Consider the following 72,089-nt stretch of genomic DNA (forward strand, 5'->3'; position numbering starts at 1 on the left):
CTGGTGAGCAAGGGTAGATGCGTCCGATTCTGTCAAAGATTTAGAGCATCTGAGCGATCAACGGCTCCGCCGTGTATTTATACCAGCAGCGTACTGCGCGAGAACGCAAGTCGCTGCTCGCTGATTGGCCCGCTGGCCGTCAGCTGACCAATCCGCGGCGCCGCTGTGACGTCGGGTAAACAAACTTGAAGTTCAAATATTTCGAACTCACCGTAGCGACGTTACGTTGCTCACAACGCGTCAGTACTTTTACTTTTGGTACTTTAAGTACATTTTGATGCCAAAAGTACTGGCCCAAAATACTTTTGTACTTTTACTCAATGATGCAGAGCTGAGCACTAGCCATAAATCATAACACCAGTAGAGGTCGCTAATATTCGGACGTTGAGACGTATATTAGCGACCTCTAACTTGTGTTATGATTTATGGCTAGGCAGGCTAGCTGAGCCCTGAACAGTAGGCCTTGATGTAAACAGAAACCTGAACGTTGGCAATGGCGATGCGAGGTTAGTTAAGATGTAAACAGAGAAGTCTTTTAACCAGAGATAAACAGTCTCTGGGATTGAGATCATTTTTGCACAATGCAAATTATGGCTAGTAAAGTGGGAAAGTGTTGGAGTCAAAGTCACACTTTGAATGGAACAGAGGTGCACTGTTGACTGGCTGACAGTAGAGTAGAGTAGACAGTAGTACATTCCTGAGGAGTAAGTAAACAGTTTGTTTTATTTGCTTTGTAGTCTTGCAGATGTGGTATTGTTGCTATTTTAATTCAATGTATTTACCGATTACATTTTTGAAAACCACATTACACTTGGGTTTATGCTAGCCCTAGACTGGCTGTGGTTGGTGTAATATCACAGCCATTCTAGCCAGGGTTAGGTTAGTTAATGTGGTTTAACTAGTAGCCTACTAGGATGTTATGCACCCCCTGACAATACTGATGGACTGTTGTGTGTGTGTGTGTGTGTGTGTGTGTGTGTGTGTGTGTGTGTGTGTGTGTGTGTGTGTGTGTGTGTGTGTGTGTGAGTGTGTGTGTGTGTGTTGTGAACCTTTGATTGCTAATTTACTCCCTATTATTTATTGTTGTTTACACAATATCACAGGTGAGAACAAAATTATGTTTTACTCTATATACATTAAGGTACACAGTGTAACAATAAAGCAACAATGAACTTGAACCTTGAACATTGGTGTGCAGGGATGAGAATATTCACATTATTATGATACTATTGATACCAGTTGCATCAACGATTCTGCTTTGATTCTTTGTTGATTCCCTCATTGATTCCTGATACATTTTCATTGTGGAAAAAGGGTAGGCCTGCACTAGCCTCGTACCCGCCCCTCTTCCAGAAACCATTTCATTTGTTAGTTGGTCGTTTACTAGGCTAGGCCTGCACTGGTTTTCAACAGCTTTATTATCTCTGATGCACTCACACTCACACACACACACACACACACACACACACACACACACACACACACACACACACACACACACACAACCTTGTAGACAGCTCAGATTTTCCAATTAATTTGTATTCATAATGTTCCAATGTTCAACGACAGAAACACAGTTATTTGAGTGACAATTCATCGTCAATTGCAATTTCTTAATCGTGACAGCCCTAGTTTACTCCTCTTATTAATGCTTCTGATCACTCATGTTTGCATTTTCCTCACAGGATAAAGATATGTGCTGGGAGTCGATGCTGTGAGGATGATGATGATGATGATGATGACGGTGCATGTGCAGGGTGATCACACTGTGAGGCTGTGCTTCCTGCGTTGGACAGGACGCCAGTTGACACACACCTCCTCCTCTGTCCCCCACCCCCTTCCCCGGCCCCCCTGCGAGGTGGTCGTCTTCGGGATTCTTCGGGACGGAGTGTGGCACCACTTCTTGAGAGGCCAGATAGGAGCCCAGCACTTCATCCAGGCCTTCAGACCGTTCTGTTCTGACCTGGTGAGTTCATTTCTCACCACCAGTCTTCTGTAAACTCTAAGAGTTAAAGTATTGTAAGGGACCATTATATTACTTAGCATGATGTGATAATTATTCTTCTCTACACTAATCCCTGTGGTCACATACATTAAAAAGGTTGTTGGCCTATAATTAAATTGGCCTATAGTCTCCAGATACAAAACATTGTGGGTAATTACAGTAGTAAACGGCTTGGCATGTTGTCATGTTTTGGGATATTGTCTACAGTCCTATTCACTTTGAGAAACATTCTCTATAGCTAAACTCAAGGCCATGACATAATACAAACGTTATTTGTGGATACAAATTCATCATCAAGACAAACAGCAGTTTTCAACTTTTATTTGAAAATGTTTTAGCAAAGTCAAGTGTGCTGCGTCCTAAAACATAACGTCACTGTCGGGCAGAAACCTCGTATCTCCAAGTTTCAAATTTGTATGTTTTTAAGTAAAGCCCTGCTTCGTCATACAAGGCCATCGCACAAAGGTAGTGAAAACAGCAGATCTACAAGCACACAAGGCCTCGCGGTGCGAGGCCTTGTGTGCTTGTAGATCGGCTGTTTTCACTAGTTTCAATCATTTCTAAAATGATAAATGCAAAACGAACGGTTTTGGACATACAAAGTTTCCACCCGACAACGACGATATGCTACCTGGACCAAAAATCATTGTATAGCCTATAATACAAATTTGTTTTGGATGTGAATTGATTAAGAGCAACCTAATTTCTTGTTAGCAAATTCACCATTTAAACAGTAAGCTATATAAATGTAACTGTAGGGTGAATCTAGTAGAGGTTGTTTCAGTTTGCTGTTCTGAATTATTTACCATAAACAATCAGATTCTCTGTATGAACAGGAATCCACCATGGTAAGACAGTACCGTAGTTTTTTAAATCAGAGTACTACAGCTCAGCATCTTAGTAGTTGAGAAGGGGTATCTGCAAAAATATACAGGTCCACATGGAAATGGTTAGAATGACGCCACTCTCATTATTCACATTTATGCAAAACATTTTCCTACATGCAGAGTGCTGGCACCTAAACCTATTGCTTTGTAAATGGACTACGGTCTATATATTGCTATTGTGGCTTGGGAAGCACTTTGGGTAAACTGCTATTGTTTTTAAACGTGCTACAGTATATAAATAAACTTGCCTTGACTTGACCTGTAAAGCCAAATGATGAGAGAATTCTCATATATTACACACCTATTATTATGCTCTATCAAGAATACTGTGTCAGGCCTCATTCAATGCATTTCTTTTGTAAATCAATTTATTCTTCAGCGATCTTAACCTATTACATATCGTCGTTGTCGGGTGAAAACCTCGTTTTGTATTTATCATTTTAAAAATTATCTAAACTAGTGAAAATAGCCGATCTACAAGCAGGGCTTTACTTATACGAAATAAATTACACATTTGAAACTTGGAGATACGAGGTTTCTGCCCGACAGTGACGATATTTAAAGCCATACTGTGTAAGATGCCCAACTAGTGGTCATTAGCCCTATAGCAAACCGCGGTCGCGTCCGCGTCTTTCGGACGTTTTTCGTACCTTCAGACCCCCGCGTCTGCCTCCACCTCGCTGAGATCTATCTTTTAAGGGGTCCCTTGTTCCTGTGCGTTCAGTAATTCCAGAGATACGGACTCCTTCACCCTGCCTGGTAGGCGAAATTACCTAGAGAAGGGATGGTACAAACGGGCGACAACAAATATGGCTGCCATAGCGACCCCACTTCAAGATGCGCTGTGATTGGCCGGCAGTTGTATAACCCTCGCTGTGATTGGCCGGTAGTGTGATGACGCAATTTTGGCGCGAGATCCGGTCCACGGCAAGGATCTCAGTTTACATACAGAGAAGGCTTTACAGGCTGAAATTCACGGCGCGGATCTTCTAAAACTTTTGTGATTTAATAGTTAGGAGAATTTTAAGATTTGTTTTATAAAAAAAGTTACATAGTACAACTTTAACTCTGATTCTAGATCATAGGCCATAGAATGTTTTCATCCATTGAAGAGCACCTGCTAAATGAACACATGAAAGCAAATATCCTTTTTACATAAATTCTAGTGGTAAACACAAAAAAAGGCATCATTATTGGTGTGGAGTATAGTAAAACGGATTCATCCCTGCAGGAAAATCCTTTCCTTCTGGGATGTTTCACTGCTAAACTAATGGTCTTTTATCCACAATTCCTATAGTGGTCCAGCATGAAGGCCTTGGCATCCAAGTTGTCATCTTACGTGGGTTTCCTGACTTTCCTCGTGGGGACCATCGCACTCTGCGTATTCCTGCGGCAGCTGTGGTTGGAGACATCACGTCTGTCCAGTGCAGTGGCCTGAACACTGCGCTCAGTCAACGTGAACTGGGGGAAGACGGGAAGAACTGGAAAAGGAGAGATCTGCAGTCTTCAACCTGAACCACCCTCACCACAAAGGTACACAGATAATGGCTATTGTTCCAAAACTTCATAACTGTGTGCGCAGTATGTTGCTACTTGCTTGAGCATATAATGGCACGCAGCACTGTCACCATAAGACACCTGATTGTGATTGCACCGCAGTACAAAGTCATGCAAACTTCCTTGTAAGATCTTAGATCAGAGGCAGTCAGAGCATATCCTGGTCAAATGATTGGTTTAAACTCTTTCAAATGACTAGAATTATGATCCTTTTGAAGTTGACATTGTTTCTTTCTTCCATCTGTGTGACTAGTCATGTGTAATATCACTGTAAAAATATCAGGGTTATCTGTGTCACTGAAGTATTGTAGCACAGTAGCCTAATGCCATAATCGTAATTTCATTCGTTGGGCTGCACACTTTTTTATTAAAGCATAAATCACCCAAATCCTTGTTTTAGGTTTTAAATTATGTAACTGTGAAATTCAAACATTTTGTTATTGTTTCAACTATCCGTTAATTGTCTTCTCACCATTACACACATATTATTGTGCAGGATATTTTGAAAATAAAAAGAAGTTTGAAAAAAAAATGTTGAAAAAGGGCCCCCCCTTTTTTCTAGGGGGAGGCCCTTTTTTAGGGGGGGGGCCTTGCGGGGGTTAATCCGTCCCTGGGCTCGGCCCTCGCGGGGGGTTAATCCGTCCCTGGGCTCGGCTGACACAAACACACTACGTTGTTAATTCACCATACAGTAAAGGAGGGGAGCACACTTTTTATGATCTATATACCAGTTTGCTTGTTTCTCTCCCATAAGTCTGGCAACACGCTTCCTTCCTCCTCTCTCCACACCATGTGACATGGACAGCCAATGGGCAAAAAGTCCTCAGAAAGTCCCTCGTTGAGATCACCTCTTAACTGAAGCTGTGTTTCCACACAGCTCAAAAAGCACCAGAGGGGACTTTGGAATAGTGGCACTGGCGTTCGTGTTACATATAAGACAAACACACTTGGAATGGGAAACTGTGTGGAGAAAAAGGTCTTCATCCCATTGTAATTACTACTGACACTTGAAAACAAAGCCTTGCATTGGGGGGTTTGGTCAGTTTATCTGGGCTTAATTAAAATCTGATCATCAGATAAAGTATATTGGGGTAGTATCAAAACAAGCAACTCATTTTCTGTATTAAGTGTGTTGGAAGCAATTGTCCCACATTTGATTGCTAGACTATTCATAAGCAAACCTCAACTCACTAACCATCATGAATATTCACGTCATAGTTCATACTACTGATTGCAATGACTGCTGTATCCTAAAATCACAAGACACAGGTACCTCCTCCACTACTTCTTTAGCACCACAGGGTAATAAGGCTGACTTGTTTCGGCATGTAGAACTACCTCCTTTTCGGGAAACAGAGGTAGATGCTTTTTTCCAAACTTTTGAACGCCTTGCTATCATGCTGAATTGGCCAAAGCAGGACTGGTCCACCGTATTGCAGTGTAAGTTGGCTGGTAAAGCTGCACAACATGTACTTGCTTCCTTGTCTTTTGATGAAAGTCGTGATTATGATGTAGTTAAAACTGCTGCGCTCTCTGCCTATGAATTAGTGACAGAGGTCTATCGGCAGCAGTTTAGGAGCCACAGGAAAGGTTCCACTCAGACTTTTGTTGAATTAGCCAGGGAGAAGGGAGCCCTATTTGATAAATGGTGTGTTTCCAGTAAAGTAACTGACTTCAAGACACTCAGGGAGTTAATTCTATTGGAAGAGTTTAAGAAATGTGCTCCAGAGCGCTGTGTCATGTATCTGAACGAAAAGAAAGTTTCTTCACTCAGTGAGGGAGCGGTCTGTGCAGATGAGTATGTGTTAACTCATACAGAGGTATTTGTGACACCTTGTGGTAAAACCTCATCTGACTTGTGTCCAGTTGACACCACTCCATCTGGAGGCTCTAACGAGCCCAGGGAGTGTCACTACTGTCATAAAATCGGCCATGTCATGGCTAACTGTTCTGTGCTAAAAAGGAAGCAGCAGCTAGCCCCTGACTCTTCTTAGGTTGCTTTGGTGACACATTAGGTTAAGTTAAGATTTTGCACTTGATATTTTTTGGCCAGCAGTCTAGAGGGCACTGGTTCCTCTCTTTGTGTGTAGAACAAGGTCTAAAAAGTCAATGAGGCCTCTTGATTTTTGTGTGTTGGACTTGTTCTTTATACCTGTTGGGCCTGTTTCTTTTGTTTTGTGACAGTTAATTTGGTAGTTTGCTCAGGTTTTAGTTTTTGGAGTTGGAGAGCTTTTTAACAAACTTAGGGTAAGTTTGTTCTTGTTGGTGGGCGTGTTACGTTCCACGTAGGTTAGTCTGGGGTTTAGTGTCTTCCTTCCCTCCTGTCTCTCCTTCCCTCTGTCATTCTCCACAGGTCTCATCTAATCAGCTGTCCATCATCCATTACCTGGCTCCACCCCTATCCAATCACCACCACCTGTTGCCTATAAAAGGCTGTGCCTCACCTCAGTTCATGTCTCTTCTCCAAACCAGTCTCATGTTTTTGTAGCCCTTGTCTTTTTGTAGTTATTTTTCCCCAGAGCAACCTTTTGTATTTTCACCTGCTGAAGTAGTTCTGTATATGCCACTGCCTTGGGACAGGGAAAGACAGAGGCCTCTATACACAGGCACCACGTAGGTTGAAACTTGTTAAACACACTAGGCAAGGGGTTGTTGCCACCACATGTGTTTTTGAACCTGTTTTCTGTTAGAGTAGTTAGGTAGGCAGGCTTTTGTTTTACTAATCTAGTTCTTTGTTAATTAATTAGTTAGTTAGTTAGTTAGCTTGCCTTTGTTTTACTTAGCTGCTTTGTTTGTTATTTCGGCAATGCCCGTGTCCCTAGGTAGTGTCATTTCTTTATAGTATGTCCATGCATACTTTTTGAACATGTAACTATGTAAATATTTTGACTTAAAAGAAGAGTAAAGAAGCACTCGCACCTTTTCTTACTCTGAAACTGTGATGACTCCCTTTATTTGCTCCTCCATGCTCAGCATCCCAGGTTTTGAAGGGTTAATATCTTTATGTTACAAACTTTACCTCTTGACCTATTTGGTTTCGTAACAATATCCTACGCTTCCTCTGTTTTACATGAAACCATTTCTAAAATACATGACACATCAAAGTCTTTACAACCCCATACAGTAAAAGGTGGGGGTGTAATTTTTGGTGGGGTTGGGCAGGGCATATAAGGAAGCATAGTTGTAGAAACTAAGAAACTAATTTAAAGCAGATTGGTTCCTTTTAATAAATAAAGTCCTTGTTGAATTGCTTCATTCCAGACCAGAGTGTGGAGTCCAGACTGCAGGTGAAGATGAACTCTCCAGACTCAGCCAGGGACATTTCTATTAAACAGGAGGAACCTGAAGATCAGCCACACTTCAGTAAGTTTAACCACTTGAACCCTAGCATCGCTAAGCAGGGGGAACATGTGCTGGAAATAGTCCATCTACAAGCTCACGACTTTCCGAGTCTTATGTTTTAATATTGTTTCATAATTGCATGATTCAAAGGGGATCTCTGATAATAAGATGGTAAATGGTGCATATTTGGAATTCTTCAATGTCACTTCAGTTTAACAACTTACTGTGTAGACCCTGAAATGCTTAGAAAAACAAACCTGATTTGCACTAGTGTACTTGAGTTCTTTTTCCATCTAAGGCCAACTCTCTTCTCCAAAAATAGCAGATCTAAAAGCTCACAACATGTCATATTGTGACCCGTTGTGAACTTGTAGATCGGCTATTTGTGGTTAACCTTCCCCGCAGAATAGGGATCCTGGGGTTCAAGTGTTCTCTTTAAAAGTGTAATTTATAAGTCGTAGTTCGACAAAAAATACCCAACAAGCTCACAACGCGTCTGCTCGCACCACGTTGTGAGCTTGTAGATCTGCTCTTTTCGGTAGACTGATTCGCACATTGAATACGTCACGCTGGTGACGTCACGCTGGCGACGCCACAGATTCATTCGTATGGAGTGAAATATAACTCTATGGCAGGGATTTGAGTAACCCAAACGGATTATTATCAATGGAATTATTAATATTTTCAAGCACCACATACCTTGGGTGGAAGAGAATGGTTGTCCCGCTGCTGCAACAGCCGACGGCACCGGCTGTGTTTTTCGTCGCAGACATGCAAAGGTATTGCACTTGGGTCTAATGTGATGCACTGTGGACAAGTGCCTCTGCATTGCAGAAGTGTTCCCTCCTGAGCATGAAACAACCGTGCTGCATATATTGCATTTGGCTCTCCCCTTGTCTTTTACAGTAAAATGCAACCAAACTCTTGAGCGTTTCACGCGTTCCACCACCGAGGGCTTGGAGCGCAAAGGGCCCAAGTGAAATTTTTGGCGAAAATTACTTTTTTACATCATTTTAAAGGTCTCTGCGAACTCTATCAGATGGTGAAGATACGTAATAATACTTTTTACTTTTTGAAATAAAGCCTAAAAGTAAAAACCAAAAAGGCTCATGTGAAAACCTTCAGTTGAACTTGGAGCGCAAAAGGCCTACGTGCACGTGTAGTATACCAAATCAGACACACCGTGGCCCTAATAGGCACCAGATTTGGCACAAACACTGTTCAGGAGCTGGGCATGACAATAGTCACACCAGGGGCCTTGTGTGGCCCCCGGGGACCACATGAGGCCCCTGGTGGGCCCTGGGTGCCACAGGGGCCCTGGGTGCCACAGACAGTAACTTGCCAGAAACTGCTCTGATCCGCACCAAACAAAGATTAATCAGGGGTCTGCATTCCGAATGGCCACACCAGAGGCCATGTGTGGTGCCCAGGTGCAAAATCAAGGCCCCCAGGGGCCCCTGGATGCCACAGTTGCACTGTTGGTCCACTCTGCACCAAACATGGCATAAACACTGTTCAGGGGTTTGTCACGACAAAAGTCACACAAGGGGCCATGTTTGGCCCCCAGGGGCCACGTTGGGGCCCCCTGGGGCCTTTGGGTGCCACAGGTGCACTGTTGCCCCATTACGCACACAAACTGTCCAGGGGTCTGCCCTGAGAATAGTCACACCAGGGGCTGCATTAAGGGCCCCCAGGGGCCTCTGGATACCACAAATAAACTGATGCCCCATTACGCACCAAACTTGTCAGAAACACTGTTCAGCGCCATATTTGGTGCAGATCAGAGCAGCAGGGCCCGTGATGTGGCCCCTGGTGTGACTAGTGTTATAGCAGACCCCTGAACAGTGTTTGTGCCATATTTGGTGCAGATCAGAGCAACGGTGCACCTTTGGCACCCTGGGGCCCCCTGATATGGCACACTGGGTCCCCTGATGTGGCCTGTGAGGTGGCACCTGGTGTGACTATTGTCATGGTTGACCCCTGAACAGTGTTTATGCCCAGTGTCGTGCAGATTAGAGCAGCGGTGCACCTTTGGCACCCTGGGCCTGGTATGGCACACTGGGGCCCATAGGGGCCCCTGATATGGCACACTGGGGCCCCTGATGTAGCCCTTGGTGTAACTATTGTCATGGCAGAACGCTGAACAGTGTTTATGCCAAGTTTGGCACAGATTGGATGACCGGTGCACTTGTGGCACCCAAGGGCCCCCTGGGGCCTTAAACAAAGGTGTCGTGTCACACACACACACACACACACGCACACGCACACGCACACACACACACACAAAGTGTATGCATGGGGATAAGGCATAATGACATCTGCGTGCACTGCAGTGCACTCAAACTTAAAGCTATACTGTGTAAGTTGCTAAACTAGTGGTCAGTAGCGGTATTGCTTTTTTCGGCCGTTTTTCGCCCGAAGTCGTCGCGGACCACCGCCGCGGACCACCGGAGCGGCGCCGCAAACCACCGCGGCCGATACAAATCCGTGGAGGGGTAGAACGCATGGTAGAACGTAATTTTCTGGCCAGGATTTGGGGATTAAGAGGTTAAGAATCCTTCACCATGGTAAACCGTGGTAAACACTGTAGCTGAGCGAGGCTACTTCCTGAAGACACAGGAGATAAGCTGATAAGTGATTGGCCGGTAGTGTATCATGTGTGTATGATCCGCGATGTGATTGGCCAACGTATACAGAACGTATACAGATGATGCAGATGACGTCATTTTGCCGCGAAATTCTCCCCCCCTCACGGCTCAATAGAAAACATATAAAGAGAAGGCTTTAGAAGCTGAAAATAACGGAGTGGGTGTTCTAAAACTTTAGCGATTTAACAGTTAGGAAAATTTTAAGATTTGTTTTATAAAAAAAGTTACATGGTATACTGGTATAACAATGGGAGGTCAGAAAAAAATGTAAGTATTAACACAAGTACTAATCCATTTCTTTAATATTCGAATTGTATTCAAAAACTGCCCTAGTCCCTTGAGTACTATTCACTGCCCCCTCAGTACTATTCACTGTCCGTTCAGTACTATTCACTGTCCCTCACTTCGTGCATTAAGCAGATGATACCTCATTTTGTACATGGAGGATGGAGATGTTTATCTACACTTAAGGAATCCAGTGTTAGCTGTCACATTGTTTTTCTGATCCTAGACATCCTGCACCTGGTTGTGTGTAAAGAGGAGCCTGGTGGGTCGACGTTGACATTACCAGTGATGAAGACACCTCTTCGCACTGTTCTGGAGTTGAAGTGGAGCTTGAATCTGACTCTGAAGTCACTGAAGACAGTGACGATTGGGAGGAGACCAGTGGAGGTCAGTCAGTGTTAAACACAGGGACAGGACAAATACTGTATGTGTGAGGAAAGAAACTGGGTGTTGGATTAAAATTCAATATTAAATACTATTAAATCAGAACTATTACCAGTGAAGCCAAAATTGCTCCTCATTTTATACTCACCAGTTTTAACCTGCCTCTCCCCTTCTATCCTCAACCCCCCCCCCCCCCCCCCCCATCTCTCTCTCTCTCTCTCTCTCTCAGGAGACACTGGAGAAAAACCTTTTCACTGTGAACATTGTGACAAGAGTTTCAATCAATCACATCACTTGAATAGACACCAGCTTATCCACACTGGAGAAAAACCTTTTCACTGTGAACATTGTGACAAGAGTTTCAGTCTGTCATATAACCTGAAGGCACACCAGCGTGTCCACACTGGAGAAAAGCCTTTCCACTGTAAACATTGTGACATGAGTTTCAGTGAATCATCTAACCTGAATAAACACCAGCGTGTCCACTCAGGAGAAAAACCTTTTCACTGTAAACATTGTGACAAGAGTTTCAGTAGGTCATCTAGCCTGAAGACACACCAGCGTGTCCACACTGGAGAAAAACTTTTCCAATGTGAACATTGTGACAAGAGTTTCAGTCAGTCATCTAACCTGAAGATACACCAGCTTATCCACACTGGAGAAAAACCTTTTCACTGTAAACATTGTGACAAGAGTTTCCATCAGTTATCTCACCTGAAGAGCCACCAGTATGTCCACACTGGAGAAAAACCTTTTCACTGTGAACATTGTGACAAGAGTTTCCATCAGTCATCTCACCTGAAGAGCCACCAGCGTGTCCACACTGGAGAAAAACCTTTTCACTGTGAACATTGTGACAAGAGTTTCAAACAGTCCTCTCAACTGAAGGCACACCAGCGTGTTCACACTGGAGAAAAACCTTTCCACTGTGAACATTGTGACAAGAGTTTCAGTGAATCATCTAGCCTGAATAAACACCAGCGTCTTCACACTGGAGAAAAAAAGATTATTGGTGTCACCAGTCTAAAAAGTGATTCAGTCAAGTAGTCTGAAAGCACACCAGTGAATCCACATTCCACACTGGAGAAAAAAAACCTTTCCAGTGTACACAATGTGACAGTTATTGTAGTCATTTAAAAAGACACCAGTTTATTCACAAACGTTCTACTATAAAATATCTCACTGGAAGGATCAAATTAAACGCCTGTATGTTGGTAGGGAGGTGGATAGAAAAGCAGAAATATTTTGACTCATGTAAACGGAGGCCTTCATACCTCCCCCTCTCTCTCTCTCTCTCTCTCTCTCTCTCTCTCTCTCTCTCTCTCTCTCTCTCTCTCTCTCTCGCTCTCTCGCTCTCTCTCTGTGTGTGTTAATTCAATTAATCACAATTAACTCACTTTTATGTTAATCACTATTAATTATTTTAGTCACATTCACACATTTATTTATTTGAGCCATTTGGCCTATTTGCAGCCCTCTGTGTGTGAGCATGTATGCTGCTTATGTTTTGCTGTTATGTGTTGTGTATTTCCATGGTCATTGTAGATGTTACAGTACCATTACTGTTGTTACGACAACTCATTAGGCATTACATGTATTTCTTTAAGCTACTTTCAATGGAGAGTTAAATGCTACTATTAGATTGGAATGTAACATTGTGCTCAATTTATGTTTTTATTTTATTTTATTTAGTAGAATCACGTGTGAGTTCCATCATTTAGTGTTAATGTCAAAATCTATATGTTTTAGAGTAGGCCTACATTCATAAGCATAAAGGTGGACACTACAGTACTCGTATTACTATGTGATGTTAGTTAGTAAATCAATATGCCCGTCCGTTATGTGTTGGGCTTGAGTTCATGATTTCAGCTTTTTTTTTTTCTCCCGTGCAAACATTTTGTTAATTGAAGAAGATTCTAGACAGTATTTGCCATTGTTCCAATAATAATAATAAACATGTATTTGTATAAAGCAAGCATTTGTCTACTCCCATGTTGATAAGAGAATACTCTTATCAACAAACTAAGATCTGTTTAACCAACCCCGTAAGACCCGAATTAATTTCTACTTGCAAACAAAGAAGAATCTACTTTTCAGATGTGTTGTAGGAGTACTTTGGAAAAGAAAATGAAATGTAAAAAAAAAAAAAGAGTTTTGTTAAGGTTTCATAGCCAAATAGTAACAATTATAAATCCTGCTCTAATTTACATTTTGGAGGATATCTTTCACAATAATATCATATGTACATGTTCAAGACATTCTAATGATCACCAATACAAATATTACAGGCAATTTATGTGTATATGTTGTTTGTCCAGACTCTGTTTTGGAGGATATCTTTCACAATAATATCATACATGTTCAAGACATTCTAATGATCACCAATACAAATATTACAGGCAATGTATGTGTATATGTTGTTTGTCCAGACTCTGGACTCCAGAGATCTTGAAGTTGTGTGAATGTCAGCCTCTGTGGGGGGTATTTATATACAAATAGTGTGCACAATGGTTTTGTAATACTAAACAATAAAATATAAATGTATCCAAAAAGCGACAGTGGGTCTTGTAGGGTTGAGACCGATTTAGAACGGATAACAATATGCGATTAATATGTGATTAATTATGATTAACTATGGACAATCCATTAGCGTAAATGTCCATGTATGGGTATTCCCCAGAATCGCTTTTATGCCCATATATGAAGATCCCTGGTGTCATCAATATACATCACTGGCCAGATGGCCAAGACTGGCCCATATCTGTGTGGCTGGTTAGGATAGGGATCTCCATGTATTGGCATAAAAGGGATTGTATGTTGTGATGTCATCACAACATACAATCTCTAACAGAATCAATTGTATGCCCATATATGGAGATCCCTGATGTGATCAATATTAAGCCCATATATGGAGGAAGACAGCCCATATCTGTGTGGCTGGTTCAGACAGGGCACTCCATGTATGGGCGTAAAGGGGATGCATCATATACATATATAGTACATGGATCTCCAAATATGGGTACCATGATGGGGTCTCCATAATATATGGGTAACTGGTCCGATATACATCACTGGCCAAATGGCCAAGAATTGGCCTGAGGTCGCATGTTGCCCTGAGGCGTCTCTGCATAAATATATGCAGTGAGATTTCATCTTTTTCTGGGCATCCCATGTTTTCCTTAGAAATAAGGCGGAGTGTCGGGTAGTTGTCAACCCTACTCTGCAGTCAGAGCACAGCCTGAAGATCCTAGACCAGGAGGGGTCTTCGACGTTTTCAGGCCATGGACCCCTTGGATGATGCAGGGACCCCCCACAACCTGTTCATAGATTCCATATAGTTTCATTATTTGACAGCACGATCATCGTGCAGGCCTATTAATAAACTTGACCTTTGACTCTGTACTTAGTCTGCTCTTTTTTTCCCTCTACACCAAACCCCACCTTTGCCGAAAATAGCCGATCTCAGAATATGGACGCAAGGACTCAAGTGGATAATTAGAACATTTTGGAGGAACCCCTGTAGTAACTCTGTGGACCCCCTTGTCCTAGACTGTAGATCAGCTTCAATGAATAACAAACATGAACATCTCTGCTTTATTCACACACACACACACGCACGCACGCACGCACGCACGCACGCACGCACGCACGCACGCACGCACGCACGCACGCACGCACACACACACACACACACACACACACACACACACACACACACACAGAGTAGGCTACTGCCCGAAGCTATTTCCTAAATCACCGCTAGAGGGCAGCATTACCCCATTGATACACTGAGCTTGATCAGCCTGCCGTTGAAAACTAGGAACTGTCAGCGGCTTCCACCATAGCTGTTCTTCACTGACGAAAACTAAATAAGAACTAAACTAAGATTAAATGTATTGACGATATCTTCAATAAATACAAACTAGACAACAATGTTAGTGAGGGACTAGTGGAGAAAAGATCCACGGTAGAAGTCTTAAATGTTATTTTTGCTGATATTGTATTAATTTCATTTCTGATTTCTGACTGTTAGGCCTATATACGTTTGTTTTGTTTTAGTTTTCATATTTCTGTTGTCATGTGAATGAATTGAGTACAAAGAAAGGACCCCAATGTAAACAAGCCACCGTGCTTTCTTGGGTTTAAATCCTATTAGTAGACCTTGTATCTGAACTGTACTGTCCTGTGATGTACTTTTCCTATGCAAACTGATAATAAAATATTCATTCAAATAATCATTCAATCAATCAATCACTCAATCAAAACGAGCATTTTTGAAATTTCTACAGGCCCGGAACTTATAATAGTGTGTTTCAACCCGGACAAGATAGAGGGAAGGACGAGGACCGTTTCCGCCTCTCTCTTCCGGGTTGAAACACGGCGTAGCGTAAACAGAGCATATTATAACCTCTATGAAACAGAGCAGTGTTTTCTAAACAGTGGAGACTAGAATCCTTACTTTAGAGCTGTGTTAAAGTGTGTTTTCTACCAGGAGTCATTCTTGGAGAAGAAGGTATGTTTTACTTTTCTTTTGTTTATAGATTAATGTAACTTGGAAGAAAATAACATTTCTCTATTATGACAGACAGTGAATACAACAGTGTTTAGAATAATACCATTATTGCGACCGTAGGTCCCATATTAGTATGTAAACGGTCACAGCTTGTCCGTATGTATGTATCTCCGCCACGGGGGCAGCCCCTCTATTCAGAAATACCCCCACTGAGGTTAGGGTTATGTAGGTGACCTCTATTTAGAATAATGGAAGTCAATCTTCTGAATAGAGACACTGTGTATCTATGTGTTTGTTGCTGTGATGCTCTGACATCACATTCTGGCTTCACTGACACTGTGATGTCACATTAACATAATCCCTGTTATGCCCATATATGGAGTTCCCTTATGTCAGCAATATTAAGCCCATATCTAACAGGACTTCATTGGAATGCCCATATATGGAGGCCACATCGGCCACATACCACACTAACAGAATCCATTATGGCCAAGACAGCCCATATCTGTGTGGCTGGTTTTAATGACAGGGATCTCCATGTATGGGCACAAAAGGGTACGATGTCAGATCAGATGTCATAGACATGATCATAGGACTTTCACATAACGAGTAACTGAGTAAGCATGTTTGGGCCCTCACAGCATATCTCCATAAACAGTACATGGATCTCCATATATGGGTACCAGGGGTCTAACTACCTATCATAAAGAGCGAACATTTTCATAACACAACATAACACAGAATAACATTGAGATATTAATTATATTTTCCACATCATAGACTGTGGAAACATATTGAAGTGAAAAAGGACCTTAACGGTTTTGAATTATACTTTAATTCTTACAGTTAAAACAATATTTCTGTTGCAATGTGTTTGTGAAGAAAGACGTGAGGCGGGAAGGCAAAATTCAATTACATTTTTATTCAATTAAATGTTATTAGAGTGTCAAATCATAACAAGTTATCTCAAGACACTTTACAAAGGCTAAAGAGCCGTCAAAGAGAGGGAGGGGGAGGGAGGGAGAGACAAGGGAAAGGGGAGGGGAGGGGAGGCAGGGAGGGGGTAATAATACATTTTAGTAGTTTAATAGTTTAATGCTGCAGAAATTAATCTTGGGTTAAATGGCCTTTCCACTGGCGCCATCTTGTAGCCAAATTCTCCACTTGGACACAAGATGTGTTAAAACGTAATGACAGATTGTCATGAAACTTGATCACCCTGCAAGCCAAATGATGACGTTATGATAACATCCTCCGGTGTCTCCGGTGACAATCAGAACTAGGCCAGATCACAGCCCATATGGGGATGATCTTTATGTCAATTACCAGGATGTCATGAGGACTCTTTTGTTTTAGGATAATTGTCATTGTTTGTAATGTTAGTTGAAATAATATGAGCATGTAAGGTTATATTCTGGGACATAATCTGACTAGTTATGAATATGATATTCATCTGGCTTCGATCAAACCCTCTCTGATTAATCCAGGACGTCCGTTTTCGTGGGCAGGATTTGTGTTGGTTGAAATCAGGTGATATTCTAGGCCAGATCTGACTACTCAAGGCTACTTACAGTATGTGATCAAATACAGTCTCTCATCCCCTTTTGTTAGTTTTAGTACATATTTATATCACAGCCCACTGTGATCAGCAGTTTTTGAACAACAATTATTTGTATCCTACGCTTCCTCTGTTTTACATGAAACCATTTCTAAAATACATGACACATCAAGTATTTACAGCCCTATACAGTAAAGGGTGGGGGTTGGGCAGGCCATACGTATAAGGAAGCATAGAAACAAACTAATTCAAAGCAGACTGGTTACTTTTATTAATTAAAGTCCTTGTTGAATTGCTTCATTCCAGAGCAGAGTGTGGAGTCCAGACTGCAGGTGAAGATGAACTCTCCAGACTCAGCCAGGGACATTTCTATTAAACAGGAGGAACCTGAAGATCAGCCACACTTCAGTAAGTTTAACCACTTAAACCCTAGCATCGCTAAGCAGGGGGAACATGTGCTGGAAATAGTCCATCTACAAGCTCATAACTTGAGTATTATTTTTTAATATTGTTTCACAGTTCCATGATTCAAAAGGGGATCTCTGTTAATAATATGGTAAATGGTGCATATGTGGAATTCATCAATGTCACTTCAGTTTAACAACTTACTGTAGACCCTCTATGCTTAGAAAAACACACCTGATTTGCACTAGTGTACTTGAGTTCTTTTTTCATCTAACTCTCTTCACCAAAAATAGCAGATCTACAAGCTCACAACTTGCCATATTGTGACCCGTTGTGAACTTGTAGATAGGATATTTGTGGTTAACCTTCCCCGCAGAATAGGGATCCTGGGGTTCAAGTGTTTAAATAAAGTTAAGTTGTTTTCAGTCAGTTCTGATGGAAACAGACATTTTTCCAATATGTTTTAGTTTAGTTTAGTTTATTTCGGTCCCATTTAAATCAACCAGTACAATACATACAGGAATTACTAGTAAGACGCCTCAGGGTGACATTCAATTCTTGGCCATCTGGCCAGTGATGTATATCGGACCAGTTTCCCCTCAGAGATTGCGTTAGACCGGGAATTGCCGGATTTGTCCGATTTTTTATGGCCAAGACCGAAAAATAAAATTCCTCCCAGACATCCTGACCGATTGAAAAACCAATGGTCATTTATTATTATCGCTGTCTGCTCCTCTGCGCAGGCTGCCTGCCTCTCTCTCTCTCTCTCTCTCTCTCTCTCTCTCTCTCTCGCTCTTTCTCTTTCTCTCTCTCTCTCGCTCTTTCTTTCTCTCTCTCTCTCTCTCTCTCTCGCTCGCTCACTCGCTCACTCGCTTGCCCGCGCGCTTCCCCGTTCTCTCTTTCTCTCTCTCGCTCGCTCATTTCAGTGTCAGTTTGCGATGCACGCACAGCATGTAAAGCCATGGGAATTAAGGAATGCACGCACGGTCAGCAATCAACCCATAAACAAACATTATACACTTGATTGAAGTTATGAGGAGAGGAGATGGAGTGGGGACAGTAGGAAGAACAAAGCCTTTTCAACTCTCCCAAAGTTATATAACATGCGCATGGACGTACTGTCACCACTCGATAGTGAGTATTGGATTAATTGCTGGCCAGATGAATCTATCAACCTTTTCATTATTCTGAAGTCAAGACATGGTATTGTATTGTTGGCATGAAACATGATGCAACAGAAAGACGTTGTTGTGAAAGCAGTGTGCGTGTGCCACATGCAGACAGCCTGCGCGAACAGCGCGATTAGTCCAATATAATTAATTCCCTTATGCAAGATTGAAGCGTTTTTTTCTTTTTAGCCTATACTTTTTCATTCAATTCGTTTTCAGTCCCAACTATGCAGTAGGCCTAATACTTAACTGTTGCTATTGGCTGTTTGTGCACCTGCTTGTAATGTATGCATTAAAATGATTATGTCCGGTATATTCTTCAGATGTCCGGTAAATTTTAATCATGCCGGTCACGGTGACCGGCAGTTAAAAATCCTAGCGCAATCACTGATAGTAGTCTCTCAATTACAGACTTCTGCATTGTTGCAAAAGGACCAACCTTTTATTTGACCATGGCTAGCCAGATTGCCCATATGGAGACCCCTGGTGGTACCCATATATTCAGATCCATGTACTGTATATGGAGATATGCTGTGAGAGCCCAAACATGCTTAATCAGTTATTTGTTATGTGAAAGTCCTATGATGTCTATGACATCTGACATCATACCCTTTTATGCCCATACATGGAGATCCGTGTCTGTAGAACCAGCCACACAGATATGGGCTTTCTTGGCCATATATGGACTTTGTTAGTGTGGTATGTGGACTCCATATATGGGCATTCCCATATGAAGTCCTGTTAGATATGGGCATAATATCGATGACATCAGGGAAGTCCATATATGGGCATACAAGTGATTCTGTTAGTGTGACATCACAGTGAAGCATGATGTCAGAGCGGCAAAACCCACAGATATAAAAAGCTAGATACCTCCTCCGCCGCTGCAGTTCATTAGCGCGACTGGTCAAACACCTCTGGCGGAAGTGCATAACTGTGGAACTGCGGAAGGCACTCTGCCCCCTCCAATGGGAAAGAGGGAGTCCTGCCAGTCCTGCATCTGATTGGCCTACCGAGCTTCCCATTCTGTGACGCACAAGGAAGCGTCCTTCAGAATTCCCAGGAGCCCCGCCTCCGAATTCTGGAGGCTTGCGTAGAGTTATTGGGAGGCTTGCCAGGAGTCTTGGACCAGCACCCCCCAGCCGGAAGAGGCGTCTAAAACCATTCTGTTAAGATTGGTTCCTCGGACATCACAGTGACATCAGAGCGACAATCCCATAGAACCACAGTGTCAGGCGTTATAGACAGAGACAGAGACACATACATACGGACAAGCTGTGACCGTTCACATACTAATCTGCCACCTACGGTCGCAACTAAACTGTGGCCTACGGTCGCAATTAAGCATGGTCAAAGCTGGTCCAAAAAGGTATTTCAGGAGACGATCACCTGGGTTTAGATATACTTTATTGACAAGGATGGAAGGCAAGAGGCAAGCATCACACAGCATGGCATACGGCATATGGAGCAACCTTTTATATAGAAGCATACTATCTAGGCATATGTGGGAGCACTAGGATGGCAGCCTACCTAAGCATAGCTATGGATACAGTATATACTCTATAGCCTAAGAGGAAGCCTGAGTTGGCATGGGTTCTGTCTCAGGCCGTATCTCGCTGACCCCGCGATCCTCATGTTGCCATGAGTGTCGAGGGCATAACCTTTTACAGCGAGACCCGGCCCGAGACCCCCGCGGGGGGACTGAAACAGAACCTGAGGTGGAGCTGGGGTGGATGGCGGGGCAGCTGCCTTAGCGACATGCAGGAAGACCTACTGCTAACCTCCTAATGAACCCTGGGTAAGGGGGGGGGGGCGGTGACCCTGGGTCCCTGCCCCCCCGCTGCGTGCGCGCCCCCTGGTGACCGCCTACTGAACTAGCTTTGATCCTGCGTATTGTCGCACCATTTCAGGAGACGATCACCTGGGTTTAGATATACTTTATTGACAAGGATGGAAGGCAAGAGGCAAGCATCACACAGCATGGCATACGGCATATGGAGCAACCTATTATATAGAAGCATACTATCTAGGCATATGTGGGATCACTAGGATGGCAGCCTACCTAAGCATAGCTATGGATACAGCATATACTCTATAGCCTAAGAGGAAGCCTGAGTTGGCATGGGTTCTGTCTCAGGCCGTATCTCGCTGACCCCGCGATCCTCATGTTGCCATGAGTATCGAGGGCATAACCTATTACAGCGATACCCGGCCCGAGACCCCCAAAACCCAAAAAAGCTCAGAATCCCATGCCAGTGCTAGCCCACTGTGAGGAAGGCAGCTCTGCTGAGAACTGGTGATTAACATAACTGCGGGGGCCGGCCCTGACTGCTAGCGATAAGAGGCGCTATGAACAAAAATAAGCAAAATACGTAGTATTTTACCTGCCTGGCCTGTGCCCTAGAATCAGAACATTATGAGTTTACCGCGCCAAGTGGCGCTATTAAAACACAATATGCAAAAGTACGTAAGAATAATAAGCTTGCATGGAAATTTTATATGATAAAATTGGCAAAATAATAGCGTGAGACCTATATAGCAAAATGAATTTTGGCGCTACTAACTCGAAAGTTTAAATTTAAGTAAGCAGAAAGCAGCTAGCAGACTGAAGCCAACGGCGAAGAAGGCTGTCTTGCTATACTTGGCATCCTAACTAACAGCGACTAAGCATCCTAAAGAAAGCGTGAGCATAATACTGAAGTATAGTGACAGCCGAACCAGAAAATAGCGATGAGACCTTTATTCATTTACATTAGCACCAGACAACTTGAACATCCTACCTAACTAGCACCCCAGACACCACCTAGCTTTTGCGTTATAGAAGAAAACAAGCAGAGAAAACAGCACAGCCTACAGTAACCCGCCTACTCCCTATTGATGACGCTGTAACCGCGCAGCTGAACGGAGAGAGTCCGCCCGATTGCCGCCTTGATTACTCCAGCTGGGCCCCGTGATTGCTCATAAGTCTCTGGGCATGCAGGATCTCTGGTTTGCAGAACCTGACGTAGCGCACGTAGGCCGCCGATGACCATCTGCCCAGCGATTTCAGGGTTGACGAGGGCACCAGCAACGCTGCCGTGGTAGCCGCTCCGATCCTTAAGGAATGCGGTGTGTGGAGAGATGAATCGAGGCCGCAGCTCCGGCAGATCTCTCTCAGTTTGGTGCTGAACCAGGCGCGTGTCATTGGGCGTCCGTTGACCGTGCAAAACAGGGGCTCGTTTGGAGAGGACATCGGGCGGACCGCCAGGTATTGAAGCATGGAGGTGAAAGGACAAAACAGAGTATTAGTTCTTGCTACCACAACGGGGGTGCCTTCGCTAAATTTATCCGTTTTTGATTGCTTTAGCAGAATGGTAAAATGCGAGGCCTGCATAGCTAAATCAGAAAAAACAGAGATCCTATTTGGATCGAATGCCAGCGAGTTTGCTGTGTATTCCCCGCACCTGAGAAAAGCGTAGAAAGCCATAAGGAGCACAGCCTCTAACAAAATATTTTCATAATGGGAATACATGCCTCCCCTTAATTTCCCCACCATTTCATGCAACACCGTGATTGCGACCGTAGGTCGCATTTACTATCAAAAGCTCCACGGGCTGTCCGTGCGTCAGTCAGTCCGTCAGTCCGTCAGTCAGTCACACGTCACACTTTTGTCCTGCTCATATCTCCACAACCGTTGCCCCCATCCATGCCAAATTTTGCACACACACTCCTTACCTGCCAAACTAGACCCCCAGATGTAAAAAATGACCAAATGTGCTAAACTGACCAAATGACCACCCCAACGGGGCTGCTCACGGGGAATTCCCGGGGACCACCGACTCCTGGTGCTCCAGAACGGATGCAAAAGTGGTGGCGCCCCCAGTGGAGGACCCCCTACACTGCAGCTCACATAAACATTTTTGGACACTGCTCCTACAGATTTTGCCCTAAAATCACGAAAATCACTACACAGTATGTCTACACTCATGTCATCAACAGGGTCAGGAAGATTTAGGAAAAACACATTTTTGCCCTATTTGTGGAGATAAGTGACCTACGGTCGCTTATCTCCCGATTAGGGAGTCTTACTGGTAGTAATGGGTAATCTTCGGTCATTGCCTTGAGCTTGATCTTTTTTGAGACCGTTGATCAGAAGCTGGATGGCCAGGTTGCTTAGGATGCTTGGGACGTTAGGTTCGAGGCATCGAAGGTGAAATTGAACCCCGAAATGAGCGCTTTGATAGAAAGGGGCTGTAATTTCCTAGATTCATACGAGTGAACTATGAACGCGCAGAGCAGGGGAATATTGAGGGGAAGTGGAGAACATGCGAACCGGGCACAAAAGGAACGAAAAACCCCCATGCAGAATCGTATGCTTTAATGGTACTGGGCGCCAACCCTTTCCGCATATATTTTGCGGCAGCATCCATGAGGTAGGCCAAGGGCCTTTCTTGGCCTAATCCAGCACCAGCTCCGAGAAAGCTGGGACTTGCCGGCCGAGCTCCGCCGCTCCTGGGCACAGCGTGCGGAACTCCTGGAATTTAAAGCGGGACAGCGCATTCTCTTTCCCTGGGATAAAGACTGCCTGCATAATGAAATTACCTTTAAGGCTTAGCCAGGTAAGGCGTCTTACGAATTTATTAATCAATGAGATTGCAGAGCGACCCTTGTTGTTAATAATTTGCACCGTTGCTTCATTATCACACAGGACGCATATTCTTTTTCGTGCCCACTTGTTCCCCCAGAGAGATGCTGCCGCTACAATTGGATAAATCTCAAACAAGGCAGTAGATTTACATTCGGGAGGTAAGACATTCATTTCATTTGGCCATGTGCTGGCAAACCATTCTCCTTGATAATAACCCCCGAACCCCACGGACAAAGCTGCGTCCGTGAAGAATTGCATGGACTCTGCTGAAACTGGCTCTATATCATAGAAACATTAAATACCATTCCATTGCTCTAGAAAAAACGCCCAGAATTTAAGATCAGAACGACTCCCCTCGTCCAATTCTATTCTTGCTCTAATCTCCTTTTTTGATTTTGACAGGTCGATAAGCCTGGAAATGAAGGAGCGGCCCTGGGGGATGATGCGCATAGCCAAGTTCAGATGGCCTAACAGAGATAGTAATTCTTTTTTCGTTACAGCTGAGTTGTCTAAAAAAGACTTTACCAATTCTTTAATGCGCTCTAATTTTTCTGCAGGCAAGGCCGCTTGCAAGCGCACGCTGTCGAGCATAATGCCCAGAAATTCGATGCGCGTCGCCGGCCCCACTGTTTTCTCCTCGGACTGTCGGACAGTGGCACGCCTAGGGAATGGAACACTTTACGCACAATGGAAATGCACCTTGCCGGAGATGCGGACGCGTAGTCAATTGTGAGAAAATCATCTAACAAGTGCAAAACGAAGGGGAGTTTGTATGTGTTGTACAAAACCCAGCACAGCGCCTCTGACAGCGTGTCAAAAATCCTCGGGCTGCTGCGACACCCGAATGTCAATTTAACCGCAAAATAAAACTTAGAGCGCCATTGGATGCCGAATAGGTGCCATTGCGAGGGGTGTAGTGGCATCACCTTAAATGCGTCCACTATGTCCGCTTTAGCTAACCAGGCCCCTCTCCCCGCACTTAATATCATCTGAATAGCGTTATCTATGGAGGCGTAAAAAAGAGAAAACGGCGCTGGCGGGATCAGGCTATTAATGCTCGGGATATGGCTGTCGTGAGGCGCCGACAGGTCGAAGATGAGTCGCTTTTTTCTTGAGTATTTCCTCGTTGCTACCCCTATAGGGCTAACTCTGAATGGGCTAAAGGGAGACCTAGTAAACGGCCCTATTAGGTGACCTTTCTTAACTTCCTTCCCTAGGAGCTCGTCTACTACTACGGGCTCCAACAGCGCAGACTTAAGATTAGGACACACATGAGATGCTTTTGGTAGCCAGCATAGCCCCGCTAAGAAACCCTGTAACAGTCCCGAAATTAAATATTTAACCCAGCATCTGTTTGGGTGTTCAGAAAGAGCAGCAGTAAGAGCCGGGACATCCACAGGGGTTGACGGGTGATTCTCTTTTATTTTTTCCCACTGTTGGGCGTTGGGCGTGTCCTCCTGGGACAGACGGACCTGGGATGGTTGTCCGCGCACCAACTGCAAATATGCATATATTTACAATTTGGAAAAGTACAGCCATTTTCATTGAACTGAATGCATATGGGAACTTTGCGATTGGGATCGTACGGCACCTGTCTCGTAACGGCTGGAGCCCGGGGCCCGTATCCCCTCGGCTGCTGCTGGCCGGGTGGGGTGGACTTGATCGGCGCCTCATGGGCTACGGCTTTGGGGCACAGTTCGGTCCTGTGGCTAAAAGAGCCGCATACTGAGCAGGACAAAGGGGGATGGGCCGAGAAGTGGCGACTTATTAAACTCAGATCCTGGACGGACCAGTCGATCCGCTGATTGAAACGCTGAATGTGCATGGCAGATTTGGACGAGAAACTTTTATGGTACTCGTAGAACAGCCCTCCCCCGTAGGTATACGCCATATCGGCAATTATGGACAGGTACGCATCGAGCTCAGCTCTGCGCTCCGGATACATTTCGCACATGGTGTCTCTGTAGACACCATACGCCACAATGAACTCTGCTAGGGTCAAGGTTTTGGAGAGCCTGGGATCGCTATCTTTAAGTATCACAGAAAAGTCCCCGCAATCAACAAAGTGCTCAGCTGAAGATTCTGCTGCGCAGAGGAGAATCTTCACAAGATTCACGTCTTGTCCTGTTAAGGCAAGCAGTGCATGTTTAGAACCAGCTAACCCTGCTAACCAGCAAGCGAAAAAGAAAGCAGCACTTTACCTGATAGAATCTGGCTGCGCAGCGCGTCGGGGATAGCGGCGGCTGGGGACAGGAAGGCTGATCCTGAGGCTGGGGCTGGAACGGCAGTTCCCAGGTGCTTCCGTGGCAAGTTGTTCATATCCGACGGCAGATGTAACACGGCTCCTGCGAACCCGGTCGAAGGGCCCGCCTCGGCTCCGGCCTCGAGTGTGGTGAGGCGCTGGTTCATCCCGGTCAAGGTGTTCTTGATATCCGTCAGTGCTAGCAGGACCGTCGGATCCGCGGTGCCAGCGGGGAAGCCGCCGGGCTGAGCGGGAGCTCTTCCGGGGAGGGAGGGCGGTGCCCCGAGGTTGGAGGGACCTCCTCCGGGGTTGGCGGGAGCTTCTCCGGAATAGTCGGGCGCCCCTCCGGTGGGAACATAGCCCTCTGTGGGCTTTTTCTTCTTAGCTGCGCCGGAGTTGTTGACTTTTGCCGTCCTTTTCCCTCGGCCTTTAGTCTTGGGTGTTTCGGTTACCTGAGGCTCGCTTGGAGCTGCTCGATCGGCCTCCACCAGGAACTGGAACAAGGCTTCGTGGTCGAGCCCGGCTCTAGGATCTTATTTGCTGGCCAGTCGGCTATTTTGATCGGCGGGTTCAGCCTGGCACTCCTGCGGGGGGTGGGGGGCACCTCCGCCCCTGTCTGAGACGCTGGAATCCCGGTGTCCGGGACCATCTCTTCTCCCTCTACCTCATCAAATACTTCTCCCTCCTCGTCTGATGCCGCGGTGGACATCCCAAACATGGTGAGTAGTAGGAGTGATGAAACTAATAATGACACAAACCTCATTGGCAGCGAGCAGGTAGTGGAAGGAGCAGGACAGCGTCGTAGTAGCGTCGTAGATACAGCAGCGTGGTAGCAGCAGCTGCCTTAGCGACATGCAGGAAGACCTACTGCTAACCTCCTAATGAACCCTGGGTAAGGGGGGGGGGCGGTGACCCTGGGTCCCTGCCCCCCCGCTGAGTGCGCGCCCCCTGGTGACCGCCTACTGAACTAGCTTTGATCCTGCGTATCGTCGCACCATAGGCAGAAGCAGAAGCTTATATTGCCTACCACAAAAGATCAAATATTTCACATATTTGAATTGATAAAACTGAATCACTATTTATAATTACCTTTGCTAATCCAAGGGGGAAGAAAATCCAGTTGGGCACTGTATCATGTGGCGATATGGAAATATTGCCAAGAGACTACACTATTTTTTTGTTATCAAATATTTTTATTTTCCATAATCAAAAGAAAAATGCAATTAACAGACAAACAACACAAACAATAGTAAAACAAGAAAAGGAAAAGAAAACCCACCCACCCCCTTTCCCCGGACCAACACGGAATGTACAATAGTGCATGCCTGTGCTAGGCTGTTACCACTATATAGTGATTTCTTGAATCATAGCCTTAAGCTTATCTGCAATGTCCGACCACATATTAATGTTTTCTTCTTTTGCTCCGTGTAACCTTGCTATCGACTGCTCTAAATATACTATATCTAGAAAGGTTAAGGCCCACTGGCGAAACGTTAACGTATGAGGAGGTTTCCACCGCGTAGCTACCATCTTCTTCGCCGCCGTTACACCAGCAAAGAAGATGCGCTTGCGTATATTGTTTAGTTGCAACTGTGAGACGTCATTTAATAAAAATAAAGAAGGAGAAGATATGATATTGATACTAAAAATAGTTGAAAGTTTTGAGGCAACCATATTCCAGAATGACGACACATTTGGGCATTCCCAAACCATGTGAAGGAAGGTACCAATACTATTTGAGGCGCAGAGAGTGCAGTTGGGATTATTCAAAATCCTCATAGCACATAGTCTGCGGGGAGTTAAATAAGTCCGATGAACAAAATTTAAATGAATTTGTTGATGGTCTGGATTTCTAGAAGATAGCCTAATGTTAGACCATACTGTGTCCCAACAAAAGTCAGGGTCCAAATTTGGTACATCATTCCTCCAAACAGTATCAACAGATAGGGGCCCATAACTACAGTCTAATAAAAAACCATAGAGGGTGGAAACCAAACCTCTTGTTCTGTTACCATCACAGATAAACTCATGGAAGGGGTGCAATCTAAGGGGAGCTTGCCATGGGACCCCATAGGTCCTCATGGACGTTCTCAGTTGGAAGTAGAAAAAAAGGGTATTTCCAGGCAGAAGTCCCCTAATGTACGAATCCCCTTAGCCCTCCACCTTGGAAAGCGAATGGGGCGATCCTCGATTAAAAGTCTTTGATTATTGAACACTGGGGAAAATAAGTTCCATTTACAATCAATCTTACACATCTTTTCAGCTGCCCTCCATACTGCCACTAAATGAGAAATGATAGGTCCAAAGCGAACTTTGCATTGATGTGTAGTTATGTTTGAATAGATAAGATCTCTCAATTCAACAGGCTGCACTAAACTCTCCTCAAGCTCTCTCCAAGAAACCTTATTTGCTGGGTTAAACCAATTTAAAAGGGGGCGGAGCGTGAAGGCCCAATAATAAAATTTAAAGTTGGGCAATGAAAGGCCGCCATCATCTCTAGCACGTTGTAATAGAGAAAGTTTAAGACGAGGGCGTTTCCCTTTCCACACAAACTTAGATATCGAAGAGTGAAGCTTATTCCAGTATTGCGGCGGTGGTGGCAAAGGGAGCATAGAGCTTACAAAGTTAACCCTAGGAAGAACATTCATCTTTATGATTGAAACTCGAGCTTGGAGAGAGTTGGGCAAAGATGACCATCTATCTAAATCAAGACAAATCTTATTTAGAGTGTCACCATAGTTGTTCTTAACAATAGCCTGAAGAGAGGGGAAAATATCTATGCCAAGATATTTGAATTGGCTTACTACTGGGATTATGGGCGGCAGGATAGCAGATCTCATCTGATCATTTAGAGGTAGAAGGGCTGACTTCGTCCAATTAATTTTGTAGCCGGAAATGGAACTGAACTGATCAAAAATTTGAAGGACGTGAGTAATTGACTGTGGTGCATTCTCAAGGAACAGTAGAATATCATCAGCATATAGGGAAATGCGATGATGTGTGTTGTTAATCGAAACAGGAGTAATATCTGCAGACTGACGCACTGTCTGAGCCAAGGGTTCGAGTGAAAGTGCGAAAAGGAGAGGACTAAGGGGACAACCCTGCCTTGAAGATCTGCCAATCGTGAATAGCGGCGAACAGATCTTACCGGTTAGGACCATGGCTGACGGATTAGAATAAAGTACTTTAACAAAATGTATGAATGAAGCACCAAATCCCATTTTATCTAGTACAGCCCACAGGTAAGACCATTCCAGACGATCAAATGCTTTCATCGCATCGAGCGACAACACTGCGGCGGGGGTCCTCAGCTCCTTAGCCCTATCGATGATATGCAATAGTCGTCTAGTATTATCAGAGGCTAGTCTAGTTCCTATGAAACCTGTCTGATCACAGTGTACTAAGGTGGTCATAAAACCCTGCAAGCGACGCGCAAGCACCTTAGCAAAAACTTTTAGATCAGAATTCAAAAGTGAAAGCGGTCTATAGCTTGCGCAATCTGTGGGATCCTTGTTCTTCTTCAACAATAATGATATAATAGCTACATTCACATCCCTGGAGAAAGAGCCACTTTCAATTGCATATCGAAACATGTCTAGCATCAGCTGACCTAGATCTTCCCAAAAGATGGCATAAAGTTCAGGGGGTATCCCATCCAAACCAGGCGACTTGCCCCTACGCATTGCGAGCACAGCTTCCTGTAATTCCGCCAGATGGAGCGGTCTATCTAAGGCTTCCGCATCCGCCTCGCTAAGGGTTGGTAACTGTATGTTGGATAAAAAATCATTGCATACTGCATCATCGTGAATGACCTCGGAGGTGTAGAGCTCATCATAAAAAGCACGAAACGTGGCATTGACCTCTTTGGGTTCTGTAACCATGGCTCCAGTTGTTGATTTGACACTAACAATATCAGCAAAATGCTCATTGGATCTAAGACGTAAAGCCAGTAAGTGACTGGGTCTTGCACTATTAAAATAGTAGTTTTGCCTTGTGCGTTTCATTTGAAATTCTGAGCGGCGCTTGAGAATGGAGTTAATTTCTTTCTTAACTAGCTCCCTCTGGGTTGCTGTACTAACATCAAAGTTATTTTGGAGAGAATTATCCAAAGTAGAAAACCGAGATTCCAATTCCACCAGTTTGGCTGACCTTAATTTTCTCTGAGTGGACGCATAGAGAAGAGACTACACTATTGATATAATATTCTAAAAAATGAACAGTGTAATTCAGAGTCAAAAAGGTTTGAAAACCCCTGGGCTACACCCACATTGTGTGGCTCAACGGATATTCAGCCTATTGGCTGCACAAGGAACCACAAAGACACTCCCATCACCATCATATTAGTGCAGGGGTGGGCAACTTTGATGATGGAGAAGCACACTATATTTTCACACTCACTCCAGAGGGCCACATCGCATATACAGTCAAACATAGCAAAAGTAGCCGATCTACAAGCTCAAAACGCGTCACAGTGCCGTGCCACATATTTTTAGCTTGTAGATCTGCTATTTTTTAATTGGAATCCTGAATAGTCTTTTAGCTATTTTTTAATTTGAATCCTGAATCCTGAGAATTTGCATTTTATTTCATTTCAAATGCATTATGTTCTCAACTTCATGAACTTAAATACAAATACATTGGACAATGCTGGACAAACAAAGACTAGTACTAGTCATTAAGTTACTAGTATAGACTGAAGTAATTAAAGCGGGTCATGTTTGCATGTTTAGAATTGTAACAGCTGAAATGAATTATATTATCAGTATTTTGATATTAACCTGTGGGCCACATTAAGTGAAGGTGGGGGGGCTGCATGTGGCCCTCGGGCCGCCAGTTACCCATGTATGTATTAGCGTGACCCACCCCACTTAAAAACTAGAGTGTTTCATGATTGAAATTTAGACCTGAGGCAGATTCTAAAAACATCTAAAACCTAACCTAATGTTTCTGAAAACCTTAAAATTCTTATCCAAGAAGTGTATAATAAAAGATGTTGCCTTAAAGCAAATACAAATGACACACAGAGGTGGCACCTGGTTTGAAAGGTATAACAACGCCTACTGTAGATGGCAACAGGTCTAAATGGGTTAAATATTTGCTGTAACCACATATTATGTATTTAGTTGATTCAAGCGGTGCCAACTAAGCCTTATGTCCCTTCAGTACTATTCAATGTCCCTTCAGTACTATTCACTGTCCCTCAATAATGTCCCTTCAGCTTCAGTACTATTCACTGTCCCTCAATGTCTTTTCAGTACTATTCACTGTCCCTCAATGTCTTTTCAGTACTATTCACTGTCCCTCAAAGTCTTTTCAGTACTATTCACTGTCCCTCAAAGTCTTTTCAGTACTAATCACTGTCCCTCAATGTCTTTTCAGTACTATTCACTGTCCCTCAAAGTCTTTTCAGTACTATTCACTGTCCCTCAATGTCTTTTCAGTACTATTCACTGTCCCTCAATGTCTTTTCAGTACTATTCACTGTCCCTCAATGTCTTTTCAGTACTATTCACTGTCCCTCCAGTACTATCATTGCCTTCGGTCCAAAAACTATACAGCTTGTTTCTCATACTGGTGGATTTCTCTTAAAGCCCCTTTTCGACTGCAGCTTTAGCACCACACTACATGACACTACACCCCACCACATAAAAATATCTATTTTCCATTAAACAAAAGTACCCCTATCGGTAAGAAACAAATTGAACCTTTTAACTGTGATTATAATACAATATACATTTGTATTACAACTATCCTAATTATAATACACTATAACGGATTATCACTGTGATTATAATACACTATAAAGTTTTAATCTGATTACAATAATACACAAACCTCCACCGGCAGTCAGTCCATCCGTCAGTCTGTCACGTCACGTCACACTTTTGCCCTACTCATACCTCCGCCACCGTTGCCCCTATCCATGCAAAACTTTGCACACACACTCCTTGCCTGCCCCAGGGAAGCCCTGGCGCCGTCACCAAAAAGTGCAAAAATTACCAAATGACCACCCCAACGGGGCTGCTCACAGGGAATTCCCGGGGACTACCGACTCCTTGTGCTCCAGAACGGATGCAAAAGTGGTTGCGCCTCCTAGTGGAGGACCCCTGCCACTACAGCGCACATAAAATGCCGTAACTCGGGCTAGGAGCGACTGGGAGAGCACAATAGAATCTTTTATCATGTATTACAACTATATCCTGGTGGCCTAAATGAAAAGTCATTGTAGTGATCAGTCATTATGAAGTGTATGGCCCTGTTTGGCCTAGCTCAGACCTACTCTGGATTGGATACGTTTTAGTACCATGTTTAGTACCACTTTCACACCACTCTACCCAGGTCCTTGTAGTGGAAAACCTGGCACAAGTGGGCGGTGTGGAGTGGTGTGGTGTTGGGGCATGTCAGTGGAAAAGGGGCTTTACATCTCAAAAGACCCAAAGTAAAACTGGACAAATAAAACATACAAAATACGAGTACATAAATAGAACATAAAGCATAACCATAGCTAGAAAATATTGCTCCTTCGAAACAATTGTGGGCTCGCTTCAAGCCAAAAAACAATGGCTATAAAAGTACAAAATGTCAAGATCGCAGCCAGTAGTCTCTTTGATGTTACTGACGCAATTGGACGCTGCATGCATGATTTGAGGCATTTTGTTCCAAAAATGTGTTATGCAAAAGTTGACCCGCTGGTGGCGCTAAAACAGGTTAATGTGAGAAGGGTGGCATCTGTTCCTTGACTTAGTGGGAACGTGCTTGCAAGATTTCACGCACATCACAGGCTGTGTTCATGATTTGAGGTGTTTTTGGCCACTTTATCGCTGCTTGCAGCTATATTTATTATTATTATTTTATTATTTTTTGTGTGCACTTCATCGGCATGTTAGATAAAGGTCCTTAGATTGTGTGTAGAATGTTTCATGCAAATTGCGTTTGACAAACTGCTCAAAATGATATAGCGCCCCCCTTTGGCCAATTGGGGTAAGATTGGTTTTAATGATATTTGGACTAACCCTTTACAGTATTTCATCATGAAAATGTGACTTTGCATGTATGTTTTAGAGGCAGAAGCATAATTTGCATAAAACTGCAATATTCATTGAATTATTAAAAAAGCATGTTTCAATAAAAAAAAAATCCGATCTGACAGATCTTTAGATATTGGTCCAAAGTTCATGTAAAAAAAAGTTTTCCGCACATGACGCGAAATTTCCAGAATAAATGGCGGAAAATCTAAGGGCGGAGCTTACTTAACAAAGACACAGATGTCTTCCGCTTGAGTCAAAGCACGCGTGTAAGCAAGTTGCATGTCTTCAAATGAAACAAGTCATGACTTTTGCCCGTTTGAAGTTTGAATTTTCAAAAGCTTCGTATAACGCCCCCCTTTGGCCAATTGGAATAAGATTGGTTTCAGTGATATTTTGACTAACCCTCTACATCTTTGCCAAATTCCATGAACGTGTAACTTTGCATGTATGATTTAGAGGCAAAAGCCTTTCAGGCGAGCCCACAATAATGACAATATCTAAAGTGTTAGACAATTAGACAACATGTAATCAATGTAACAAAGAAAATACCTTGCTGGCTGCATGTAATAATGAGATGAATCCATGGCAGACAATAGCAATGCACAACTGGAACAAAAAACAACAAATTAAGCATAATATTCAAACCGTATATTAACTTGGATACACAATTCACATATAACAAACAACAAGTACCCTGTTCCGTCCGCAACACGCTCAAACAACGCTTCCTTAAGGTGTCTCCACACCAAACAGCCTACAAGAAACTATTTCCAACTCCTGGCAGACTGCTCTAGTCGGCAGAAATAACATTGTTTTTGCATTGGTCTCCGCCTGCCAGTCTGTTGCCAGGTCTGCTCATTATAAGCGACTTTAGGTCTTCCTGTAAAGTAGCTTGTACATATTCATAGTTGTGGGTTGCTTTCGTTAATGTTTATTTGCCTTCAGTGTAGTTGATTGTTTGGTCTTGCTTTCAAGATCATTACAATAAAAAGCTGATGTAATAGGGCTAAAGTGGTAAAAATTGTCGCTTTTGTTGGGCTTGTTTTCATAAACAAGTTTGCTTGTTTCACTCACAAAAAGTGTCAGATCTGGCAACACACTTCAGCCTTGTTTGCAAACAAACTGTGATGCAGTGATTTCTCTCTCCTTAGCACTATTACAGCTTACTAGCTTTGGAGTTGATTAGTATAGGAAATTAAGAGTTGAGATTGTGAATATGCTATTTCGTTAAAATGTGCTATGGGAAAATGTCTCTGGCTTATTTAGGCTTGGTTTTGCAGCAGTAGCAAACTAATAGTAACCTGGCTGCGCCAGATAATGGCAGCAGTGCGTATGCCTGGCTGCATACTGCTCTGCTTACCATGATCTGGGATTGTTCGGGCAGACTCGATGTAAGGGGCGGGCCATTTCTTCAATTTTTTTAGCAGGTGATTGGATGGGGCCGTCTCTCTATCACAGTCTGGGAGTGCCAACTCCAACCACTCATCCGCCTCCTAGGTTTCCACGTGGTCTGCAATCAGACTCTATTGGTTCAGAGCCGTTCAGAGCCCGCCCATAGCTGCCGCTGATTGGTCCGGCCCGGGGCTTTACTAATGTGATCAACTCTCCCAGAGAGATATCAGATGGTAAAGTAGGGCGGTACGGTACGCACTACTGCCACCATCTGGCGCAAGTCAGGTTAAACTAATAGTCCATTCTACAACTCCCTCAAGCCTACCGACGGCCAGGGGCGACTCAACAGAACTGGGTAAGTCCAGTTTTCCAGTTTTCCGTCGTTACTTGTCGATAGCGTTCCCGACCCTTTGCCAAAAATCTGCCGATGAGCTCCCTGTCGGCAACATACACTTTCCGCGTTCTTCCGCTGCCGATTTGTGGCCGAACTGTTTGGTTAAAAGCCAGCTTTAGTGAGCGGAAGTGGTAGAGTGTAACACTCTTGAGAGACTTGAGGAAACGATGCCATATAAAGGGTTCCAGCATGTAGTAGTCACAAGTACTATTCACTGTCCCTCCCCTCACTATTCACTGTCCCTCACTTTGCGCATTAAAGCAGATGATACCATTTTGTACATGGAGGATGGTAATGTTTATTTACACTTAAGGAATCCAGTGTTTGCCGTCATGTTGTGTTTCTGCTCCTAGACGTCTTACATCCAGCAGTGAAAAGTGAAGAGGAGGATGAAGACACCTCTTCTCACTGTTTTGGAGTTGAAGTCGAGCTTGAATCTGACTCTGAAGTCACTGAAGACAGTGACGTTTGGGAGGAGACCAGTGGAGGTCAGTCAGTGTTAAACACAAGGACATGACTTACATGTGTGGGGAAATAAACTGGGAGTTGGAATAAAATAAAATAAATAAATCAGAAGAAATAACAAGGAAGCTGTTTCTTTACTACTCATTTCATACTCACCAGTTTTAACCTACCTCGCCCCTTCTTTCCTCCTCTCTCTCTCTCTCCCCTCTGTCTCCCCCCCCCCCCCCCCTCTCTCTCTCTCAGCAGGCACTGGCGAAAGACCTTACCACTGTGAACATTGTGACAAGAGTTTCAGTGAGTCATCTAGCCTGAAGAAACACCTGCGTATCCACACTGGAGAAAAACATTTTCAATGTGAACATTGTGGCAAGAGTTTCAATGAGTCATCCAACCTGAAGAGCCACCAGCGTATTCACACTGGAGAAAAACCTTACCACTGTAAACATTGTGACAAGAGTTTCAGTGAGTCATCTAGCCTGAAGAAACACCTGCGTATCCACACTGGAGAAAAACCTTTTCAATGTGAACATTGTGGCAAGAGTTTCAATGAGTCATCCAACCTGAAGAGCCACCAGCGTATTCACACTGGAGAAAAACCTTACCACTGTAAACATTGTGACAAGAGTTTCAGTGAGTCATCTAGCCTGAAGAAACACCTGCGTATCCACACTGGAGAAAAACCTTTCCACTGTAAACATTGTGACAAGAGTTATAGTCAGTCATCTAGCCTGAAGAAACACCTGCGTATCCACACTGGAGAAAAACCTTTCCACTGTAAACATTGTGACAAGAGTTTCAGTGAATCATCTGACCTGAAGAGACACCTGCGTGTCCACACTGGAGAAAAACCTTACCACTGTAAACATTGTGACAAGAGTTTCAGTTTCTCATCTCAACTGAAGGTGCACCAGCGTGTCCACACTGGAGAAAAACCTGGGTCATGCAAAACGGCCAAGAAATGAAATTCACAAACATTGGTCAAAGGGTGGCTCTAATAGCACTCAATTGAAAAGAAATCTTGTGAAATAAAATGTCGTAAACCAATCATCAAGGACGATGATACACGAAAGAAGAAGAAAATCCAAACTTTGAACGGATATAACTCATGCCCTGTTTGACCTACATCCACGAAACTTCATTGCACATGTGTGTCTCCTCATGCCGAACAACTTTAACGCTGTGACTTTTGACCTCCCATCTCCCACCATTTTGAATGATATGATAAACAGTTAAAAGGTGTATCTCCTCCTGGGATTTCTGCGCAACGTGCACAAAACCTTTTTCACACGAACTTTGGACCAATATCTAAAATCTCTTTTCGTGAGAAGTTTGTAACGGAAAGAATAACCTTTTTTATAAGTCAATGAATATTGCGGTTTTATGAAACATATTCTTCTGCCCCTAACACATGCAAAGTCACATTTTCATGACACTTTGCAATAATGTAGAGGGTTAGTCCGAATATCACTGAAACCAATCTTACTCCAATTGGCCAAATAGTCTAGTAAATATAGGGAAAATAATACACTCAGGTTGGACAAAATTGTATTATTTTGTTTTTCAACTGATTCTGACAGGAACTTAGGTCTACTAGCCAGGATAACAAATCTACCCTGATCTGCTCATGGCAAATACCCACAGTGGCCAAATCAAGTTGGGCTCCCATCAACTTTCTATACAGGAGGAAAATACCTAGAAAAAAATCTGCGTTAAGTAGGATGTGAGGAGTCTAACTAGGGGTTTGTCATGATGCTGAATCCATTGCAAGCATTTGCTTTTGCACAAAAAAACATTCCTTGGGCTAAAAATAGCCCCAGAAAACGATGGTTTAGTGACGAAAAGTGATGAGTCATCACCTTTTGTGGGCGTTTTCTGGGGCCAATGAATATATTTTGTGCAAAACAAAGGCTTGCAATGTATTCAGCATCATGACAAACCCCTAGTTAGACCCCTCACATCCTACTTAAAGCAGATTCTTTTTCTGGGTATTTTCCTCCTGTATAGAAAGTCGATGGGAGCCCAACTTGATTTGGCCACTGTGGGTATTTGCCATGAGCAGATCAGGGTAGATTTGTTATCCTGGCTAGTAGACCTAATTTCCTGTCAGAATCAGTTGAAAAACTAAATAATACAATTTTGTCCAACCTCTGCCTTATATTTATCGGACTAAAAGGGGTGGAGGTATAGCAAGCGTTTGAAAATGCAAACTTTAAAATGACATAAGTCATGCCTCGTTTGGCCTGAAGACATGCAACTTGCTTTCACACCACCATGCTACACCACCTCAAGAATTGAACTGCACAGACTGAACCACAGCATCACAGCACCGTAATCTACCACGCTGTGTCCTTCATGGTTGGTGAGTTCACTAACTATGTTTTGTTTATATCTTACGAACTGTGTGATTATATCTTTGTGTTTAATTCATGGTAATGTTAAAGGAGTAGTTCACCCCCAAAATGACTTTTCTTCTATTGATTACACACGCCATGGAGACTTGTGTTCAATAATATATTTTGTTTTGTTTTTTGTTGCATTCCTAAGACAAAGATTTGATAAAGAAAATTGGGTCCCCATCCGGAATCAATGGGGGTAAATTTACTTTCTACCACTTTTTCTAGTCACGTGTTCAAATACTGGATTCTGATTGGCTAAATTCCGGAGGTTATGACAAAACAACTGCCGCAAAGTTGCATGAGGACTTGTCCGAGATCAATGCACCTCAGTGTACATCCGGGGACTTCAGGAGGTAGTCGGAACACCTTTCCCCCAACCAACAAATGACGGTGGCAACGGTCCTATGTTTACTAACGTGCATGCTATAGTCGCCGATTTATTTGGATCCAATGCAATCCGCCAACTTTAAAGCCCCTTTTCTCTGAACCTATGCCTTTCTGGAAGCGAACAGCCTCTATTTACGGCCGGAACGGTACTTCTAACTGACGTTAGCTTAGCTGTAAGCTAGACGCATGGATTAGTATGGAGTTGGCGCCATCTGTTGGTGAGTAGAAGATGTTGTTTGTGGAACTATCTGCTGTCTCGCGGAAGTTTTATAGGCAATAATGATTGTAACTTAAGATCCTTGCAAGTTACAACTATGTGTTTTCTTTCATGTATACGGGAAAAAGTGGTAGAAAAGCTATTTACCACTCGGGGTCGGACATTATGCTCTCATAATGTCCTGAGTGAGGGTGTTATCGGACTCGGCTGCGCCTCGTCCGATAACACCCTCACTGCGGACATTATGAGAGCATAATGTCCTCTCACTCGGGGTAAATTGCTTACATAATCAAATGTGTGTCTTAGGAATGCAACAAAAAACAAAACAAAATATATTATTGAACACAAGTCTCCATGGCGTGTGTAATCAATAGAAGAAAAGTCATTTTGGGGGTGAACTACTCCTTTTAATATCAACCTGCACTGTTGGGCAGCAGTATCAAAACGATTATATTTGATCAGGGGTTGACACTAAGGTCTAGAGGCACTTGCCCGTCGGGCAAGTACAGGTCATGTTCTACTTGCCCAAAGGTCATACCCACTTGCCCGAAAACTAAATCGTCAATTGTAAAATTATAGGTAAAATTTGAATTCAAAGTGTTGAATCAATTCAGCGCTTTTTCTTTTTTTTTTTTTTTGCTGTTCATACTTACCTAAAGGTTTATGCCAAATACCTACATAGCTATGAATATGACTATGGATTCACACTTATTCGTGTAGCAACAGTGAAAACAGCACATTATATGTCAACAGTGCTCTTATTTTACATTCCACAGACCAGAAGACGGATATCTTGTGTTGTCGTGTTTATAGACGGTTGCGTCCCCTCCCAAACGATCACTTGCCCGGTCGGGGCAACCGGAAAGCAAACTCCACCTGCCCCAAATAGTCCAGGCGTTTCGGGCAGTATTTTGATGGAATCGTGCACTTTATGAAAGAAGCATGACATTTGGCACACAGTTAGAACATGCCATATGGAACATTTTTGGCTATAGGGGCATCGCAGATTTGTCTTGGGAAACTTGTGGGAGCCAATCAAAGTTGGGCTCTCATAGACTTACTATAGAATAAAATAATACATAAATATGCTTTAAGTAGCATGTGAGGGGTCAAACTAGGTGTTTTTCGGGATTCTGAATCCAATGCAAACATTTGTTTTGCAGGAAAAACATTCCTTGGGCTAAAATCGGACCCCATACAAACTATGGTTTAGTGATGAGTCATCACTTTTCACAGTTCTAGGGTTGTTTTTCGTGTAAAACAAATGCTTGCATTGGATTCAGAATCCCGAAGAACACCTAGTTTGACCCCTCACATGCTACTTAAAGCATATTTATTTTTTGTATTATTTTACTCTATTGTAAAGTCTATGAGAGCCCAACTTTGATTGGCTCCCACAAGTTTCCCAAGACAAATCTGCGATGCCCCTATAGCCAAAAATGTTCCATATGGCATGTTCTAACTGTGTGCCAAATTTCATGCTTCTTTCATAGAGTGCACGATCTTTGCCTGAAACGCTCCCACTAAAAGTTGTTTTACCTGCCCCCTGGAAGGTAAATAGACTTAAGGCCCTTTTCCACCAGCAGCGATAACGATGACAATAGCCATAAAATATCACAGCGATAATTATGCCTTCACATTGATGTCCGATAAAGTTATCGGACATCAATGTGAAGAGGCGCCAATTAAACAGCCGCTCGCGCAGAGCGCATCGCGAGCTGTTGTCAGAGACCCAGTTCCATATCACTGTGATCTTAACCACATCGTTGTTGATCCTAACGATGTAGTTGTCGGCTATCGTTGTCTTTATCGGTGTTGGGTGGATGCTGCCGATCCACTTCAATTGAAAACCCACTTTTTTAAATCGTTATCGTCATCGTTATCGCTGCCGGTGGAAAAGAGCCTTTAGTGTCAACACAATGCCTGTTGATGTTGTCATCTGAAGCACTTCCATAAGGCGCACCACAGACATATGCGTGAAACATCTTCTCCTTATCGTATGAGAATGGCCACTGGGGGCGCCGTACTAATGCATTCTCAATGGAAGGTTGTTTGGTGTTTTGTCGTTGCCGTGTCTCTTCAAGAGCGTACAGGCTGCGGTTGAGCTTGAGACACGGCAACGACAAAAAACCAAACAACCTTCCATTGACAATGCATTAGTACGGCGCTCCCAGTGGCCATTATCAGCCGATACGGAGAAGATGTTTCACGCAGCTGTGTGAGTCCAGCCTAATGGTGAGGTCACACAAGTACCAGTTTGTTTTGCTAAGGTTGTTTTCATAGTAAATATAAGAAGCAATACCTGCTGGTCTTGAGGAATAGTATCTTTGCATATCCTTCATTGCTTCCTTCACATGTGTTACCAATGATTCTAATTAGGGGTGGGCGATATGGTGATAATTATCGTTGAGACGATACAATGTCTCCACGATATGCCTTTTCAGAGGTATCGTATATATCGTGATACAATTGAGGGAGCCTTGTAGAAAATCCTGTTGAATCGTTAATACAGAGATTCATTGTAGAATTCATTTAAACCTGCATTTTGGTCTAAATCGGTAGTTCTCAAAATGTCAAATGTCAAGGACTCCACTTAACTCTGACAGTATACAGTACAAATGAAACCATTTGTATACTGTCAGAGTTACATACTCAATTTAGATCACCCAAAAGGAACCCAGAGAGTCTAGTTTTTGTCAAGTAACTTGAAAAATATCCATAAAAAACAACTTGAAAAAAGAATTGTGATAAAATCGTGTATCGTGATACAGCTTGGGAAAATATTGTGATATTGTATTTTTCCATATCGCCCACCCCTAATTCTAATGGAGGCTCTGTACAGTAGCCTACGTACTCCTCACAAACACGAAATATACTGTTTTACATTCCAGGTAAAATATTTAAATATAGAATACATTGACCGAATAAAGATCTCTAAAACTAAGCCAAAATGACCTTCTCAGGTGACAGTTACCATGTTTGAACACTAGATGGCTGTACAGTATAGGGTAGACTGAAGATCAAAATGCATCAAAATACATTTTCAGATTTGGTTGCCAATGTTAGAAGAGTACCCATGCATCTATCAGCTTGGTTTTTACAGTGCTCCAGTTATAATTCTGTCTGCTCATGTCTTTATGCCATCATTCCTTTCATTTACACTTGTTTATCTCCTCTCTCTCCTCTGTAAAATAAACTCTGCACAAAAAGAAAGGAAACTTGACTTCGGTCCATTATATCTCCCCTTAATAATACCAATTTGTATTGTGTTTTATATCATTTCTATCGTTGATTTGTCACTTTACAACTAAGTATACAGCTTGTAAGCATTGGGCATTCGAGGCATGAGCTACACAGCCAAATGTGTGGGTAATGCCGACCAAACTGTTCTGCTGGCATTTACTCTCATTTTAGGCTTCCCTGACACTGAGCTTAAAATTAACAAAGTGTAAAAAAAAATAATCTTTTCCTTATTACTGTGGGAGAGTGCACTCATTCAATGAACCAAGCAACAACGGTGAACACCAAGAGAACGGTATTGCAGGCCTGCCAGGCCATTTTGACAATTTGTGGAGGTGCGCTACCCAGTACCCACATGTTTGGCTGTGTTGCTCACTCCACGAATGCCAGATCGTTACAATCTGTCTGCTCACAGCAACTCGGTGCCATGCTGTGAGCTTGTATATCTGCTACTTGTTTAATAGTTAAAGAATAAAATAATGGTTATTATGTAATAATGCGTTCTCGGCCTTATAGTGAGGTCTGGATACTCCCAGAGGTCCTTGAGAGGGTTCCAGGGGGTCCCCAGATACATTGTTAGTTGAACCAAACGCACCCTTACAGGTCAGAGAGTGTACACATGGAACATGTAGAAAGGGAACTTGGAAAGACACTAAAAGTTCAGACTTTCCCAGACAAGAAAACTGAAGTGAAATCGTCTGTATACGTGTGACAGTCGACCACACATGAAACCGGCCCCCGTGCCAGCATCAGTGTTCTACTTGTTGTCGCGCCAACAACGGCACAGTGATGGTGAAAGAAAGGGAACTGGGAAACGACATTTAAGGACAAACCACGAAGGACTGACAGTCAATTGAGAAAAATAAGGAACCGAAATATCAGTGTCATTCATTTACTCCATGCGACTGAGATTTCACTTCTCTTTTCTTCCAGTTTCAAGTACTTGGTGTGTGTGTGTGTGTGTGTGTGTGTGTGTGTGTGTGTGTGTGTGTGTGTGTGTGTGTGTGTGTGTGTGTGTGTGTGTGTGTGTGTGTGTGTGTGTGTGTGCGCGTGTGCGTGCACACACAGTGTCATTTACAGCTAAACATTGCTCTCACGAATGGTTTTGAAGAGAACAATGCAGTAACCGAAAATGTATTCTATTGATCAACACTTCATTGTTTTTAGAGGTTTATCGAGGTGACAGAGTTGCACAACACTTAAGGATTACTTTCACTATTGTAAGCAAGTATTTTGAAATACTTTTTTTTTTTTTAGTACATTTTTAGTACATTCTATTTTTTCCCCCCGTTTCTACGTTTTCTTGGGCTGGATATGGCAGCCTGGAACGGTTGTTCAAGTGCAGCTAAACTTGGCATGTTAGTAAAGATGCCACAGTTAAAGTGACCATTATATAGAGAATAGTCTGTCTTTTCCCTTATTATATTGATGTACTCTAATAAGCACAATAATTTTCTGCCAGAGTGTTTAGCAAAGGTCATCAGGCTGCAGAATGTTGTTAAGCAGTCTGGTAAAACGTCGCTATTGCTTTTTGTTTTCAACATAGTTCGACTACAACCCCATGGCAGCTGACTGGTCCAGGGAGATGAAAGGACTTCCTATCATCAAGGCCACCCCACTGCAGAAATGGGTGGTGTTCTTCACACGACACCCAGACCCTTGTACAGACCTTGGGCAAGGTCTCCGGTCCTTTGGGCATCCACGTGGACAGACCTACCATGTGAGTTATTTACATTGTAATTGATTTTGGCATGTGGGAAATAATGAACTTCAATCAACTAAAAACAATGAAATGGTTGTTTAAAATGGTCGCATAACCTGCTATGTTTAGGTTCATTGTTTACCTGACATGCTAGTTTTATTGGGGCACTATACTGTTCTCTGAATTCCATTTACACTATGTGATTATTTACCTTGTTTATTAATTTAGTTTATGCTTACTACATATTTGATCTAAGTTGCTCTGCATGGATAAGATTGTTTCCTAAATGCTTAAATTGTTCAATTGCCCTGTTGTGAAGTGCTCAGGCAGACTCCAACTCTGTTAGAAATGTTTTTTGAATAAAACTTAAATATGTAAATATGCACACAGTTCAGCTTTGACAGGTTAAACAATTGTTTTTTTTTAAAGGGTGGAATATGAGGACCGGCAGGAGGCGCTCCTCAGAGCCTTGCAGCAAAATGTAACACAGGAGACCCAGACAACGTTGTTGTGTTCATGAGCTCTGTCGACGACCCTGACTTCCCTACTGTGGGCTTGGGCACCAAGGAGGAGTGCGACGACCAGCTCTACTGGAAGACAATCCGGGCCTATCACTACGCATACAAGCATCACGCCCACGAGGCAGATTGTTTTTTCTCAAGGCAGACGATGACACCTACACATGATCGTGGACAACCTGGGTTCAAATCTTTCCAACCGCACGCCAGACGAGCCCATCTACTTTGGTCGAAGATTCAAGCCCCACAGCAAGCAGGGCTACGTGAGCGGTGCTGCAGATACTGAGTAAAGAGGCTCTGAGGAGGTTTGTCAAGGTATTCAAAAACAAGAGGTGCACTCACACTACCTCTGTGGAAGACTTGGTGATGGGGTGAAAGCAGGTGACTCTAGAGACACTATCCACAGGGAGACCTTCCATCCCTTTGTCCCAGAGCAGCACCTCAGAGCCACCTTCCCCAAGAGCTTCTGCTACTACCCCATCTCAGAGGCTGATTTTTACACACCTGGATTTATATATGCGTTACTGATGTCCAGTGTTGATTTTTGACAGCAAATGTTGATTTAGGTCTTTGTCATAGTCTTTTGAATACATTTCCATTTAGTTTTAGTAATATTATAGTCATCAGAAACTTTTTAGTCGACTAAATCCGCAATACATTTGTCGACAAATGTATTGAGTGCATGCCGAAAATAGCCGAACTACAAGCTCACAGTTGGCAGTGCGATGCGTTATGAGCTTTTAGATCTGCTATTTTCAGAGTGCAACTTCCAAGCACAACCAAACATAAAATTACTTTTTTTTTAACTTCTACTGAATCCCTCCTCCCCTAGTCCCCCCTAATATTTTACTCAAATTTGTATTTGTTAACGTAATTGTCAATATATTTAGTTCGTTTTAGTCATAGCTTAGGTTTTTGCATAGTTATTATTTACTTCGCTGTGAACTTAGTTACTTTACACCAGTTAAAGGTGTAGGGTTAGGGTTAGTCTCAAAGTGGATTCCAGGGACTCTGTGGCTTCCTTTATGGGTTCCATTTGTACACTGTCAGAGTTAAGGAGGAGACCTTGCAATTTGAAAGTTTGAGAAGCCCTGCTTTACACCAGTGGTTCTCAACCTGTGGGGGACTCCCCAAATTCTTTTGGGGAGTCCCCAGATGATTAACTTAATGTGTAACATTGTTTTTTCACTCAACTGTAAACAAACCAACACAGTTTAGAGGGTATGTGGTATGTGCACATTTCTAAAGTGGCAAATGAAACATTGGCCAAATTGTCAAATCTTAGAGGCAGAAATTGTGAAAATAGCCGATCTATATGAGCATGTAGATCGGCTATTTTCACAATAGAACCGTGTTACACAAAATGTAATGCCTCAACTCTTAGTGCTCGTCAGGGTGGGGGGGGGTCGCCACTGCCTGTTCAGACATTTTACTGTAATAAATGACACAATCACAGTCATTGACTCCTTCCCCAGCGGTGGTGAGTGCCCTGGAAGGTAAGGACTGCAGAGAGGTGATGAGGTCAATAGCAGAGACCAGTGCTGTTCCTGAGGAGAGACTCAGTCACATCGTGGCTGGTATGTACAGACTGCTGACCGAGGCCATCCACATCCCTGTGTCCTCCCTCAAACAGGAGGTGAGCTTGTATTTGACCTTTTCATCAAGAACCTATTGTTTAATAGAGAAACAACACAAAGTATTTTCATATCTAATTCTATTACACCTTATTGTGCAATGAAATGCACATTTTAGGTCTTATTTATTTGCTTTGCCCCTTCTGTCCCTCTCACTAAAAGGAAACTAGAAGGAAATATCATTGATTTAGTAATGAAATATTTTGTTCCAGAGATTGTGCGGGATCTTTCTCATTGTGGGCATTTGGACTTCCTCTTGTCCTCAGCACCTATTGTCAACCTTTTTAAGTGTGCGCCATCAACCTTTCTTCAATATATTCAACAGTTACCTCGCTATAAACACTTGATGGCCATGTTAAATAAATAAATGAAACTAAATATATGCAACATATTTTACAGTGCGTGGAGTATGTCAGTCAAAAGGTTTGTGAATATGGTTCATTTAGTCTTTATGGTTTAAAGGGCTAAAAATGAGAGAGACAGTTACAGACCCCTTGGCACGTCCGTCAAGTTGGTACAGGGTCAGTGTGAATGTGAAAGCAAGCCCTCCTTGTAATTTGGTAGGACCGACCATTCAGGTAGGACAGGAAAAGCACTCGAGTGCCCAGTGAGAGTCATTTCCTTGAGGGGCATAATAATTCTGGCTTTGTGAGCAGATGGGAAGCAGGTTAATGATGGATATAAGGGAGTAGATCAGGGGAAGTGGTCTGAAAGATTGAGAGGAAGGGGTCTAAAGGACTAGTGGACATTCTGGTGGATGATGCCAGTACTGCAAAATGAACAATGTAGATTCTTTGAGTTATGTGTGTTTAAACATTGTTGCATCCAGTCTAAATGGGTTAAAAGAGAAACATTTTACACATGGGAAAGTTGACAGTTGCTTAGGCGTTCAAAGACATATACTTTATTAATCCCTGAGGGGAAATTGAGACGTTACAGCAGCATAGTGTGACGATACATAAATAACGACTAGACAACAGTAACACAACAGACACCATGGACACAAGGGTTAGGGTTCGACAAATACTGTACATGAGGGAGAAAGTTCTTATAAGTCTTCATTGTACAGTCTGGCAAGAAAGAGTCTCTGTATGCATTTTCAGAGGGAGGGTGAGCCTCTGGCTGAAGGTGCTCGCCCTTTCCTGCAGATCACCATAGAGTGGATGGGAGGGGTTAACCATGATGGAGTTCAGTTTGTCCCTAATCCTCCTCTCAGCCACTGACTGACTGCAGTCTGCAGCCCTTCCATTCGGAGGCCAACTACTGAGCTGGCCTTCTTGATGGTTTAATTTAGCTTGTTCAGCTCCCAGGCCTTAATGCCACCTCACCAGCATACCATTGCATAAAGCAGAATGCTGGATACAACAGACTGGTAACACATATACAAAAGTCTGCTACACACATTAAAGCCTCCTCACCTGAGCCTCCTCAGGAGGTACAATCTTCTCTGTCCCTTTTTGTAAACAGTGTTGTTTCTCCAGTTCAGATCTTTGTTCAGGTGGACCGTGGACGCCTAGGAACTTACAGTATTATGTGTCCACAATCTCCACCTCTTCCCCCTGGATGGTGATGGGTACTGGGGTCTTCCTCTTGCTCTTTCTGGCAACTGAGGTAAACTTCAAGTGATGAACAGACAGATTCATTGTTTTACATTATTTTCACTCATACTGCCTTGTTGTTGTTGTAGATGTGTCATTCTGAGATGTTTCATTATCATTTGTCCTTCATTTCTCTTTCCATATCCAGTCGTAGAGCACTAGAGGCAGTGGCCTCCAAGCGAGACCCTCATTTACCCTCTATGGAAGACTTTAGATGGAGGGTGGACGTTACCATTTCTACCAGGTACTCGGTGAGAGCGGTGTCACGTCGAATGAGTGAAATGACATTCTGAATTCACTGTCATGTTAGATTTTTTATCTCACATGGGCAACCTGGGCCATGGACTAGAGATGCTGTGTTTTTGGTGGCGAGAAGAGAAATTATGGTATTTGTCATAGAACGAAATATTAAGTACACCAAGAGACACTTTGCTATCTCAACAAAGTCATTACAGAACATGTGGGTTTATTACATAGGGGGTTAGATTTTCTTTCTTTCTGTCTGTTCATCACTTGGCCAAACCTTAATGTCCTTTGCACAGCTGCAGCAGCGTTTTGGGCTATTGAGATCTGAACTTTTCAGGTATTTTCAAATCAGAAACTTTATTACTAAAAGACACCTCATTGTTAACCATTATTGTTCAGCTTCACATGTGGAAAGGACTCTTTCTCTTCGATTGGCCAGAAAACGTATCTCTATTTTCTACCAAACATTGAATTCAAATTCGTCTATAAACTCCCAGGCTGCCAAACAGTAATGGGAGAAAGACTTTAACGTCACCATCGATAATGCTGATTGGCATGAAATGTATACGCAAAGGAGATTTCTGTTTGTAATCGGACTAAATCCATACAATTCCGTATACTGCACCAACTCCTGCCCTTAAAAACAAAATGGATCCAAGTGCGTCCCCACTTTGTCTCAAATGCAAAACAGAAATTGGTAATTACGTCCACTGTCTTTGGTCATGTGTGAAGCTTCAGAATTATTGGTCTGATGTTGTAGCAGAACTATCAACTATTTTCGGTGTCCCTATTGATTCAAATCCCATGTGTCTTCTACTTGGTCTCCCAGATGGTCATATTGTGAATGTCAATCATAAAAGGCTGTTCAACGTGTTAACGTTTGCTGCCAGGAAGAATATCCTCCTGTTTTGGATCAAGGATGCTGCTCCTTCCAAAAAATCATGGCACAATATTATAATGGACTGTATTCCCTGTGAATACATCACATGTATGCTACGTTCTAAGATAGACGCCTTTTATAAAATCTGGGACCCGTATCTAAGATTCATTGGGCCCATGCTGTCTGCTGCTGTAAGGGGTTTCCTTGTCGGCCCTGATCTATTTGTCAGTGTTTTATTTACTGCTTCTGGACTGTTGTTGAATGGCCCTCTTTGCTCACTGGAAATCAAAAATGTATGTTCATTGCTGTTGTCTGTCTACCATAGGTGCCTGTAACCAAGTTCCAGGAGCTACGCTACAATGTGGCACTGATCCTCAAAGAGATGAATGACTTGGAGAAGAGGAGCATACTCAAGATCCAGGACTGACAAAGCTGGGGACAAATTATATTTTATCACAGGTCAGTGTCAGTCGCAAAAAAAAAAAAAAAAAAAAAATTAACACATATTTCAGTTAGAATGTTTTGTTTTTGTTGTGTGACAAAGTATATGTTTTGTCGCACAAAACTTTACCCCTCTGTTAACCATCTTTTATAGTATCATCTTTATTTTCTTTTATTTACTGGAGTGATAATGCAACATTTTCAGCGCTGGTGATATTTTCAACACAGTGGACTACAATTATGTGTTTTTATGAAAAACCTCATAGGACTAACTGGTCAGTCTAATATAGACGTGATCATGTCATCAAGATACACAACTGAGTGTTGGGATGCTAGTCTGTAGACAATGAATGAGACATTAAATTAAATAAAGTATTTTCCACTGTAACACCATCTGTTTATTTAGCTTACAGTTACTTTCCATTAAGGTAATCTGTTCATATGAGTCGATCTTAAACAAGTTGTGTGAATCAAAGAGGGGTGAAACTGTGTATGAATGTTTTGATGCAATTTGTTTGGATATCATGTCTGACTATAGCGCTCTGGCACCACCTAGTGGACGAATATTAAAATATATATATTAAAATATATTCTGAAATAGACACTAGTGCTTTCTAGTATGATATAGGAACCCTAAAGAGAAACTTTTTGAGCGATGCTTGTCGCTCAAATACGTGGCTTTGTGTGTATTTATGCAATATGCATTACTGAATTTACCTGGATTATTAATGTCCAAGTGCCTGCCTTGTGTTCAACATAGAAAAGGCTAGCTTCACTCAGGTGCCCCACAGTTGAATACAGATTGGACTGAATTCTTCATCAACACAATTATTAGCAGTACAGATAGTATAGTGAAAGGTTATGCTAAAAGGATTATCGAACAAGCCCCAGAGAGGGCAACTGTTGACTTCAGTCAAGACACGTGCATGATGAATTCAATGTCCAGAGCTGTTGTATCATTTTGGATATGTCAGTCCATTTATTTAACATTCTTTGCAGCATTCAAAACCATAGATACACGAAAACCCAAACAAAACACTCAATGCGGACCTGCATGGACCTGGTCCATAATTTATTACAATAACTACCTGGCTCTAGTGCACAAACCTCCCACATTAACACTATCATTCAAGATCAAGGTTGCAAAAAGTACAGTAAGGTACAGTTATACATTAATTATAAAAGATTAACAAAAAAAGCCAAGAGGGCTTGTTTCCATTGTGATCCTATGTATAATAAATAAATATAATAAATCCTATGTATAAATTCATCAAGACATACAAGGTCTGAGTTGTAAACTGATTGGAATGATGCTTCTTTAAAAAGTGTTTGAGAAAATAAATGGTTTAAATTGCTTCAATTATCTAGAGCAACTTCCAAAAAGAAAGGTAATCACATTCTGTACATGCAGAGACAGTTCCAGACGGCCCGTCCCAGCGCCAGCCTGATGGCACCTACACCCTCAGCAGCCATCTCACCCTGCCCTCCACACGCTGGCACTCAGGACACAGCTTCAGCTGTCACCTGAGTCACTCAGCTCTCAGCAGCCCGCTGAGCAAGAGTGTCACCAAGCAACAGTGTTCCCTTTGAGACAAGAGGAACACATGGAGAAGATCCACTGATGAGCAGAGAACACATACAATTATAATAGCCTGCAATGCTTATAGTCTATGTGACATTGTCTTATATATCCACTGATTGTGGCCCCTTGGTGATTAGAGATAGAATTGCAGGTGAATTGATTGGCAATGTTTTGCTGTTCTCATCTGTGTTAAATAAAAATAATTAAATCATTACCTATCTCCAACTCATCTTTGTCAAATACAGATAGAGGATGTACTTTTGATGTACTGTTATTCGCTACAGTATTAACATTCCTATCCTGCTTTATTCAGACGTAAAGCAGATATGACATGCTAATTGTTAAAGAATCCACCACAGGCAAGGTTTTCCAGAAAATGTTCCCTCAAAACTCTGAAGTTGAATAATATATTACTGGGGGATAAACACTTACATGGCAAAGTGTCCTTGCTTAGTTGACTGATTTCTTTCAAAAATGTATTTTTCCAGTTAAAGATTTAGAGTATATCATATTTATTGTTGACTTTAGCTACGCTACAAATAAAAACATGACTTTCCTCAAACTTTACTCTCCAATGTTGTAATCAAAGGAATGTTTATGAATGTCTAAATTGAAAAGTAGTGGCATAATCCCCCAGATGATATGATGGGATTTATTTGATGCAATATGAGTTAACATGTTAACATGTTGACTCATATTGCATCACTCTAGTGTCTCATGTCATCCAATTATTTTCACATGATCGACGTGTGTGTGTGCGTGTGTATGCAGAGAGCTAGAGCTTCATGACAAGCACAACATCTGTACTCTGAAATGGGCTCAAACCGCACGCTTGTTGTATGAGGTTTTGTACTGTACACAATTAACCATTAGCATGAGAAATATGGTCACTGATTTATCAGCCCATAGGACAAGGATAGAAAGACAAACAACTTCAAGCTAATTACAGTAAATTTGTCTCAGAAGATCCCATCAGTTCTAATATGTAATAAGACCACCTGGCTGCTCACAAAAATCCTTTTCAGATTCGGTATTCATCTGTTGACTACATGCAAATGACAGAGGAAGAGAGTGTTTCTGGTTGGCTGCTTGTTAGAGAATGGATGACTGGTTGTAGGTTGTCTATATAGATAGGATGAGTGGGGTGCTTTCAGTCTGTGAGGTATAGAAGGCTTTAGAGTTCCACTGAAGTACAGAGCATTGTGAACAGAGGCATCTTTGTGCAGCACCTGAACTCATCTTTACTAGAACAAACAATGGCCTTTTCTACAGTTTCAATCACTGCCCTGCTGTTGACCCTGAGTGGTAAGAATTAATGACAGAATACACTAAAACATATTATGTTAAATATAATCTTTGATTTCCTTTTTGTGGAAGCAATGAGTGAGTTTGTTACATGTTTCTAAGTCAGTGAATTAAAATGTATCTTTGTACACAGGTTTGGAGGCAATTCTTGTTCTGACCCAGCCCAAGTCTGTCTCTGTGAACCTGGGAGACAATGTGAAGATCTCCTGTGCTGAAAGTGGTAGCAGCAACAGCTACACTATGTCCTGGTACCAACAGAAATCTGGTGGTGTTCCAAAGTTTTTACTTTTCACAAGCACAAGAGCAAGTGGACTCCCCAGTAGGTTCTCTTACTCTGGAAGTGGATCAAGTTCAATTGAGTATCTGCTCATCAATGGAGTCCAGGCTGAAGATATGGCAACGTACTACTGTGCTTGTGCAGGCTGTGGCTCAGATCACAGTGTTACAGTTCAATGAGGAGCCCATACAAAAACCCTACAAACACGTTTAGAATGAACAAAAGGCAATGGAAGATCAGAACCTGATGGAGTTGGTGTCGGGTAACGTGGTCATCCATTAGAAATGGGTTCAGAGTCGATATTTAGTCTGTTTTTAGGGTTTTCATGGATATAAAGTTGTCACTAGTAGTGAGTGAAACATGAAGAGAAACACTGAGCAGCAGATTACAGCACAGAGGTTTTTGTACGGAGACAAATCACTGTGAGCTTGGGTAGATACTGGCTTTGGTGGAGGGACTGAAGTCACTATTGGTAAGTTATCTTTTCTGAAATGACGGGAAGTATATATCAAATGCAGAGTAAAACAATTTAATAAAAAGTACTTATATTTATTGTATTCTAAATTGAGTCATTTTAACTTTTTCCAGATTTTCAACAAAGCAAACAACAAAATAATGATGAATTACTGATTTAGATTTTATGTAGTTGATTTAACTTATTTTCTGATACACTCATTAATGATAATTAATAATATAATATAAGTCCAGCTTTAGCATTATAACGCAAATGTGTATCACAGAACATCACATTAAGCTCTGAACAGAAACTACAATTTATTTTAAAGTGTTGAATCTATTAGATGGTAAAATGACAAATTGGTTCCAATTAGCCCGATGTTCTTTGCTGCATGTCATGCTCTTTCTTTCCTGCATGGCTTTGGTTGCTGTTGCTGAATAAAACAAAGAATGGTAGCAAAAATAAAATAAAACAAACATGATTTTATAGTCACTTTTTAAAGTTGACTGTAGTTTCTTCAATATAATCAAATTTGAGGTACATTTCTTTTTTTGTCTTAGTCTTTTTTTTTTTTTTACCTTTAACCTTTAACTAAGCTCTAAATACTTTGTAAACCGCTGTTACCCAGTGGTCTATACTATGCGAACATTTGACGAAAAAAGACGATCTACAAGTTCATAACGTGTCACATCGGGAGCTTGTGGATTGTCTTTTTTGGTCAAATGCCTATTCTTTCTGAATGTTTGCCTGTAATGACATGCCCAGAATAGAGGTGCTAGGGTTCATGTGGTTCAGTAACATGTTGTTGTCATGTGTCCTCTCCTCTCAGTAACATGTTGTTGTCATGTGTCCTCCTCTCAGTAACATGTTGTTGTCATGTGTCCTCTCCTCTCAGTGACATGTTGTTGTCATGTGTCCTCTCCTCTCAGCTCGTCCTCCGTCTCCCCCCAGTCTGGTCCTGATGGCTCCAGTCCAGTCTCCTCTCTCTGGGGACAGTAGTGCCACCCTGCTGTGCCTGGCCAAGGGCTACCACCCTGACGGTGCCACCCTGTCCTGGTCCGAGGACGGAGCCTCTGTGACGGGCACCCAGGTCCACACGGGCCCGTCCCAGCTCCAGCCTGATGGCACCTACACCCTCAGCAGCCATCTCACCCTGCCCTCCACACGCTGGCACTCAGGACACAGCTTCAGCTGTCACCTGAGTCACTCAGCAGCCCGCTGAGCAAGAGTGTCACCAAGCAACAGTGTTCCCTCTGAGACAAGAGGAACACATGGAGAAGAGCCACTGATGAGTAGAGAGTAGATGGAGCATGAAAATATACACATGCAATTATAATAGTCTGCTATGTTACACTGCTTTATAGTCTATATGTGATTCATGAGTCGTGACGAGTCTATTTTATATTAGAGATGCAATTTATGGCTCTTTGAAGTGAGCCAGAGCCATGGCTCTGGCTCACTTAAAAGAGCCGTTCAAAAGACTGGCTCATTGCATATTTAAAATATTTTCGTTGAAACATGAATCCACAAGGTGGCACGGTCTGGCACCACATTCCTCTGCTGACAGTTGAGATCACAATTTTGTATTTACCCTTTTTATAAAACGTGTGTGTAAATTAAGTTACCTTGACTAATGTTATTCATGCAACACCTTAAAAAAACCAAGCAGGCAACAATGAACTCGCTCCTCCCTAGCGGCGTATATAGCCAGGATTTACCAACTTGCAAGGCCTGGCACAATGTGAGCTTGTACATCGGCTATTTTAAAATAGCACACATTTAAATATTTACAGGGACATAATACAGTCATTTGTCATGGAGGTGGACTTCCCAAGCAATATGGAGACGTTTTAATTATAGAAATCGCTTAATAATTGTCTAAGCTGTGATCAAATCAAACTGTAGTGTCTTAATTTGCTTCCTAGATAGCTGCACATTGCCGCACCGCGCAACGCGGCACCGGCGTCGCCGCACCGCGTCGCGAGCCAATTCAGCCAAATGAACGGCTCCCTACTCCGTGAACCGGATCCCATCGTTCACTTCAAAGAGCCGTTCAAAAGATTCGATTCGTTCGCGAACGTTGCATCTCTATTTTATATCCACTGATTGAAGCCCTGAGGGAAAGAATTACAGGTGAATTTCAATGTTTTACTGATTGCTTCTGTCTTGAATTAGATAATTAAACCATTATCTATCTCTAACAAATCTTTTAGTGTCATTACATTGTGTAACTTACTACAATTGTAATCTGAGTAGAGGGCACAGTATGTTATAATAAAGAGGGCATCACTGTACACAAATGGTATTCTGAGAACATGACATCTAGAGGCCACTGGGAACAGACAGCTATACGATCAGTATCAGTGTTTAGTAACAGAAGTAATGCCAGTGATATTTAGGTTGACACTGTTTTCATTGGATCTATTAGTCATTGTTACTGTCAATCTATGTATATGTGCAAAATGGGGAGAAGACAACCACAGACACTGAGGGTCTATGTACATCACATTGCAAACAATGAAAAACATCACAGATATGTACAAAATCGCAAACACACAAATGACATGTTTGGTGAAAATCTTCCTCGCTTCTCGATTTTGTACCTTGATTTATTTGTGACACCAGTGAGTCTCTCTGTCTGTCTGTCTGTCCTGCCACTTTTAGGTGCCCAACAAGATCCATGCATATTATATATCACATTTCCTGTGTCTTTCAAACAAGTGCTACCAGCCCTATTGCAGTATTATGCACCTTAGCAATGCTTCATTTTTAATTCCTAAAAAACCTCAGAGGAAATTATCTATTTACTCTGCATTTTAGAGTTACTGTTGCTGTACTGACATATCATCTTGCTTATTATTCTGATGTTTTATCTGCTTATTGTAAGTCGCTTTGGATTAAAAGCATCTGCTAAATGCCTAAACTGTAAACTGTAGAGTAGTTTGATATCTGCTACAGTGATCCTGATTAGAGGTTCTGTCTTCTGAGGTGCATTTGGTTTCAGAAAGAGGTAGAGAGAGCTTCAGGACAGAAACCAAGACAACATCTGCACTCACAAAAATACCTGAAAAGGGAAACGAAATGGGCTCTAAAAGCATGCTGGTTGTATGAGATGAGTTACTGTACAGATGGTCACTGATTTATCAACCCAATAACAGTGAGCATGTTGACAGACATGTAAAAACTAACAACTAAAACTGTCTCAAAATGTTCTATCATTTTCAAGACATAATGTGATTTGAACAACTGTTCACAAATCCCTTTGGGTTTCAGAATCCATCTGTTGACTACATGCAAATGACAGAGGAAGGAAGAGAGTGAATGGATGACTGGTTATAGATTGGGTCTTATAGAAGATGGGTGGGGGGGTTTCGGTCAGTGAGGCTTCCTTATATAGAAGGCTTTAGAGTTCCACTGAACAGAAGTACAGAGCATTGTGAACATCATACTGTAGGTATCTTTCTGCAGCACCTGAATTAATCTTAGATTAGACAATGGCCTCTTCTACAGCTTCACTCACTGCCCTGCTGTTGAGTCGGTGGCCAGCTGGAAGAGGAACTGGAACTGCTCCATCCTGCAGTAAGGGGAAAGAAGAGAACGAGAATGAGAGAGAGAGAGAGAGAGAGAACTGAGAGAGAGATGGGAGAAAAAGACAAACGGTCAAACGATATCAATGGTCTTAATTGGGCCACAATTAAATAATCCTCCAAGCATGGCAGGGAGAATCCACCTTTGTCTTTGGGTAATTGTAGGGTCTTATATTTAACACGGGGTCTCTTTCCATTCCAAATAAACGAGAAATCATCTTGTTCCATCCATTAAAATCTTTGAGGGGAATTGTAACAGGGAGCGACTGGAACAGATACAAATAGCGGGGTAGAACATTCACTTTCATGGTTTCAATTAGTAACAGAACCATAGTTCTTTCTTTTCATATATTTTAGATCTTTTGGAATCCGAATCGCCAAGTATTTGATGGATAATGCATCCCATTTAAAGTCAAATCGCAATTCTGAATGGATTCTGTATGTTTTAACTATTTTGTGTGAATAATACAACAATAAGCAAACAGCCCCACCAGGTGAAGTGATGGGATAATTGAAAGATGAGTTATTGATGTATCATTTTCCATTTCTTACAATTTATACTGCATACTTTACTTTACTAAATGACATGCACAAATACATGAACATATTAAAATCCCAAATTGGTTTCAAGAAGAAAATAAATAAGGGCAATTGTGGGGGAAAAATAAACATGCAGTTGTAGGAATTGCAAGAACAACGTGACTCATTTATTTCACACACTCAGTCATATTTTTTTGGCAGCTACAAATCTATGTAAATCTGTAAAATACAATAAAAAGTATATGTAATTCTCAATGTTTGATCCATTTGTGAGTTAGATTTACAGTACATGTATACCTACATTCTTAGGTCCATTTCAGTCCCACATAGCTAAACCAAAGTCCTTTGCACACCTGCTTTTAAGCTCAGGGACAGGTGCGTTGGTAGAGCAGATGTTAAATCGAACAGAAAAGTACCACATAAATACCATGAAGTATGGAGCCCAGGTGAGGGGGGAGCTGAAGGGGGAGCTGAAGGCAGTTGGATCATGATCTGGACCGTGGATTCTCCATTCACCCCATAGAGGAGAATGGGTGGGCAATTGGTTGTTTCTCTTCTCAGTTCAGTGAGAGTCTGTATCTCTGACAGCATACAAATGGAACCAGTTCCTCCACTCCTCTGAACCCTGGTACAGCACTGCTTCAGATGGGCTGTGGGGAAAGGCACACAAACATTTACACAAAAATATGAAAGTGTGTGTTCAAGAGGTTCTCGTCTCCCCTCTAAGTTTGATAATATAGCATCAAAATCACTATAACCACTTTAAACGTTAATAATACATTAATTAAATTTACTTTGGGTCCTTGACAAGAAAAGATTTGAGAATCACTGCCTTAGTCGAGCATTACACATTGGAGCATTAAGACACACATTAAAACATTATAAAAAAGGGAGTTGAATAAAACTTTAAAGAGATAAGTGAATATAAAATAAGAAGTTAATGTAAAACAAAGAATACAAAACGATACTCAGTCACAGTGCAGGTATCAGAATGGTGGATGCTGTCATCTTGGCTTGGAGTGGAGTCTCCAGGTCCACTGCTGCTCTGAGCTGAGGACTGACAGCATTGCTTCAGCATGGGCTGTGCATGGGGAAACATGACACATAAGGTCAAAAGTTGAATATTTTTGAAACACTTTACACCACAAATCTTGTTTATATTTTCAGATGGGGTTCTGCGGACAAATCCAATCAATTTGTGGGTCCTTCCTTGACATTAAATAGTTTGAGAATCACTGCCTATAAGCTCTTGGGCCGAGTACAAACAGATAGGTCGCTGGTTCTCAAAGTGTAGTCCAGGGACCCCCAGGGTTCCTTGTGAGGGGTACCAGGGTGTCCCAAGCTCACAACGCACCGCAACGAGTTGTGAGATTGTAGATCAGCTATTTTTCTTACTTTTGTGTGATACTGTAGAATGACAAAGTAGGGCATTCTTTTACGAAAAATATTTTTGAAAGTTTTAAGATATGAGGTGACAATACAGTATGACATGTCAAATGTACAGAGAACAGCAAACATGCAGTCAGAAAAAAACAAGAGAGCTGATCTATAAAAGGTGGGACATGACCCCATAGCTCACAAACCTGTTTCCTTCACAGTAGAGCTGTGTTCTGAACACATCATCAACAATACTAAGGAAGCATTGTGATAATGACTCGAGTCACATAACATTTTATATAATAGTTCTTACATACTGTACCAGGCTCTGGTGGCTTCCTATGGCTCTAGGAGATTCCATTTCATGCTCAAGCCTCCCCAGGAGTGGCTTCCAACTTGCACATCAGGTGTTGTTGTGGCTGGTTTCTCCTTGGACATCTGCTGGAGTGCTTTGGTTTCTTGAGATGATTTCTGTAATACTGTATGTTTGTTTTAACTATGGATTGCCCTTAGTCTGACCCCTTTACCCTTTGAGCTGTCTGGCATGGTTGGACCTGCCAGGAGAGCTCTCCAGGTGGGATGACGCAAGCCCCTCCGCCGACGACAAGGCGGCAATCCGTGGGAGGGGACCGATTTAGTCCTTCATTGCCAATTCCCAATTATTGTCCCCAAGTGACCTTCGGTCCCTGTTGCTGCCTGGCACCACGCCCCGCAGGTGGGGACGTAAAACTACTGTATGCATCCTCCCATACACACTTGCAAGTAGCTTCTGCCGTGCAGCAAAAAGGACGGTCACTTGATCCATCGCCAGCTTAAGTTCCCACCCGTAGCCAATTGAAATTGAATTTACATTTTGAACTGAAATTTTTAATTGAAAGTTCTAATTGAAAATTTGATTGAATTGTGTTTGCCCAGCTGGGGGCACCACTGTGCTGGTATTGAACCCAGCTTTCTGCTACAGTGTGAGAAAGAGGGGTTTACCTCTACCACACCCCATAGACAGATGGACAGACAGACACTGAAAACACTAAGGCGCAAGACACTACCTAGAGCCTGGGGGGTAGAAATGGGTAATACAATAAGTAAGACAATACAATGAGTAATACATAGATTTTTTTTTGTAGTTTTTTTTTTGTGTTTTTTGTTTTTCTTAAACAACTATTTCTAATTGCTTAATTGTAAAAGTCAAAACTAGGGCTGTCACGATTATGACATTTTACATGACGATTAATTGTCACTCAAATAATTGTTATTAACAATCTAATTGTGTTTCTGTCGTTGACTATTACATTCCTGTTTGGCTTGTAGGCTTTGAAGTTGCACATGGCAGATATGACAGTGACACAGCCTAAATATACAAATAAATTACTTACATATTTGACAACTTTATACTTGACAAAGAACATTGCTAGTGGAAATAGCAGATCTACAAGCTCACAACTTCTCGCATCTATTTTTGAAAAGGTTTGAAAATATGAACATTTTTCAACATGTAGGCCTAAATGATTATGACAAAATGATTGTGATTATGTTAAATAATTGTGATTAGACGATTATGTAATAATTGTGACAGCCCTAGTCAAAACTCTGTAAAGTAAGTACAGTAAGTAAGAAAAAAGCATGCAAACAGTGTGACAGTAAGAAGTTTCTCTAGGAGGGCTAATGCATATGGAGGAACATCAAAGAACACTTTCTGCTGAACAGGCGTCCAACCAACCTGTAGTGTATAAGAATTTAGAATTTGAATATAAAGGTGCTATTGTGCACCATGTAGACTGACACAGATAAAGAATAATAATACAGTATCTATACCAAATCAACTCGCCAACTGCGTCTCCGCCTCAAGTGATGCCTCCCCAGTGCCAGCATCTACTCCAGTCCTGGTGCCTCCCGTCCCCCTTTCCTTTCAGGTGGTTCCAGTGCCAGTATTTCCTCGGGTACCAACTCCTTTCCAGGTGCCCCTAGTGGTTTTCCCTCCATCTCTGAATGGACGTTTCAACGCCCCACGTCTGTCTGCACTACAGTCTTAGACGTGTCTGGAGGTTTCGAGAAGGGAGCGTTTGAGAAAGGCTGCTGCTGCTGGTGCTCCCATGAGCGGCAGCAGTCTTCCTCTTTGGCTTCCTCTTCTCGTTGAAGACAAGACGCCTTCTAACCTGCACTTCGGGGATTCTACAGAACACTGACAGCATCATCTGTCCATCTGTCCTGTAGAAAGTGACCCGCCACTGGCGCCGGAGCACCTGGCCAGAAGTGGTCCCCACATGGGAGATGACTCGGTGCAGCCACTCTCCGTTCCGCTCTACGAGGTCATACTGGCAGCTGGAGTTCCGCCTGTAGAAGGAGGCCAGCGGTGCCCGCGGTGTGAGGGTGTCAGGGTGGCGTGGAGTCACCAGGGAGCCGGGGAAGACCTGGTGGAGAACCGAGTCCACGGAGGACATCACCGCCGGCGGCTTCACAGCAGGTGTCTGTGGCACAAGCCAACTTTCCAATCGTCCAAGTTTCATTATCTCGGGGATAATGACAACAGGTTCGACCACTGTGAAGTCGGTTGGAGGTCTGAGCAGCTGCTCGTCGACCAGTGTGAGTGAGGAAAGCATGCTTACCTGATCGATGCGACGGTACAGCTCAGGCAGGCTCTCCTTGATGACCATCTGGTCCTCGTCTGAGAGGGGCCTGTTCCTCAAGTTTGACACATCGACGCTGACCATCTTCCTGTAACGCCTGGCACGTCCCAAGGAAGATGGATCAGCCTCGGTGGCCAGCTGGAAGAGGAACTGGAACTGCTCCATCCTGCAGTAATAAAGAAGAGAGAACGAGAATGAGAGAGAGAGAGAGAGAGAGAGAGAGAGAGAGAGAGAGAGAGAGAGAGATGGGAGAAAAAGACAAACGGTCAAACGCGAGAGAGAAATCAACAAATAGTTATCACAAAGACGGTTGAAACGTCAAATATGTCGGCCAAAAAAAGAACGGGAAACCGTAGAATCCTGTTCCTCTGGTCGTTGGCTGATGTTTTCCTCTGGTTTGCGTCGAAGGTTGGTGGTTTGTAGGTGCTAATGTGATGATGAGCAGCTCAATGAGCGAGAAGCGAAAATGCGTCTGGTCCACTCAAGTGTCACAAAGCATCTGACAGTTTGTCCGCAGCTGCGGAAGTTTAAACATCAGTCTCGCGAGCTCTCCCTGCCCGCTCATTGGTCCGCTGGTCTGCGCTCCCGCCTTCCTAGCCGCTCATTGGTCAACTGGGAACTGCTTCGATTTTCGGACGTAAACAACTTGACATTAGCCGATCTACAAGCTCACAATGCGTTACGTTACATCGCGAGTTTCGCGACGCATTGTGAGCTTGTAGATTGGCTTTTTTCGTAAACGACTCGCAGAAATGTTAACAGTTCAGTATAGACCTACTGTTTTCTTTTTTTCTTTACATATCTACTGCATAGTACTGTGTTCTATTTGTCTGTCATTCAATGTTATATGAGATACTTTAATGGTTTCCTGTTGAAATAAGCTTAGTCTTTTCATGGATCTCCTTTTAGTAGACCTTGTACCAGTGAACTGTACCGTCATGAATCTGTACATTTTCCTATGCAAACTTCTAATAAAGCCTTCAATCAATCAATCAATCAATCAAAATCAGACTTTTGAAGAGTTACGTAGGTATTATTTATTTGTTTGTTTCGTTCTGAATTAAAGAAAACACTCTTTCTGGTAATAAAAATGACACATTGGACAAATAGTAATTATTATCATGGTGATTTATTGCCTGTGTGTTATAGCCTACTGGTATATATTATTATCATAATCATAATATTGTACTCGTGTGTTCGATTAAGCGTACTGCACAGTGTTGTGATCATCGACTGCTCATGGCTGATCATTCATCCTGGGATTCCTGGCTGAAGACTAAAGACCATAGATATATGAGCAAACTGAAGCTGCTGCTACAAGTTAACTAAGCTGAAGCGTGTGTCGTCCAGTTATTGATGTAAATCATAACACTGTGTCAGAAGAAGTGGCTGGATCTTCATTCTTCACTCGATGCACGCCGATACCAGGACCGAGTGATGAACATTTTGTTGTGTAGTTACTTGTTGCTAACGCTAGCATTAGCATCAACGACAGGCAGCGGAGCAGACATTTGTTGAGCTTATAGATCTGCTATTTTCAAAGGTAAAACGTTTTCAAATAATAAGTTGTAGTGGAGTAAAAGTAGGGAACAATATTTGCCTCTGTGACATACACTGGAGACTGGAGTCTTGCAAAAGTATTAATATATTGGAACTACTCAAGTAAAGTACAAATGGCCTACATCAAAATTGTAATAAATGTATAGGCCTACTTATAGTTACCTTTACACCACTGTTTAAATCTAGAACACAAACAAACGATATTAAAAGCCAAAATGTAAATTTTATTTTGAAAACTGCAGAATATTTCCCAATGCATGTAAATATAAACAACTCGTCAGTTTGGCCTGGCTTGTGCCAAAAGGTGAATGTATACAAATCACAGTTAAATGTGATTTGTAATGTGACACTAATAATGATTATTTTCATGACGACAGTGTAGGATTTCTCTTTTACATTCATTTTGTTATTCCCGCAACCTCATTGTTTTGTTTGTACCTGTGCAATTTCTGTACTTATTTAAGCAGCACTCCAAAACAAATATGTCAGCCTCCCTTCTTAAATCCATCTCTGGCCAACAAAACGACAACAAACTGCCAAACAATTTACCCCAGGTCCCAGCTGAAGAACCTTATTCAGAGGGGGTCCTCCCTATGTTCCCCAGGTTCTATGTTCCCCACCTCCCTCCCAAAAAAGTTCTATGTTCCCCGGGTTCTATGTTCCCCACCCCCTTCCCCCCCAAAAAAGGTTCTATGTTCCCCCACTCCAAAAAAAAGGTATATGTTCCCAACTCAAATGCAGTAAATGTTAGGACATCTGAGCACTAAGAATATGTGGGCAATCCTAATTTAGGTGCCCACACGTCTAGGTGCCCACTCGTCCAAATGCCCAGATGTCCCTAGTGTCCAGATGCCCACTCGCCCAGATGCCCAGTCATAACAATAATATGGTGTCCAGCTGTCCCTAGTATTTGTAATTTCTCCGTTGTGTATGTTTAGAGTTGTTATTGATAATTTGAAATTAATGTTTCCTGCATTTTTGGATGAGTGGGGAACATAGATTTTATTTTTGTTGAGCAGGGAACATAGAACCTTTTTTGTGGGGGTAAGTGGGGAACACAGAACCTGGGGAATATAGGTACGGTCCCTTTAAGAACTACTGAAGATCTGCAAGCTCCCAACGCAGTGCAAATGTTGTGAGCTTGTAGATCTGCTGTTTTCACTAGTTTGGGTACCAAGCAAACATCTTTTTTGGGGTGGGGGGTCACAAGCTAAAAAGATGTAAGTGACTTCGATCTGAAGTGATATTTGTACAAGTTTTACTTTTGTCAATGTATCATAGGTTTGTCCAAATCTGTGTCTTACAGTTTCTACAACGTTACCAGTCCAATGTTCAAATCTTCAAGTTACTACCAGTCAAGCCCAACAAAGTCCTGTCAGATCTGGTGATGTTCCTTGTACAGGTGTGTGGTAAACTACTGTATCATATCCATACCATAAGGGTCCATTTGTGTACTCTGTCTCTATGATAAATAAACACATTGTAGATTGGGGCACCAGAGAAAACATGTGTATCAAGGGGATCAGTGGCCTAGTGTTCCATTGCATATCAAAGGGTTAGAATCAGTGTGGTGGACCTTGACGTCTGCTGTCCTACACTACAGATTCAACTAGTTCATGACCAAAACACCCCATTTGGCCAGATTGAAATTGCCCTGTTGTCTCCTTTGCATATAGCCTGTGCACTATTCCACTTGGGTGCATGTTGCATTTCATTTATGAATGTAGATGAATCCTCCTTCTCCGCTGTTGCTGTCAACAGCCATAATGGTATTGATAATAACTGAAGCCTGACCGACTGGGGGTGAGATTGAGAATGTGAGCAGACTGATCGATGCGTAGATCTGCTATTTTTTTTTTTATCATGATTTGTTTTTGCAAGTATTTGAATATATTTAAAAGCGAACATTTTTAACTCAAATATTTGCTTCTGGGTGGTCCCAGGAACAACATGTTTTGAGATGGGGGTCCGCGGCCAAATACCTGTAATTTTGGGGGTCCTTGACATGAAAATGTTTGAGAACAGCTGATTTAGAGGAAGGATTTAGAAGTCGGGTCAAAGAAATTCAAAGACACAAATTTCATGATTTTTCAAAAAATAGCAGATCTACAAGCTCGCAGAGCGGCACACAGTGCCACGCTGTGTGCTTGTATATCTGCTATTTTTCAATAGTTAAAGCATAAAATAATGGTTAAAGTAGTTAAAATCTAAACCGACTGGGGCGCGTCCCAGGTCTTTGAGGGTTTAATGCAGGCCGGGCCCGGAACTCGAAAATGAAAAAAAGTAATTGAGAAAACGCGGCCCCTCACACACATTAGAATTACAATATCAGTCACCAGAACCAAGGATGTGTGTTTTAAATGAATTCAACATGGTTCAAATTGAGTGGGTTAATTCATGGCAATTGTTTCCAACACCTTTGTTCTAGATTGTAACTGCTTTAATTAATACATTTTTGTTAATATCCGTTTTAGTTCCTTGAATATGTTTTAGTTAGTTTAGTGAGTATTTCGTCTTCTGGTTAATTCTTTATATAAATGTTTATTCCTGGTAATAATTGTGTTGTGTTTTGGTTACATAGAAAATGAGGATTGTACTAAAAGTTTAAGTAAAGGTGAAGGATGAAGTTATAGGAAGGGGGCTTTTTTGATAAAATAGGATATCAAATTCTGACTATCTGGGGAGAAGTGTTTAATTCACCTCAAACAAAGTGCCTCAACAGCCCAATTTGATCAGCCCTCAAAAAGGGGTAGTTGACCAGAACGACGCACCCTGACAATTATTGTTTTATTTTATTATTTATTTTTGCAGTACTACCGCGGGCCTGCGGCTCAACCACCTGCAGCAGCTGAATGAAATGTTTGGATCGTGAGTCTGGTGCAACACACAGGACTGTGTGTTGCAGGGGAGTGGACCTGTTGAGACGTAGGAGGGGCCCGGCCAGGAGTCATTAGTCAACCCACAGAGTCCTCAAAGCAGTCAAAGCAGCCAAAGGTACTGCTCCTCCATACCTCCAAAACCTGATCCCCTACAACCCCACCCGTTCACTCAGATCAGCTAACACAGGGATGCTGACGGAACCCTCGCTAAGAACCCCGGGACAAAAATCCTAGACAATTTGCCCTCCTGGCCCCCAGACTGTGGAATAAACTCCCTGTCGCACTTACTGTAGAACCACAGATATAAAAAGCTAGATACCTCCTCCGCCGCTGCAGTTCATTGGCGCGGTAAAACAAGACTGGCGGAAGTGCGGAAGGCACTCTGCCCCCTCCAGCGGGAAAGAGGGAGTCTCGCCAGTCCTATGTTCCCCAGGTTCTATGTTTCCCACAGGTTAACCTCCATTAGTTTTACTGAGGTTAGGGTTAGGGGTAGGTACGGTTCCCTTATCCTTATCAACAATAGAAAGTTTAGCAAATAATAAAAACTTGACTTCAGGTTGGCCAATCAATGAACTCAAGAAGCAGAGCCTTTCTGTGTATAGGACAGGCTAGCTTGGATTATGCACACCTTTGTTTTTCAGTTGAGATTTATAATAGTGTTTAAATCTAAGATACACCATCATGCCTGACTTGCTTGCCATCATGACAGACAAGTCAAATAATTAAATTAAAATGAAATGCTATCATTTATTAAGTTGGGAACGAATATGTTATTTACAAATACATGATAAAATATTATGTTGCTAGCCCACCAACATGAGTAATTTGCTACAAATGTAAGCACATTTAACTTGACTCAATTACAAGCAACTACATGGAAAAGGAAAAACACCTATCCTTTTCACTATCTATAATAAATAAATATGAATGATCTGAAATAAATATTGAATACATGGTTAACAATATCCTGTTTAATTTCCAGGATGATTTCCAGGTTAAGGACGCCGTACTGCCGCCAACCCTTCAAAAAGCTCAGTTCTTCACCTAGATGTTCAACGGAGACGTCCTGGGGTCATTGCTGAGGTAATGTCTACCTATTTATTTTTATGAGGAAATGATCATGAATGCCATTGTTTTTGTATTTACATTACGTGGTTATGCTTGGCACAGTAAAGCAAAATAACACTTTAGAGGTTTGGATTGTGTAGTCATGATATAGGCCAGGGGCCTTCAACGTTTTCAGGCCAGGGACCCCTTAGCTGAGAGAGATGAAGCAGGGACCCCCTCAACATATTGTATAAATGTGTGATGCAGATTTTCATCTATTTCACAGAAAGATTCATAGAGTTGTTTGACAACACTGTCATCAGTCTATGTTGGATTTGTGTTTTTAGTTAACTTGACCTTTCACTCTGTACTTGCTCTGCTCTTTTTTACCTCTACACCAAACCTATTTGCCGAAAATAGCCAATCTACAAGCTCTCAACGGCGGTGAGAGATTGTAGATCTGCTAATTTTGGCTAAAGTTTTCCGCAGAATAGGGATGCGAGGGTTCAAGTTGTTAATTTAAAAGAATGATCCTATCACAAAGATTTGGTGGCCCCCCTATAGTAACTCTGAGGACCCCCTAGGGGTCCTGGACCCCCCTGTTGATGGGCCTATATCAAAATACCGGTAGTCTTCCCATTGACTTATTGCATGATGAAACTGGTCTCAAAGCTTCTTTTAGCATACAGTACAAATGCAAACAAAATGGATTCTGCCAATGTACATTACAACATCGGACACTGCTTTGATATAAAAATGTCAACTTCCTTTTGAATTTACATTTTCAATTAAGAAAAAGTAAATAGTAAAATCAACAGGATGTTGACATTTGTATTAAAATAAATACAGTGTCAGGTTTTGTAATGTTATGGTTTGCTAGAATAGTTTGTTTGTGTGATATAGTCACTTTGAGACTGTCAAAGTGAAGAATATTTTGGATTTTCTAAACAACAGAGAAACTAGGCATACAGAAGATATTTCACCAATATTTGAAGTTACATTATAGCAATAACAAAACCCAGACCTCTACCAAAGAGTAATTTAGTTAATCTATTCCAATATTTGTACTTTCATGGCCTCTTTCAGTTATATAATGTTGTGGTAAAATATATTTTTGGCCTAGTAAATAGGAGGTATGTTTCACAGGTTTTAAGCAGAAATGGGTATCAAAATTGAAAGGGGCTTCTTCAATTGTAAATTTCTCCCTTCTGATTGCTATGCTCCATTGCTCCTGGTCTCAAGGCCTTTGACTCATTATTACACTGTCGATGGTTCTGAAGTCGTTTGTGTACTATGAAGTTATTATGAAGTGTCATGTGACAGTGTTTGTTGTAAGTATCTTTAGTTGTTGTTTTTGTGTTGTGTTTTACTGTATGGTCCACTTGTCACAAGTTGGTGTGTGTAAAAGTTTAAAATGAGCAGTTGAGACAAATATTCAATATTATAATATGCTTATTTCCCAAGTTGCATTTTATTAAAAACAAAACAAAAACCTTTTTGAGTTGTCATGATGCTATCCAGTGAGTGTGCTATTTTCACTCTTCCTCGCATCATTAAAGACAGAAAAATAACACATAGACCTTAGAATATTGATCCCCAAATGACTTGCCATGGGGTTTATTTTGCAGAATTTCACCTGTCATCCACGTCCGGATTCTCCAGCAGACCCCAGCAGCCCTCATAGCATAGAGCGGAGCCAATAGGTTATGCTATTTGTTGTGGTCAATACAGATGTTCCTTTCATGAATGTGTTATTAGTTGTCATTACATACAATGACAACTTGGTTGGCACACAAGCCGCTACAGTCTCATAAATCACGTTTTAGGGTGAGCATTCGGCGCAACTGCCAATCAAAGTGACTGTACTGTACAGCATAACATCTGTATAGCAGACTGTGGGACAGCCAAAGCATGGATGTGTGTGTAATGACAACTAATGTACAGATTGAGTAACACTTTTCACCTCAGCAGGTGTAGATGAATCTGTTGCTGACAGGCAGAGTCACTCAGTCCTGACATATTCAATGCAACAGTGTTGAACGGAGAGGATGGCAGTCCTTTGGACAGACCACTGCATGGGCTCGGCTTGCTGTCATGTGGGATTCCTGCACTGGAGCCTCGAACAACAAGACAGAAACACACTGTCGCAGGTATTGTAGTACTATATACTGCAGGGGTCTTCAATGTTTTCAGGCCTGGTACCCCTTAGCTGAGAGAGTAGATGAAGCAGGGATGCTAGGGTTCAAGTGGTTAATGTAAAGAAAATGATCATATCACACAAAGATTTTGGCGGCCCCCCTGTAGAAACTCTGAGGACCCCCTAGGGGTCCCGGACCCCCTGTTGAAGACCACTGATGTACTGTAATATTAATGTGAAGTGAGTGACCGCTACGTCCAGAAGAGTCTCCACAAACTCAAGGTTATACAGTAGCTGTCCCCAGGTGCTCTGAGTTGTCTTACCCTGGTCAGTATACACTTTATGCACTCACATGTCTTAACCTTTTTTGCTGGTTCAACTTCATGAGGTGCTTTGCAGCCTATATGGTACACAGTGTGGCCACATTTAAGTAAAGTAAGTAAAGTAAGTAAGTGGCCACATTTGCACATATTACACTTCCTGAACTGATCTATAGAGGGTATGCGCATGCATAAAGTGAATCGAGTGGCAGAGTCAGTTTAACGTCTTTTAATTTAATCAGATATGACTTTTCTGATGGGCTGTCAAGGCCAGAAAGTCATTTTTGCCACTCAGTAGGCGTTCCTGCATAACTTCCGGGTATGATGTTGATGTCACGCGCATACCCTCTATTGAATTTCCTCTTCTCTTCATCCTACTTCCTGTAGAGATCATGGATTTCCTTCAAGAGAAGGTTCTCCCCATGTTGGAGGAAAGAGGCAGGAGACACAGACACAGACCCCCCGCGTCAAGAGAAGTACTTCCTGTCCCACATCTTCTCGTCAGGCGAGGAGGACTCTGATCTCATTGTGGCCTATGAGACCATTTTCTACCAAAATAACTCATTCTGTTCAAGATTCTTGGAACCGTGGTGCCTTTTTTACCGTTTGATGTACTTAATTAAAGTGAATATATTTGTACAGCTTCACTGTTATCACTATAACATGAATTCATTGAAGTATGTATGTTATCTAGAAAAAAATGCCTATACAAGAACACATATTTGTACATATCTATGAGGCGCCAGTGCTACCGACTCCTCCACCGCGCCCCCCTATTTTCTAAACTTAACCTGACTATTTTCTTGAGAAAGTGAATTTCACTTAACATTTTGATGCTTTACCTCAGTTAAACTCCTCCTCAGCTGGTGAACAATGTTTCTACTTAAGAGCCTACACCCCAATCATAACCCCAAGAGCTAAAAAGCAATTAATTATTTAGAAATTAGTATTTTACCAACACTGACCTGAGTCCTCCTGGGATCTGTAAGTAAATTAAATGTACTTAGTTACTTTACACCACTGGCAGAGAGCAATGTAGGCCAATATACCATTAAGAATAATGGGTTAGGGTCATAGATTTGTAGAGCAAAATTAGATACATTTTGGAGAGGTGTAGACCCCTACATCTCCAAGTTATCCCATCGACTCCTGCAGACAGACCTGACTCACAGCTGCAAACATTAAAGGACTTTGATTTTGGAACCAGCAGTGTCCACAGAAATTATGTTTGGATATCATGTCTGACTATAGCACTCTGGCACCACCTAGTGGACGAATATCTAATCTGTTTTGAAATATGCTTTCTAGTATGATACAGGAACCTAAAGATGAAAACACAATGAATATCAACTTTTGAATAGTTTGAGTGATGCTAGTTGCTCCAATACGTGGCTTTGTGTGTATTTATGCATTACTGAATTTACCTGGATTATTAATGTCCAAGTGCCTGCCTTGTGTTCTACATAGAAAAGGCTAGCTTCACTCAGGTGCCCCACAGTTGAATACAGATTGGACTGAATTCTTCATCAACACAATTATTAGCAGTACAGATAGTATAGTGAAAGGTTATGCTGAAAGGATAATCGAACAGGTTCTGCTAAAAGGATAATCGAACAAGCCCCAGGGAGGGCAACTGTTGACTTCAGTCAAGACAAGTGCATGATGAATTCAATGTCCAGAGCTGTTGTATCATTTTGGATATGTCAATCCATTTATTAAACATATACATTCTTTTCCAGCATTCAAAACCATAGATGCATGAAAACCTGCATGGACCTGTCCATAATAATTTACTACAATAATGAACTACCTGACTAGTGCACAAACCTCCCACATTAACAGTGTGTGTGTGTGTGTGTGTGTGTGTGTGTGTGTGTGTGTGTGTGTGTGTGTGTGTGTGTGTGTGTGTGTGTGTGTGTGCGTGTGCGTGTGTGCGCGTTTGCGTGTACACAGTGTCATTTACAGCTAAACATTGCTCTCACGAATGGTTTTGAAGAGAACAATGCAGTAACCGAAAATGTATTCTATTGATCAACACTTCATTGTTTTTAGAGGTTTATCGAGGTGACAGAGTTGCACAACACTTAAGGATTACTTTCACTATTGTAAGCAAGTATTTTGAAATACTTTTATTTTTTTTTATTTTTAGTACATTCTATTTTTTTCCCCCGTTTCTACGGTTTCTTGGGCTGGATATGGCAGCCTGGAACGGTTGTTCAAGTGCAGCTAAACTTGGCATGTTAGTAAAGATGCCACAGTTAAAGTGACCATTTAGTAAAACAATAGTAGTTATTTTACTGTAATTTAACAACATCCTAATACAGATAGCCAAAAGACATTCATGGATTTATATTTAAAGGTAACTTTTATTGTCCCCCCTGCCTGGACCCAGGGTATGGCAGCTGCATACCCCTGCCATACCCAATTGACGCCCCTGTTGTCTCAGCTGACCTGGCAACCGCCTGCAGGGCACGAAGGGGCAGATGGGAGGGGCAGTTATGAGTGACATACAGTGAAGCACAGCCCTCCCACTAACCCATTGGTTGTGTCACTCCATGCCCTATAACTACAGTAAGAACAGTATTCACACCAACTCTGCATTTACTCTGCACCCTACTGCAAGGTAAGGACAATATAAAAACATAAAAACATAATTTTAACTCTTTCTCTACACTTTTTTGGAGAAAATCTTCCTCCTAGTATAATCGTAATACCTGATTACCATGTTTTATGGGGGAAACAAATTAATACAGTATCTGGCTTAAAGTCCTGTTCGCAATTTGGTGTTAGGGGAGTTTCTCACCTGAACTGAGTCAGTGGGTCCCTAGACATGAAAAATCACCGAGGTGCTCGTTCGCCATAGTGCCACGAATGGCGCAATGGCCACATCAAATACGGCTGCCATCGGCTATGATGAAAATCCAACTTTTCTGTTTCTGGGTGTATATGCACATGTAATACCTCTATTTGGACTAATTGTGGTGTGGGGAATTCATTTCTGATATTGTTTTTTTGACCATTTTGGGTGATTTGGACCTCAAAGGGTCATGGTCAAGGTCATTTTGCTATTCCGAAGACCGTGGGCCATAACTTGGCCATTGTTAGGAGTAAAAACAGGTGCAGTAGGTCTAAATCAACTAATGCTGACATGTATAATTCATTTCTGACATTGTTTTGACCATTAAGGATCATCTTGTCTTTGAAATATCAATGTCAATACCATTTTTCAAAAACGATTTTGTTCATTACTTGCACTTTTATAGTATTTTTTGTAAGTTTGTTACTATTTTATAGTAAGTTTGTTTTGTTTTAACAAAAGACATACTAGTGAGACATACAACAAGTAAACATCCACATTTAACTTTAAAGGGGGGTTTTAAATAGGTGTTTAAATGAGCAAATAAGACTATTTACGAATAATTACACAACAAAATCACACACAAAATTAAATAACAATTTCCCTCAAAGTGCACCATATTGTGATTGTGTGCATGCAAGTTAGTATGAGGTGTTTTTACAGGATGGATTTGTCATTGTTCCATGGCAAAATATGATGCACAGAACTCCATCAGTGTCGAGTGTCTTGCTTCAGACATGGCAGGATTGTACTAAAGTCAAAGTGCTCCTTCCATCCATCAGAGCTTGACATTTACTTTTTGAGGCAGTTGTCCTTTGGACAAGTATATTTCCCATTCACTTGTCCAGGGACAAAAGTCACTTGTCCGGATAAAAATGTCATACATTGAAATAATAACAAAAGGATGGCTCCCTCCACTAGTATGGGCACTTGTCCCGGACAACAGGACAAGCCTTTATGTCATGCCCTGTTCCATGTTCCATTGGTTCTAGTCTTTCCTCAGGTTCCTTGGCAGGTGGCAAGAAATGCGCTAGAAAGGTGCCTTGTTGGTCTCAGCAGTTGTACTTCTCTGCTACCAATACTGTGTCTTGTTCTGTCAAGGTCTTTGCCTCTCCAAAGTTTGTTAGATATTGTAGCCAAGCCATAACTGCATGTTTAGTCCCCACCTGGCCCATGCAGTCGTCTCCAGTCTCCAAGGCATATGTGCCTTGATCACTGTCTTGGCTAGTGGTGCTCCAAGATGAGACTGCTTGATGCAGTGGAAGTGAGTCTCACCAGTGCCATACGGCTGCCAGATCTCCTTCATCCCCAGTGCTTGGAGATATGGGGTGTAGTATAGCAGTAATGTGAAGGAGACAACAACTCTCTGGGGTCCGCTCA

The 72,089-nt window shown here is 42.3% G+C and overlaps 1 protein-coding gene and 1 gene segment (V, D, J or C); both read left to right on the plus strand.

Annotated features, from left to right (window-relative positions):
• Window positions 1-1,720: 1,720 nt before the first annotated feature.
• On the plus strand, window positions 1,721-49,783 carry LOC308306197 (uncharacterized protein; the record flags this gene model as incomplete). The annotated part of the gene is made up of 10 exons (XM_080751097.1): window positions 1,721-1,966; window positions 6,803-6,920; window positions 17,486-17,587; window positions 34,790-34,924; window positions 35,145-35,591; window positions 44,837-45,057; window positions 46,099-46,187; window positions 46,742-46,844; window positions 48,045-48,178; window positions 49,572-49,783. 9 exons carry the CDS (start codon window positions 1,721-1,723, stop codon window positions 48,144-48,146), a joined length of 1,563 nt encoding a protein of 520 aa, XP_080607223.1. The 3' UTR covers window positions 48,147-48,178; window positions 49,572-49,783.
• Window positions 49,784-51,552: 1,769 nt separating this feature from the next.
• Window positions 51,553-53,003, plus strand: LOC308306198 (Ig lambda chain C region-like). The segment is given in 3 exons: window positions 51,553-51,586; window positions 51,761-51,796; window positions 52,711-53,003.
• The last annotated feature ends 19,086 nt before the right edge of the window (window positions 53,004-72,089 follow it).

This window comes from Nannobrachium achirus, assembly GCF_963921795.1.
Source record: "Nannobrachium achirus genome assembly, chromosome: 20".
NCBI classification, from domain to species: Eukaryota; Metazoa; Chordata; class Actinopteri; order Myctophiformes; family Myctophidae; genus Nannobrachium; species Nannobrachium achirus.